Genomic DNA, 71,458 nt, shown 5'->3' on the forward strand with positions numbered 1-71,458 from the left:
TGATATGTTTTTCTTCTTTACTGATGTTATTAGAAGTGAACTTGGTTTTGAGAACTCATCAATGGTTGAATTTATGTTTTTAGGACTGGTTGATAGGCTAACTATTCTGTTGATGTCAGGTCTTTCAAGTTAAGGCTAGATCTGGTAATTTTAGACAAGATACGAGAAAACACGAGTTAAACAAGTTTTGAATTTAATTTTAATATATTTCGTGTCTAATCGTGTCTAACATGTTAAGATACGAAAATTTTCATATCTTAACGTGTTAGACACAACAAACACGTTTACTAAATCGTGTTATTGTGTTTGAACATGTATACATGACACGTTTATTAACCTATTAAAAATTAATAGTTAAAGATTATTTTAACTTTATATAAATAATTTTAAATAATTATTTTAATAAGTTTTTTTAATTTTATAAAGGTAATAATGTAATTATTACGATTGAAAATTATGAATGATTTTTTATATTATTAGTATTTAAAGGTTATATGTTAATGATGTATTTTATCATATTATATGATAATGAATTTTATATATGTTATATATATTAAATTTTATTATATTTGATGTTATTATTATTTTTATTTTGTTATAATTATTTTTATAATTATAGATTTAAAATTTAAATAATAAAATTATATTTAATTGTAAATATTTTTATTTAATTGTGTTAAACGTGTTAAATGTGTTATTAATTGTATCATGTCGTATATTGACATATTTAATAAATGTGTTAATCGTGTCATATTGTGTTATATGTTTATTAAACGTATACGTGTACGTGTTTTAAATTTAAGATGCAAATATCAAACGTGTCGTGTTCATTTTTAGTCTTGATATATTTCGTGTCTAATAGTATCTTACACATTTACGATACCAAAACACGAATTGTCAGATCTAGTTAAGGCTTCTGTCTTTGTTACGAGTTAGTTTTTGTATGAGTCATGGAAATGATAATATGCTATCAATGGCGGCTTACGGTGCAGCAGAATCTTTTGTAAGCGTATGGTTTCTTGCTCGCATCAGCCTTTTCATGTCATCAAATATCTTCAGGCAAATGAGTTAGTTACCATGACATATTTGGTATTGGATGAATGAATAAATCTTTTTTTAAAAAATTAAAATAAATATTTATTTTGATACACACAATTTTAAAATTTTCTTAACCCCATACAAAATTCAATTCTCCCACCATATATATGGTCTGAATATGAGGAAAATGGGGGAAAATGAATCCTACAATTTTTTATATCTACCATTTGGTTATAGCCTACTCATCTATGTCTATTCTATATATTTCCTCTACATATTAACTTAGCTAGGCACTTACTGGGGCAGATGATAACTAGGGATGAATTTTTCAACCAAACAATATTGCACAAAAAAGACAGAACATTGTGTTCTTCCATGCAACAAATGCTCTGTTATTCCATCCAATCCAAAAGAAAAAAAAAATACATACTTTTAAGCATAACTTAGTAAAACGTAATTGGTGTAAACATCAATGATCAATCCAATTGGAAGTTGGAAAGAGGGGAAACTCCAATGCTTTCAGATATGAACCAAATTAGCAGTTTTCCATGAAATGTTTAAAGTTTTTCTTCCCTCTTTCTCGAGAGAGAGGCTTTGCTTTGTGGAAAGCCACGTGACGAGTCCCCCACTAGACATTGCCATCATCTCATATACGGTGGGTGAACCTGTTTTCATTTTTTATTTCGAAAAACAATTCAAATTGAATATTATAAATAAAAAATATATACATTTAATACTAAATCAAATACTCGAATATTAAAATTTCTTGAAATGATCGATGATGAGATGAGACCAAAACCACTTAAATTTAACTCATTTGATAAGAATTCAATTCGATTTAAAATAAAATTCTTGAACACAAGTGTGTATAATTAGTATTATATCTAGTAAAAATTTAAAAAAAAAAACCATTAGACTAGACAACAGTTAAACGTAGACTCCATTTCTGTTCCCTTCTATTCCAAACAACAATGCCATAACTAACCATATATCATCGGACACGAAACCACACATAGTTTTGGACCATAGGAAAGAAACTAGAAGCAGCATTAAAGCAAATTGCACAGCTGATGGAAAAGAGGGCAAAAGGTATAGGAAGAACCAGTTGGCTATAAAATGGATATGGTTATCTATTAGCAAAAATTTCAAAAAAATAAAATAAAGACAATACAGTTTGGCAGGGTCTTTCAGTTCCCATTCGTGGATTATTCCTCCTCATACGTTTAACGCCGATTCTATTTGTCAATGGAAAAATAATTTATGGAAAGAAATATATTTTCTGTATGAATTTTACTCAACATCCTTCTATAACTGATCACTCCTTAGCTAGTGTTTTTTTTTAACCTCTCTGCCTTGTTTTGAAACCCGACCTTTATAAATAGGCCTTCTCCCTTGCTCCTGTTAGTCACATATCAACTACTCGTTCCCTTTTTAGTTTTTTTCTCTCCACTGTCTCGAGTCCTGTCTCCTACAACAATAGTTCTTTTATGCCAAAAAACTATGCTCTTGACGCTTGCATCGACGCTTCTCCTTGGCCTGTTCGTTGTTTCCTGTGTGGCGGAGCTTCAGCGCTTCGAGCACGCGGCGAAACCTGATGGGTCTCTTAGCTTCTTGGTGGTCGGAGATTGGGGAAGAAGAGGACTCTATAACCAATCTGAAGTTGCTCTTCAGGTCAATATTGTTTCTACCTTCTATTCTTTACTAACTATTTATTTCATTTCTTACGTCAGTTAATGCTTGGTATTCAGTTCCAAATGCGAAAAAGCTGCCTGTGTTAAATGACTCTTCTTTCTTGCTGTTTTTCATTTCAAAGTTTTGTCATCACATCTAAACCAGAATCTTTTTTTTTTTTAATTTTTTTCAAACCAAGTGACCTAAGCTCTTTCAGTAACCAGACTAATTGTCAATCCTGCATATGCGTAGCTCTCTAGAGAGAGACAGGTGAATGCAGGATTGAGCATCTACCACACATCAAATCAACAACTCGTCAATAATTGAGAAAATCTATCAAAGCTATCTAATAAAGTTGAATAGCATAAACGTAGATGCCAGAATAGTAAAAAGACTTACCATCAAAACAATCCACCAAGGTGTTAGTATTACTATTAACAAAAATAAAAATCAGGAAAATCATCTAGCAAATGTAACGAAAAGACCTGTAATCTAATATCAGAACATTTTGACTTAATGATCGGTACATTCAAATGTCTTTATTTTAATAATTGAAGTTACATTTCTCCTTTTTCGAATATAAATTGAATCCAACTTCTACCTTCTTTAAACAAAAAAAAAGGGGAAAAGTTATTATGCACTTATAAATCATCTTTTACCTAATTTTTTGGTTGCTTTTGGAATGGCATGATTCCACGTAAGATACCAAATTCCTTTCCTTTTCGAATAATCTTCTATTGTTCCTTACGCAACTAGTGTGGGTAGCCACGCTGTGTGGGTTAGGCACCATCTTTCCTGCATTATTCACTATTCGACAAACTTGCCCCTGTTATAGAAGTCCACGTCACTCAGCTACCAGTCCATGGCTCCAATATTCCATCCAGAAAATTCCAGTTTCACCTTTGGGCCTTCTCAATGGGTTTAAATCTTCACGAACCCAAAATCAAAAGCATAACTAACCTTTGCTATTCTCAAGAAACACATGCGTTTTCAACTAGACAGGTCGTACTACCTTTATTTAATACACTATCTGCCTCTTAAAATAGTCTCTCCTTCTTTTGCACTAAAAACTTCACAAGCCAAAACAAAATTTATTAATGAAAGAAATGTTTCACTGAATCCAAAAGACCCCAACATTATACTAATAGGTTAAGCAATTAGAAAATATTAATAGGGTTTTGGGTACTGCATATAATATTATACTGTGTCATATATAGACTCTATCCAAATATTTTACATTTTATCAAGAGATTCAATGGTTTAAATCGTATAAAATTCCGAATCAAAAATCTTGGATTCGAATCTTTTGAAAAGAGCAATGAGATTTATAAAATCATGAAAAATTACTTTTGATTGTTTAATTCAATGCATATTTAAATTTAATTGTTAATTAATTTAGGTAGTATTTACTCTTTATTTTTTCAGATGGGAATAATTGGAGAGAAGTTGGATGTTGATTTTATAATCTCTACGGGAGATAATTTTTACGACAATGGATTGAAGGGTGTAGATGATCCAGCATTTCATGAATCCTTTACTGACATCTATACGGCTCCTAGCTTGCAAAAGCAATGGTACTCTGGTAATATTCAATCCCCTTGGGTCGTCACAGCAGATTTCCTGTTTCCAAACATTACTAATTATTGTCTATTTTATCGAAGAAAAAAAAGGAAATTAAATTATAATGGTGCAACTAAATGTGGAAGCTTTTTGCTGACATCTTTGTCTATTTTGATTCTTTTGCTGACAGCTTTACTTTTGGTATTTCAGTGTTGGGTAATCACGATTACAGGGGAAACGTTGAGGCCCAGTTGAGTCCCATTCTTACAAAGATGGATAGCAGATGGCTTTGCTTGAGATCATTTATCCTCAATGCTGGACCTGGTCAGCCAACAAATTAAACTATACTTGCTCATTAAAAGCACTTTTTTAGATTAATTTTAACCCCCTTTTTTTTTTTTCTCTCGATCAACAGAAATGGCAGAATTTTTCTTTGTAGACACTACTCCATTCGTGAGGAAATACTTCATCGACCCAGAAGATCATGTCTATGACTGGAAGGGCGTATTACCCCGAAAAAATTACCTTAAGAATCTTTTGATGGTAAAATTTTGCTGCTTAATTGTTGGTCCTAAACACAAAATTTGAATAGCTTTGGATATATCAGTGCCTGCCTGCATTGTTTTTTTTTTGTCTGTCTAGTATGTATAGGTTGGCTACAACCATATGCATTTTTTTAATTTGACCCTAAATAACAGAATTTAAGAAAAATAACTTAGCTCGTAAAGTGGGGTATTAATTTGACAGGAATTGGATTCGGCCTTAAGAGAATCCAAAGCAAAATGGAAGATTGTGGTGGGTCACCATACAATCAAAAGTGCTGGACACCATGGCAACACCCATGAGCTTGCCAAGCATCTTCTTCCAATCGTTCAGGTAATTTGAAGAGGTTATCTAGAAAAATGAAAAACAATGAAGTTCTTGACAAAGCCAAAATTTTAACTTGCAAATTTTTAGGCATACGATGTTGACTTTTATATTAACGGGCATGACCATTGCTTGGAGCACATTAGCAGCACTGAGAGGTAAAAATTACTATTTTATCGGCATTTAATCTCTGAATTTTGAAAATGATGACAGACAGTAAAATTGATACTCATGTCCCCCGTGCACATGCAGCAGCCCAATTCAATTCTTAACAAGTGGTGGTGGCTCCAAGGCGTGGAGGGGTGACGTTAATTGGTGGAATCCACAAGAAATGAAGTTCTATCACGATGGACAAGGTTTTATGTCTGTGCAAATGACTCGGACTGAGGTTGATGCCACATTCTATGATGTTTTCGGCAATGTTATGCACAAATGGACCACTTCAAAGCAGCTTTCTTCTGCAATTTAAGGACGTTTAAAGCATCAAAACACCTTGGTCAATTGGTTTCTGCATCATCAAGATCAGCTACTAGAGACAAGAAATTAAGGGAAAAAAAAAGCAGAGAGAATCTTGAGTCATCTTGGGAGCTTTGTGTATTTAACTATCGTTCTATTCGAAATCGCTTCCGTATTTGAGACAACAACATTAATTATTGGGTTGACTTACAAGTTTACCCAAATTATTTTCTCTCATCGATCCACGCTCTGCCTTTGATCCAACATGTCCTATAAAATGATTATTTAGTGCATATCACTAATTAATATAGCCAATGGTCAGTGTTCATATTCAAAGAATTAGATTTGAATCTCTTTTTTCAAATAAAAAAACAATTAATTGGAAGATCAATTTTATAATTTTTCTCAATAAGTTGCTTGAAATATAATATAAATGTTTATTATTACTAAAATTTAAGGAATTCTGAGCCTAAAAATCATATTCTAATAAACTTAAAAAAAAATTAAACTGCTACATAATAAAAGAGTAACTCTCAAGTTAGTTTTATTAATCTCATCTGATTTGGCTCATAAAAAATACTAAAATTAGCAAAAAAAATTACATAAAATTAACCAAGAAACCGCCGTCAACAACATAATTAATTAAATTAATGCAGTTACGTACAGAAACAACTGTTAACTCCTAACTTAAAGTTTTGAAATTAGAAGAAAGAAGAAATATTGACGTGCGGGACAAGGCATACAATTTTCTTGTAATTTAAAAGCTGAAAGGGGATGGTGCGGGATGAATGGATTTTCCTTCATCATATACAAATAATAGTCTAGTCTATTGGTAAACGAAGACCTAATTCAATAGTCTGCATGGGTCATGCTCTGCACTTAAAAAATTCATGATCAAAAATCTTAATCTAATTTATTATTTGCCTTGATCATTTCCCATTTTCTACTGACCCACTTACCTTTTTTTTTTTTGTATATTTGACAATTAATCCACGGAAATAGATATGTGGAACTTTCGCAATTTCACTATAGGGAGAAATATTTCGCTCAAAATATAAATTAAGTTATAGTACGATAACGGTTTTTCTTTAATATATATATAATATACTAAAATTTTGATTAAATAATATTTTTATCGGTCCCAATTTAGAAACAAAATGATAAATTAATAAGTCGTTAAATTTATAAAATAATACATTTTAAAAAACACTCACATTAATTTCACTTGATATATAAATTAATAATCTCTTTATATATCAAAATTATATATATACTTAATTCAATTATGAGGTTTTTGTAAAATATAACTTCAATGTTATTTGTTTTTTCTTGAAATTGATGTCTTCTTCGACTTCATCTCTAATTTTTCTTAGTGCATTAAGAAGCTGTAATGTACTGTTCTCGTATTGTAAGAGAAAATTGATATTGCCTAATAAATGCTTTGATGATTTCTGGATCGTATTTGATATTTTATTACTTAGCTCACTTGCAAGTTAAACGTTTCTAGCAACCACTGTTACAATTACTTTTGAGTGCAATTTGGATTTTCTATGTTGTATTCACATAATGCTTTACGCATTTCATTCGTCATTGTTGATTTCTTTACACTTTTAAGATAAGAAACCATTATGTTTAGTTTTATCATTTATGATATTATATATATACTTTTTTTGTAAATGTTTTTACTTGACTTAATGTTCATGAGTATATTAATTAAGTATACATCCAGGGGCAGAGGGTAAGCCACGACCCCCCCAAAATTTTTAAAAATATTTATTTTTTATATATATTTTATCAATGGCCCTCTCAAAATTTTTGAAAATTTTTATTTATTATATATTATTAATAGCCGACTCAAAATAATTTTTTTATTTAATAATTAATATAAATAAAATAAATCAAACAACCTCACAAACTTACTTAATTTTATCCTAATTTAAGTTTCTCTACACCTCTTTCTCTTTTTCTTTTTCTCTTCTCTTTTGTGTCTTTTTATTTTTATTTCTCTTTTCTTGTAACTCACCATTAAAACACATCTTATTCTTCAAAAGCGATTTATGAGTTTGTGAGTTTGGATAAGGAAAGACAGAGATCACCCACCATCATTGTATAAAATTAAAAGGAGATAAAGTTTTCTTTTACCTTATTCTTTCTATTTATATTATTTAACTATTATATGAAATCCTGTATTTCGTATTTAATTATTTATATTTTATTCATTATAATTTTATGTTTTATTTTTTAAGTTTAAATATAAATAAATAAGAATATTGAATGTTGACTATATTGTTTTTTTTTTCAGGTTTGATTAAAATATGAGTAAGTTGAAAATAATTATAAATCATTCAATATTGATAATATATGCAAGTTAGCAAAGAGTTTTTATTCTCAGGATTTCACAGAACAAGAAAGGCTTATTTTGAGGTTATAATTGAGGCATTACGAGCTCGATATACCTCTTCATCAAAGTTTTGAAGCTATTAAGACACTTTCTGAATTGTGTCAAAGATTAGCAAAAACAGAAAAATCAAAGAATTACAACTTGATTGATAGATTAATTCGCCTTATTTTGACTTTTTCTGTTTCTACAGCAACTACAGAGAAAGCCTTTTTAGCAATGAAAATGGTGAAAACAAGATTCCGAACAAAATGGATTATGAGTTTCTTATAGATAATTTAATTATTTATATTAAGAAAGATATTGCTAGTTTTTTCAGTACAGAGTCAATAATTGATGCATTTGAATTTAGAAAACATTGTCGAGCACAACTTTCTTAAATAACTATTATAAGTTTTTTTTTTTTAGTTTTTTTATTTACATGTTATATAAAATTATTGTCTATTATGAATCTTTTGATCATTGGTTAAATTCAACATATTAGTTTTAAAAATTTTTTGTTTTTATTTTATTTTTATCTTTGGCCCCCCCAACAAAAATTGGCTAGCTTTGCCCCTGTATGCATCGAATGTAATTTTAGTTTGTTGTAAAATAGATAGATTCATGACTTTTGTTTAGTAAGACTAATTATATTCATGAATTTGTTTTGGTTAAACAAGTACATAGAATAATGATAATTTGTAATTGGTTTGTATAATCACAATACTCAATACATGTATTAAGTTCAATGTTTTGAAAAAAAATAAAAAATACCTTAATAAATTATTTTTTATTAATTAATGTATAAATTAATAAATTATTAATTTATCGATTAAATAATATCTCAATTAATTAATAAATTTTCATAATCTTAAAGGCATTAATTTATATAGGTTGTACTATATATACATATATATGTGATTTTAGATTATTCAATAAAAGATTAATTTTATCATTTTATAATAAGTGTCTCAAGTTTTAACTTTTAATATGTTTATAGATGACGGTAAATTTTTAAATTTGAGAGCTTTACTGCTTATGCTGAATGCAATTAATTAAGATTTCATTTTGTTAATAATTTAATTTTATAATTGTTTTTAACTCTTTGTCTTTTGCATATTCAGTTTTTAAATTTTGTTATTTACTTTCTATTTATTTAATCGAAAAACAAAAAATCAAATGCCAAATACATAAAGTAAATGAAACCTCAACAGAAAGTTATGCTACTGGAGGGATAACAACCAAGCCCACATACCTTGCAGGGGTTTTTTTTTTTAAAAAAAAAAGAAAATAAAGTCAAAATCCATAAAATTACTTCATCACTCAACTTCAACATTGAGTTCTTGGTATAGGATAAGTAAAAAAGTAAAAACAACACAGCCAACAGTGCACTCAGTCCTTACAATGCCTTCAAAGTACTACCTATTGCTCTGGCCAGGGAAAACATACATAGCAGCTCAAGGCTTTCCACCACCGCCACCAAGCTTGGGACACTTTAGAATGTTACCCTTGTCTTGTGTCTTCCTGTTGCTTTGCTGCTACTTCTGCTTTCTTAGTCTTCTTTTCATTCTTGGTTTTCTTGATCCTTTCCTTGCTTTCTCCGAGAGCAGATTCCCTGGGTGAGTTATTTAATTTCTTGACGATCGACGTGCTTATCATCACCTAGCATGATTTCTAGTAATCACAAAGAATGCAGAACAGGGTTATAATTCGTGAATTAATAGTCAGCAAAACACTATATAATTACTTGTAATTGATGTAATCAATTTGTTAAAAAAAATAAAACTATTTATATGAAACTTATTTTCACAGTGGGGTACATAAGCTCCATTTTTCTCATCTCATTCAATTATTTCTTGAATCGTATTTTGTGCTTGAATAATTGCTGCTCCTGCACTTTCCAGTTGACAACTACGTACAACTACTCTTCAAACGAGAGTATAATTCCAAGGCATATTCGGATTTCGGACACACAAGGCATATTCTCCACAATCACCACAAAGAAACTCCATCATGGCTTACATCAGAGTACTATTAATAATTATCCAAGCATTAATTCCTCCCCCAACCCAAGACAAAAGTTGAATGACACACGCACACACATATTAAATTCAAGTGATAAAAGAAGTGAACCTATCTTATCTTACAAAGCTTAAGTTAATGAGGCATGCATGCTACAAAGAACAGTCTAAAATCAGATTCCCTTTCAACAAGAAAATCAAGAGCTATTCGTGTTCTACCCCAATCGTCACCTAAACGTCGATATAGAAAAATAATAATATAAAAATAGAAGGGCTTCACTTGGCCTACCCTTAATTATATATAATTATATAAATCTCAATCATTCATGAATGCAAAATCCACATAAGTTTTATATAAAATATAATTAAATCACTTATTGAGATTGAATAATTACGAAATTTTAATAAAAAAAAAAACTCTATTAAACTTATATGAACACAAACAAAAGGAAGAAATTGAATAAGCATCCTTGCTATATTATTCTAACAGTTAAATAACAATTTCTTTCCTAAAATTGTAAAGGGACAATTTCTTTACTGTTTGCTTCTAATTACATTAAACACGTCAAAAAAATTATATTCTTAAATATTTAAATGTACCATTAATGTCCGATTAAACCTTCCATCTCTTAGAAGCAAGTACTTGTCGTAATTTAAAACCATTCATCAAGTCAAACATAGGTGGTTTAAGTATCATTCGGATTCTTTCCTTCTTGCTCCTACAACACATATATATGTGGTACCATGCAATGACCTTTTTCATTTCGCTACGCTAAAGAAATTCCTCCCTCAATTTTCTTACAGGCAATTATTTTTCAATTTTCTTTGTAATATATTTATATATAATTCAGACTTCAGAGGGATATTCGACATATCAACCTTTGAATTAAGAGACTAAGTTTCTCAAGTAATTGTTATCGTCACCAAAGCAGCCGAAAAAAGCCCTGCCTTGTATTCCTCAACAATTAATGTTTGGTCATCAAATAATACAAATCATTTCTCCATTTTCTTCTACACAATGGCTTTTCTGTCGTCTCGCAGAACCATTCATATCTCCGTTCTCCTGATTAGTGCTTGGCTATGGCTGTCGTCGGAGTCTTCCGTGGCCGAGCTCCAGCGTTTTCAGCATCCGGTGAAACCGAACGGGTCTCTCAGCTTTTTGGTGGTTGGAGACTGGGGAAGAAAAGGACTATACAATCAATCTAAAGTTGCATTTCAGGTCAATTTTTTTTTTCTTTTTTAACTTCAACTTAAAATCTCTTTTCAACACTTGAGCTTAGTCAATCCTTAATGCTAACTATTTTCGTACATATTTTAAAGTGACATGATGATTACATGCATGAAACTTCCTAGTGATTTTGCTAACTAACTAACAATGCGTTTCGACCATGGTTTCTGCTGACAAATGTTATATCACCACTGCAGAAAAATAAAATAAAATTACCACTATACTATAGGAACTAATAATACGGTACTTAATTATTACATTTATGAATAAGTTGATCTATTGTAAATAGATAAATCTTACTTTTAAATTATTTAATATAATTTTGTCATAGAGAGATAAGTAGCAGAGATAGAAGTGTAGAATCAATTAGTACTACTCATCACTGCACCAAATTTGATTTTTGAGGACCATTTTTTCAATAATGCTATTAAATGTCTTTTGCTATTAATTGTTGGCATTTGATTACACTCTATTAATTGCTAATGAAAAATATAATTAATAGCATTTTTTAAGTTTTCACTGTATAAAAATTATATGTTACACCAAATAAGTATATTATACTATAAACTTTTCAGTGAATTCCCATCATCACTTTGTCAAATCAGACTATATTATTATTATTATTATTTACGACAAAAGTCAGTTTTATTTGTTATTTTCTTTACCCTAATATTTTCCCCTTGTGTTTTATGTGTCATAGATGGGACTGGTGGGTCAGAAACTAGACATAGACTTCGTGATTTCGACAGGGGATAACTTTTATGAAGATGGCCTGACGGGAGTAGATGATCCTGCATTCAATCAGTCATTCACCGCAATCTACACAGCCCCAAGTTTGAAAAAGCAATGGTACAATGGTAAACGAATAAATACTTCAATCAAATCTGTACTTTCCTTAACTATTAACTTTATAATTACATATAAATATAGCATCTATTGTTGTTCATTTTGGCACTAAAAAGGTTAACTGAGAAAAGGGTATTTTATGTCAGTTTTGGGCAATCATGACTATAGAGGTGATGTTGAAGCACAATTGAGTCCCATCCTTAGAGAAAAAGACAAGAGGTGGCTTTGCTTGAGATCATTTATTCTCAAAGCTGGTAAGGAAAACTGCAGCATTCTCACATTTTCAGTTCTCAATTCAAGTATACTTACGACTGTTGTCATGTCTTTGGCAGAGTTTGTAGAGTTTTTCTTCGTGGATACGACTCCATTTGTTGACAAGTATTTCACAGATCCAGGGGATGATGTCTATGACTGGAAAGGTGTCTCTCCAAGGGAAGATTATCTTTCAAATCTCCTCAAGGTGAAGTCATAGGATGATCCTTTATATTTGATAGCTAAGGCACATTATAATATCAATAACACAAAGAAAAAAAGTTAAAAAGGGAAAAGTATTCTTGGTTTCAAGCAGGATGTGGATGCAGCATTAAAGAAATCTAATGCAAAATGGAAGATAGTGGTCGGACACCATACAATCAAAAGCGCTGGACACCATGGTGTCACTAAAGAGCTGGTCAAACAACTTGTACCCATCCTTGAAGTAATATAATCTACGCTACCAACAAAGATATCAATTGCATTTTCTATTTCATTATGTTTATAACGGAAATTATACCTTTTTTCTCTCAGGCAAACAGTGTAGATATGTACATTAACGGCCACGATCACTGCTTGGAACACATCAGTGACAAAAACAGGTAATATTGTCTAACATTTTTTGAGATTTTATGAGAACAATTAAGAACATCCAACCAACAGTTATGAATGCAGCCAAATTCAATATTTAACGACTGGTGGTGGCTCGAAGGCATGGAAAGATGATGTGCATAGGTGGGATCCAAAGGAACTCAAGTTTTACTACGATGGGCAAGGATTTATGTCTATGCAAATGACTCAACGCAAAGCTCATATCGCATTCTATGATATTTACGGCAAAGTTTTACATACATGGAACATCTCCAAAGAACTGCATTCAGACGCTTAATTAGACCAATTCAATCTATAAATCAGAGGGTTATTGCAGAAGTTACTGCTTTTCAACTTCAAGATAAGTAAGCCAAGTGCAAGAGATTTGCAAAGATAATACTACCAGACAAAAGTTGATTTCAGAAAGCAAAGTTCAGCTAGAGTTCTACAAAGGTGCTGCAATTGCAGCCAGTTGGGTGAAACTGAAATATTCAAATTCTAAGCTAAGATTGTGCTCAAAATATTTCATATTCAAACCATATTTACTAATGTATATTTACAACTACGTGTAAACAATCCCAAATTCACCTTTTGGTGATTTACTAAAAGTTAAGATGCTAGTGTTTTCCCCCATGTCACTGGATGCAAAAGAAGGAAAATTACATTGCATTCACATTGTCCCAAACAAGAAGGCCCAATATGCAGAATATGAGAAGGGACAATTCTATCAATAATGGAGAACTATAAGGAAAAGATCCTTCCAGGAGTTCAAGAGCTTAAACGATGCAAAAACTCAAGTATCCTCCAAACTTGCCACCAGTCCTTTTAATAGTCACTATCAGCAAGACTTTCTTGCAAGCATCGAACATGTATCGCAAAGGTAAATAGAATCCTTTTGTCATTTAATTCACAATTTAATAACATGCATATTATTCATCCATGTACTACAAAAATTAAGTCATGACTCTGTCACCAGATTAATTATTTTGTCCAAATTGCATAACTTATTTGAAGTTTTCTGGATTGATGGTATCTACTACCATTGAGGGGTATCTCAAGACAAAACCATAAAGCATGATCCATCTGGAACTTAGGTGAGTCAGCTATGGGCTCAAGCTATGGCTAGAAGATTCAGAATTACTCAAGTTGTAACTTTTTTTTTTTTTTGCTCAGCTACTCAAGTTCTAACTTGTCCTTAAAGGAGGTTGAGGAGGCATTAGGGAAGCACCTACTCCTCAGCCAACCTTAAGCAAACAGCCGTATCATCTTAAAACACATACAAGCTTCCTATAGACGCTGTATAAGCTGATAATTATACTTGGATCATAGGTCCTCCCGATTCTATAATGGTCATTGAGACCTGAACGAATTGCTTGAATTCCCTAAAAATTGACGACTGCAATATTACTTATTTTGTAGAAGATGCCTCCTAATTGGACAAAAAGAACTCCAAGTATAGACAACCACAGCATTTTTTTTTTCAGTCACCCTGGGATGATCTTAACTGCATGGGTCTTAAGGTCAACCTACATGGCACACTGTTAAATTAGGGACATAAGTAATATTTGATCAAAAACCAAAACAATTTTGAGCTATAAAATCTAACAACCCAACTAGCTAAAAAATAGTGATATTTATCACAAGAGCACCAGGGATCTCTAACTGTAATTTTGTCAAGAGTCAAGACACATCAAATTGAACAACTGTATATAGCTTGATGAGCTCTCCATTGTGGCAAGCTCATTAAGATTTCTTTATGTAACTTACAGAAATAATCTTCACAAGCAGTGATTGCAGCGGAAAAAGTGGCTGCATCAAAGGACTGTTGCTCCACACTTCGAAAAACAGTCTCCACCAGTTTAGTATCCTTCAGAAAAACAGATTTCACTTGACTAATTTGCTCGCATTGTGATTGTGATAATTGTACCGCCTTGCCAGATTGAACTTCATTTGTGAAAGTTTGAGATTGGCACCCTTTCCAAAAATAAAATTGCACCACCTGTTCATCATAAGAGATTGACTCGGGTTACCATCACCACGATGATTTTTTAATAGAAGGTTCTGCTGAAAGAAATTTGCAAATGATATGTGCAAAGTGATATGAAGAATTTCAGCAAAGCTAAAGTGCCATTGAAACTGGATGAAGAATTGCTGAAAAGACTTTATGCCACGCAACTGCTAAAGAACGTATGGATCAATTATTTTCTTTCTCTTTTCTTTTTTCTTTCTTTTGCTGGGAGACAGCTTGCAGAATATCATCTCATTAGGAAAGTACATTAACCTTTTCAATGCATCACTTATATTATTGAAATTAAATGGCTTATTCATCATTCTTGACACCAGTCCTTCAATGCACTCATTAGAAGTTATAAAGATTATCTAATCAAGTAGCAGCCATCCTACAGATTTTTTGGGTAGTAGTTGCTACCTCAATTTCTATGGAAATAACCCAGAAAGAGAAAATGAGCAGCAGTGAGTAAAAAACAGCTTTAGGAATCACAATGAGTAGACTAAGTTCATCTCATGAACAAGTTCACATATCTTCATATCTGATTACATAACATGTATCAAACCCTAACTTGAAAAACCAATAGTAAGAATACCTGAAGTGCATGCAAAACATTGGCAAATTCATGGTCAAGCAACTGATGTCCTCTTGCTAATTGCATTGGTTCCATGAGCAGTTCAGATAAATCTGAGATAAAGCTCCTGCCTTGAGAATAATATACATCAAATCCAAGAGAATGCAATCTTCCCAAGCGAATATCAAAACCCAATTCTTGATGAGAAGCTTGATTAGGAGCAAACCAATACATATTATCCGATGCTGGCAAAGGTAGGAATGAACACAGCACATTATTTGACTTGTGTAATAGGCTTTCTGCAAGTAGAGGAATAAGTTTAGCATCCTCATCATGGGAACTATCACGGCTGAACCATAACGTAAGCGTTAGCCGTTCTCCTTCAGTTACCTGTCAAATGATCTAATACATCAGCACCATAAAATGCTGTCAGAAATAAAGACGTTGAAACAATGTCCAGGACCACAGGCCACAGCTCAATGCAGTAGTAGAGACAAAAAGGAGTGCAAATAGGAGAACTATATGTGGAAAAACAAATAGGTGTTTTTTTTTGGCATGAAGCTCCTTCTGGCCCCAATCTAAAATCACTCATCTAATACACGCTAACAAAAATTTTTAAAAAGTGAAAGATTCTCCTGTTTTTTACTATTGCATACAGTATGCAAACAAAGAAAAAATAATGGATATCTGAGAGCAGGACAGAAAATAAAGAAAAGCCACCGTAATTTCCATTATATTGTAATTCAATAAAAATAAATAATTGGCTTGTTTCAGTCTTTTGATTTGATTTTCATACCATAGTAAAGCTTCAAAATGAATCTCTTTTGTTAGAAAAGGGCAAGTCTAAGCAGAACCATGGCTTTGACTGAGCTTTAGAAAACAATGCTGAATAATTTTTCATGGATTTTATGTAAATTTATTCAACCTAGGATTTCATTGACAACAACCAAGCCATAATTAAAACTTTCTTATACAAAAACAAAGCAAAATTAAAATATGCGGCAGCAAACAAGATATGGTCTAAAGCACCCTTTTTTTACATTCCATCACATTACTTTCTGAGCACTTCTTTTTCTGAAATTACTTTATAGCCACTTACATCATAGTTTTCAATTTTTCTCATATTTTTAATGCATGAAAGAAAAAGGAAAACTTGTGTAATTATTCACTAAGAACATATCTCCGCTAAGACAAGTTTGAACAATAATTTCCTAGCTCAAATCAAGATTGAAATTTTCCCTTTGAGACTGAGATCAAGCCTAAGCACTGAGCAGCTAGAGATTCAGCTTACCATCTTGAACCCCTAACAGTATCCTTTTGCTTTTATAGAAGAATTGGAAAATCTTTTTTTAGATTTTCACCCACAACAGAGACCCAGAGAGAGAGAGAGAGAGAGATCTTGAAAGTACCTCATCCACAGAATGAGTATTGCGGCTGTCAGCTGTATACATTACAGCATCCTGATATACAATAACTCAGTGAGTATCAATCAAATGTTATATCAAAACTACTGAGTAAACATGCTATCACTAGCCTTGATCACTAATCCAATGCAACATAGCTGCTTCTGCACTGAAGCCAAGATAAGTCATGAATGAAAAAGTTTCCTTATACCTTATTTTTTATTAGGCAAACATAGTCTTAGCAACCAACTGAATTCTATACAGAGAGGCAAAGTTCTAACTCTGAAATTTAGGCGTATTTTGTAATTTAATCAAGTCTTCTTGGAGATCAAAGTCCTGTGTATACATAAGTTTCTAAGGTTACTATAAGTGTTTTCATTACTATTGAACTCCAAGTCCTCACAAGACAAAAAATCCAACAATCTCCATAAACACCTACCTAGTCTTCATATTTTAGTAGATTTTGGAGTGATAAATTATTGAGGCATGAATACTGAGAACACATAAAGTTGAAAGAATATTTCTTGCAACATATTCTCATTGTCTTCTCCCAACTCTCTATTGTTAGACCTGGAAGTTTGTCATTAAACCTTTCAAACCCTAACTTTACAACCTTACAGCTGTTTGTGCCTAGCTGCTTCAAACAATCAGATTTCATCAGGGTCCCTTCATTTCAACTGACAACTCAAAGAGTCCAGAGCCTAGACCTTTTCTACCCCTTATTTAAGTCCTAAAACCCCTGCAAAAGTACTTCCCAAATTAGTCATAAATAATACTAGTTTCATGTCAAGATCATATTGCCTACAATATGATCTCATTTCCAAATACTTCAAAACATATATCCTTTTGATGTGTATAGAATGCTTAACTCCTGCACAGATATTAGATCAGTTGATAGATTTATTACAGCTTTATAAATAAATAAATCAAGCATCAATTGGAACTGTTTCTGAGACCTAAACTCAAGCTTGTATATTATCATGCAAATATTACTAAGAGAAGAAATGTCTTAAGTAAACCTTTAACAGCTGCACTTACTCTGGCCAAAGGGGCAATCGTTTTGGGTTCCCCATCTTGGAAATGAAATAATCCACCTTTGAAATCCTTTTGATGACTATTCAAATAACAGACTGCCTTTGAAAAGCAGAAAAAAGTGTAATTGGAAAAGAAAAACACCCTCAGCAACACTTATCAACAGAAGACTAATTGCGAGGGACATTATTTCACAAAAGCTACGCACGCACCGTAAAATCCCGTTGTTTGAGATAGGGCCTGTTATCATCACTATGCCAACCAATGCTTGCTCCTCTGCTCCAACTGATATATATGGTGCATGTTAATCATTACACTAATCAAGGGGTAAAGTGAATAAACAAGCAAATGCAACACAGATTTAATTACCAAAAGAAATTAGCAATTGTTTGTTGTTGATTTTCTGAATTCAGGCTTTTGGTACTTTTAACAAAATTATCAAGTCATATTCTGCTACAAATTTAACTATCCCCGTGAACAACAAGAAAGAGAAGAACCTGATAAGGCCAGTGAACTCGGTGACAAGTTCATATTCGCACCCAAAGATCTCCTCTACCTTCTCCTTCAATCTATCTGTAATCAAATTTTAAAAAATACTATAAATAATAATGAAATTTGATAAATTTTATTTAAAAAAAAAAAAGGAGAACAGAAGAAGAAAAGGAAAGGACCTCTAATGGGAAGAAAAGGGATGATCAGATGAGGAGAGTTAGTAGCGATGAGATGAGACAGTGTTGTGGAAAATACGTTGGGTCTGTACCCCACCGTGCTACAGCTCTTGTGTATGAACTCCAGTTCCTGTTTCAACTTTCATATTTCAATTTATCTCAAACAATAAACATCAAAGAAGATTTTGCTAAAACGATGAATAAATGATTGGCAATTTGGCGCTATTAACCTTGCATTCTTCTTCTGTCAGGAAATTATGCAAAATCAGTCTAGGATGCTCCATGTCCTTGTCCCCCATTTCTTTTAGTTTGTTTCACCATATTTTTAGTATTAGACTAATAGAAAGAATTAATAATACAACCTACTAAGATGGGCAAAGGCCCAAATCAGATTACTAATGATGAAAAGGACACAATAACAGGGAAGAGATGGGTACAAGCCCACCCAGATTACTGTCTGGGTATTTTTATGTTGGTGTTCTTTTCCTCGGGAAACTCAAACCCAATCCTTTTTTTCTTCGGAATAAGGTTACATTGTTGAGTGTTCATCCTAAGCCAATTGCAATAAATATTTTTACAAGCAAAGCTCTCGATGGGTTTTAGAATCAGCTATGGAAGGTATCAAGAATCTGTTGCTATGGGGTTACAACAAAAGGAGTTTTAGGCACATTTGTCATGGCAGGTCACTGGAAAAAACCGTTAGCATTCACTGCGGTAAACGAAGGTCCAATGTTAATTCAAAGGTGAAGCACTGGCCAATTACCGCTGCCGATTTAATGATCCTGGACTTGACGATCTCTTTCAAAGACTGAGAAACCTGAATGTTTTCTTCAATGATGACACTCATCAATCGGTTCAGGATTCTCCGATGATTTTTGTTGCTGTTGAAAAGGAGTTTGGTGCTTGGCTTGGGACACAGCGATTGCAAACATCAAGCAAGCATCACAATGTTCTAAAATTTATTATTGACACCTCCGCATCTCCAATCGACAAAATGAATGATCAAAATTATCATGAGAACTTGCTCAAGCCAGGACCTGATCAACCAATGGATGTTAACCATCAACATTTTTCGAACCCGGATATGTCGAGGAACACATTCACAATCCAGAGTTTCTTACATCATCAGGAAGTTGATGAGAAGTTTCACGTTGTTGAGGACTAGTACAGCTAAATACTTTGTTGGGGTTGCAAAACTATAAATTCCATAATTTGTGATGTTTTTGGGACCGATGTGTAGCAAGTTCTGAGTATTCTTGGTCATGATCATTAGTGTTAGCGGATCCAAACTTCGTGACCTTTCCCATGATTTAGAGCTATTGAATCATCGCAATATGCATGAAGAATCTGAATTTATTGATATTGCTCTTCAGCTTAACAAAGGAATCTTTGACACTTAAAAAGATAGCTATATTCGGATTTTCCAGATAAACAAGATATTGAGGAGATGGAATACGCGTCAGCTTCGTGGATTTGCAATAAGTTGTTAACAGAGGGTTTCCATGCTGGCCCTATCATCATGGACGTTAAAGCACAAATGATATGTTCTTGGGAGTGCAAAACGAACCATGATAGAAGAGAAGGCAATTATTTAGCGGTTCACTTATTTTTTATCATTTTTTGCTAACATGAAGTACTTAAGATGTCAATGCAAGAACAAGTCGCTGAATATTGATAAATGCTGCCTCAATTTGGTTGAAAGGTTTTGGTCTAGTGGTGGAAAGTGATTCCAAAAATGCAGATACTTGGGTTTCAAAGCCTTCTTCCTCTCACTGGAGGCTTAGAAATCTGGTTCTTAAGGCCAAGTCTGGGATTGATAGAGCCCATGATCTGCTATGTGTGTTTCCATAACTGCTTGAGTGATTGGGCATGCTTTTGACTTGTGTTTACTGCTATGTTGCTGGTGCAGATCACTTTTTGCATAATAAGGCCAATAGCTTTTTGGGTTGTTTTGGTTGAGTATGGATTTGCAAGAGGGAGAAACATCCAAAATGGTCATGTTTCTCACTCTTGCTCTCCCTTCGCCCTTTCTGGCTGTTAAGGGTGGCTGTAACTTCTTTGAGTCTTGCTAATATCATATTTTGTAGTTGTATAGTATTTTGTTTTCAGCTGGCTTTTTTGTATGCCAAGCTTCAGGAAGGGCACCTGGACCAAGTCTCTCATAGTCCCTTCCTTTTTGTGTACATAGGGGATTTCACCCTGATTTAATGGAAATACTTTTAATCTTCAAAAAAAAGAAATCTGGTTCTTAAGATCAAGGCAATGCTCCGAAAGGTCCCTAGGTGGCAGATCCTTCATATCCAGAGGTCAGGTAATGTGATGGCGGATAATCTTGCCAAGTTGGGGGTTGAAAGAGTTAACGACCTGCTGCAAGTCCTGCACTAATTATCAGAGGAGGGCGACTGTTGATGTTGGTCGATCTATGTGGTTGAGTTTTGTTGGTTTTTAATTTTGACTCTGGATTGCAGGAGGGATAGGTGCTGATTTTTACTGGATGGACTCGCACCAGGTCTCCTGTTTTGGTGCTCAGATTTAGCTAGTGTTGGGAACAGTGAATTCGTTCTTATGTCTTACTTTGTTCTGTCTGGTTTTTAGTCTGTTGTCCACCTGTTAGCGCAGGTTTTTTGAGTCCACTTGTAAATAGGGAAAGAGTTGGTTACTCTGTGTCTGCTGAAGGAGGGGGTACTGGTGTTTTTGTTTCCAGTTTGTGTTGGGAGGGTCAAGACTGGCTGCCAATCAGTCTTCTACCCTCTGTTTTGTTTTTGGTCTACCTTTCTGGAATGAATGATTCTTAATTTTCAAAAAAAGATTTGGTTGAATATAGAAGGAAAGGTTGTAGATGCTGCTGAAAACTACATTTTGGTGCAGCCGTTGCTTTCAAATGTAAGAGGTAGCATGAAGGCCAAATATGAACTCCTTACTCCCCAGGGGTCCTCGTCAGTGGGTTTCTCTAAGCGTAAAAAGAAGTCAACAATCGAATATGAACTATTTGCTTTTAATCCAGTGCGAGATTAAGTCCGCAAGAGTGCCGTACAGAGAATTGAAGATGGTCGCTTGGTAAGCATTTATCTCTAGCGTAAAGGAAACATGAAAGAAGAGGGGAAAAAGCTCTGAATCATTAAAGGAGAGAGGGATTTCACCGGATTAAGCAGCTAGCATACAGCGCCAACCCTAATAACTTGCTTCATCTGTAACTCAATACATCTTTCCGGCATGGTAAATTTCCTAAGCATCCCAAAATGGTTCCTGATTAAGAAAACTTTTGAACCACATATTAAAAAGAACCACAGTTAAATTAAGAATGGAGTTTTCCACCTAGTGTGAGCGATAATAAAACAACAAAAAATGGAAAAGGGAACAGAATAGATTGCAGAGAGAACTGAGACATTCTTCCCTCCCTTTGTTCTCCCCCTACTGGTATTAAATGTCAAAAGTCTCACGTGTCGCCGCTCTTTACATTTGCCTTAAACTCATTGCAGTTCACAGCCTACCTCCTTTCCCTCTCTCTCTCTCTCTCTCTCTCTCTCTCAAGTGCACTAGCAGGTTTGCNTCCTTCCTTCCTCTCTCTCTCTCTCTCTCTCTCTCTAAAGTGCACTAGCAGGTTTGCTTGACACTATTGTCAGCACAATGCTGTTCTTCCTTCATCAAAGCTCTCCCACTGCCAGCTCCATCTACACTTCCATTGCAGTCCTGCTTTGGAGATTTTCCATCCAACCTACCCCTAGGAGAAGTTGTATGATGATTGGGTTTCACAGAACCATTCTCTTTTTCCCGTGGGGAAGTGGTCTCCACAAGAATGTTAAGTTCAGTTGCAGTAGTTGACAACTGTTGAGATGATGAATTACCAGAGCCTGGCGGAGGTAGGAAAACTCCAGTGCCCGGAACAGGGAGACGAGGTGGAGGATGCCTTGGGGCAGCTGGCCACCCAGTCGAACCAGGTGGGATCGGAACTGGAGCAGGAAAAGAAATTGCAGGAGCGACTGCAGTAGGCACAAATAAAGGTTGAACACCACTTGAAGGTGGAATTTGTGGCCGAATTGGTGGGGCCGGCAATACACCAGTTGTTGGTATTACTGCATAATGCTTGGGACCAGCAGAATGCCGAATACGATTTGGTGATCTACTAGGTGGTGGACCCCATTGGGAAGACTGAGAGACTGATGGTGAAGAAAGCCTCTGGTTGTCAGTCGTAGACTTCTTTGGTTGACAATACTTGGTAAATGTAACAAGTATGCGTTGCTTTCGGACAGAGGGAAGTGCATGTTTGGCAAAATCAGCTGATTTTCCTTGCATCACAAGGAGAGATCTGCATGATAGTTATAAAATACAATCTCAAGAATATGAAACAAAAGAAGAGAATCTACTTGACCTCAATGAGGAAGAAATGCTAAGAAAGAATACCTTTCAATAACCATCAGTATTCTATTAGATGTGGGGACTCTATTCCTTAGAAGTATTATTACCAGTTTCATTTAGGATTGACTTAATAGCTAAATTACTCAAACTTAGTAATCTGGAAAAACATGGATATTCTTCTAATCTACACATGTCCCATTTTCCAAGCACATTGAAGCACCGTGATGGTTGTAGGATCCAGAAAAAGTGAAATAATTACCCAGGTGCCAGAGAAAGCTTTAAAGAGCCTCTATAGTCCCCAGGATGATCAGCTACAATTACCACCCTTCCAAATGTAATGTCACACTCAGTCAAAAACATGATGCAAACAGGCTTTCCAAACCATGGTGGCCACATGCGAGGCTGTGAATGATCCCCCTAAAAAAACCACGATAACATAAGCCATAAAGCTATCTCATTTTACAAAAACCACCAGAAAGCACCATTTTTACCCACCTCATTATAGACATCAATGATGCAAGAGTCTGGCTTCACAGTCATAACTTGCAAGTTGACCAAACGTTCAATAGTATCTTGCAGCAAGGGAGGAATGCCTTCTATTCTCCGATCTACTTAAGTTAAATCAAATTAGAAAGATATAGAAATTATTTGTTACTTTAAACTTTTTTAAAAAAATTCTTTGTGAAAATTTAAAATATATATTATTACTTTCTGTGTGCATGTGTGTGTTTTTGTGGGTGGGCGGGTGTAGGAATCAAGGAGGCGAACGCTCATCATAGGAACATGCCTTTGGAAGTCCCTGCAGCATTTTCATCATCTAGCGGTGCATCTGCAATTGGAAGGCCCAATTGAATCATCTCTCTACCATGTCCCTTCATAGGTCTTTTTGCAGCCACATATGTCTGACCTGCTTCTTGTCAATTGGCATGTAACAATTCAGCTATTACTGATATTTGAATGCAAAGATGGTACTTTTACAAATATTCAGCACCCAAGAAAATGCACTACCAGACTGAACCAACATTATTCCAAGATTGATCAGGAATTAAAAGAACACAATCAGCTTAAGCAGCAGCAAAATTATCTGTTCCGTAATACAGAAATCGGCCATAGTACACTAACAACATCAGAAATTTAAAAGATATTAACAACAATGGTAGTAATAGAAATACTAGCACCTTCAACCATCCCCAGAACAGTACTTAGCAGATGCATTCCAAAGTCCCAGGTTGACCCAGAAAAATTGCATGATCGATAAAACTATTAACAATAGTTCCTAAAATTATGATGCTGCAAACCTATTAACTATGATTATGATACAGCCTGAAAGCGAAAATATGCAGAAATGGGGTGGACAAATGATGGACATAAGATAGGACTGGAATAGGATCCTAGGAGAGAGCACCAGCTGGTAATGAACTTCAAGGTCCTAAACTGATCATTTAAGCTATTTAGTATGTTAACAACTTAACATATAGATTAATGACAAACAAAATAGCCTAATTGATGCATATTTATAGAGTTTTTATTTTAAATGCTGTAAATACTTTCTAACATTAAGATATGCCAAATTGGTTTGGTAAATATTTATGTGCTTAAAAGCCAATTTTATAAGCACATCATGTTTGCATATAAGCATCTTCTCTAAAAATAATAACAATAAAACTTTTACATTATGTCTACATTACTTGGTTATTTTAATCATATTCACAAGACCAGCCTGGAGGCTGACCAGTCAAGGGGGGCAGGGTTGAACCCAGCCAGTCCACATTCAAGGTAAAAAAATCCTCATTTGTTTTTTATTTTTTCCCTTCACATTTTATACAATTTTAATGCAATTGTTTAATCTGACTTTATCAATCTCCACAAAAATGTATTCAAAGGAATTGACAAGCAAATGAAAAGACAGAAAAAAAAAGATTGCAAAATAGGAAAAAAAGAAAGTCAAAGCATGTAAAAATAATATAGGTATACAAGAAGAAAATGAGGAAACTGTAAAGAGTTGAAGAATGAAGGCTAAATAAGAATTTCAGGAAGTTTCAAAGAAATAATAAAAGGAAGCAAGAAGTAAAAATAACTGAGAAATCAAGTCATAGGTAGTTAGCTGCACTGGGCCATGGAAAAGCTAATTCTTTTAATTATGGTCAAGTGCACTTGAGCCAAATAGCTCTTGCTTTTTCATGCAACTACGGAAAGATAGCTGGCTACCTAGAGATTTACATAAGCAGGCTGCTAAAGCTTCTTCTAAAAACGACCAGACTGGTCAAATGGCAGGTCTTATCCAGTTTTAACATATTTGACCAGGTCTTGACCACTGATTTCCACCAAAAAGGAAAAACCAAAAAAGAAAAAGAGCCTTTTCTTGCTGTGAAGAAAAATGGGCATACCATTGACTTCCACCAGAATAACACCTCTCTAGATGTCAATTTATGATTTCAATCTTGGAAGAGAACATATTCAAGCCCACAACAACTTCCACTTCCCAACAAAGCAACATAAAAAAAACAAAGAAAAAAAACTATCTCACTAGAATTTTTCATCCCCTTGATTTTCTAGGTTTTCTTTCCCAATATTCTTACACTTACCCTTCTTGTATGCACTTTTTCCTTTGGCTACTACATACTATAACATAACTTGATTTTGGGTGCACGTTTGGTGCAGTTGGAATAATTTCACTCCACATAATTAGGTTCCCAGAAGTTGCACCATAGTAAGAAGGGAAACCATGCTAACCAGCTCAAAATCCCTCTACCCTTGTGAATGCAAGACTCAACCCAGTTTATAAAAATTATCAATGTGCCAGCCCTACAGCTTTCTATTGAACACGGACCTTTCCACTCTAGATGGTATTTATAATAAAACAGATACTCAAAGTGCAGAGCCAAGTTCCAGGCCAAGGTTTATACAACAAAATAAACATGTATCAGTCAATTTACATGCATTGAAAGCAGTTATATTAAGAAAAATATATGTAATTATATGCCCGTATCTCTTATAATTCAAAGGTTTGGCACCAAACAGACATCTCTTTTCACTATATTTGTCTAGCTGACAAAACAAAATAAAATGTATCATCCAAATGAAATTAACACTAGAATTTAACATGCCAAGTAATCACTTTAAAATATAAAACAATGATAGTAGAGAAAAAGGCAGATACAATCACAAATTAATATAGAAAAACTAGCTCTGATACACAAAACCCAAGCTAAGTTACATGCTCACAAGTGGTACAAGGAAACTTAGTATTGCCAACCACCAAGATGTTTTCCCTCTTTTTACCTTATCTTTTGTCTCATCATTATAATATAACAACGTAGTCACATTCATCCCAGGCAGTTAATATTAAGCTCATTTGAAAGTCACAATAGAGACAACCTATATGCAATAATGAAGCCAACAAAAAAACAGCCTCCCCGATCTCTACCCATTTAAAAAAGTAGTAGCCATGCTCAGTACAAGCATGAAACAATAAAATAAATAATAAACAAATAGAAGCCTACAATTACTGTTACGCAGGTAAAGTGGGTTAGAAAGAAGCTAGCTGTACCATCACTCTACACTACATGACATGACATTGCCCTAATCCACATCTAGTTCCACGCCGGGACCTATATTCAATGGCCATGGTCTACTTCACTTAATTCAAAGCTTGTGACAAAAATTCATAAAAGTCAGAAGATGAAGGTTTGCGAATAGGACAGACCCAGCAAGCACACTAAACTAGGTCACTTGAAACAAGGATGAGCCCTGTTTTTCCAGCCACTCATATGTTCAGGAACCAGGGCAATGTCTAGGCATGCATTTACAGCACAAGTCTAACTGTAAAACAGCTGGAAAAATTCCTCCAACCTAAATAGGTAAATTAGTTAAAGCATATATCGTACAACTAAATCAGCCCTTTTCTTCTATGTGCAATAGCAATTTTTATTTCTTTTCATTATCCTTGTCACTTCAGCAACTTGAGAAAATGACTCATTAGATGAATTAACCAAGGAAAAAACTAGCAGCTTCCAATGATTGCATGAAATTTGGAAAGATTTGCTTTCTCCTTGCTGGACCAAAATAAAAAAAAAAATGAAGGAAACTTTTAAGAGAATTTACCTTGAAGTTGTCCTCTTTTCCCTGCAGCCCTTAAATCATTTACCAATGATACAAGATCTAAAACTTCCTTGTCATCAAACAGTTCCTCATACAATTTTAGCCCATCCACCACATTGACCTAAGAAAAAAATAATTGCCCATAAGAAGTAGAAACAGAGAAGGGGAAAAAAAAGCAAGCTATCAGTTCATCCAGAATTTCACAAATATATCATCATAAAAGTTATAAATAATTACCATCTTTCCGTCAAACATCTCATTACCAACAAAAGTTTTTGGACCCGCAGCCAGATTCTGCTTTTCATTCTGGTTTTGGATGGAACATAAATCATTCTCTGAAAAATCATAAATAAAAAACTATTAATTTAACAAAACATAGAGAAACTACATGTTCAACATGAAGAAATTATTCAAAGAACAAGTTAAATGTCTGAATTCAACATATGGTGCAGGAGTTGAATCAAAGGTGCAACCAATCAATACACTACCCAGTTTATTCACACCTCCTAGCTCAATAGGAAAAGAGGGAGATTTTTTCTAAAATAGATAAGTAAATATATTTGGATAAGTTCAAGTCTTAGCAATAAAAAAAATCCAAGACTAGTGAACTTTAAATGTACAGCAGTTGATAGTCATAAATGGTGCAGCTTCCCCTTTCAGGACCTTCTACGAGCTAAAAGCAACCCATCACTGAAGCAAAAGGATGTACCTTTATAGCTTGATGTGCACCCACCATTTACATCCTCGGTTACAGATTCTGCATCGCCAGCATGAGGTTTAGAACCAGTATCTGGGTTCAAAGCCAAAAAACAAAAAGGAATGTTAATCTTACAACATAAATCGTCAAGTACAATACATAATTTCATTTAATGGGTGTCAACTGGCATTTGTAAAAGCATTTAGTAATTATTATCCAATGTGGTATGGCTATGGAAAGCTTGAAAATGAATCCAAAGTCATCAAGGGCAAACGAAAAATCCCTAGGAGTTAAAAGTTAAAACCAGATTGATTTCCTTATGCACTGATATAAAATCCCCATCCCAAAACACAGTTTTGATGAGATTCAAGACCTTAATGAGATACTTTCAAAGATAAAAATGCATCAAACAAATATTTGGCGCAATATGAAACCTGAAATCATTTATCACATCCAGCACATTCTGATATGTGCACGTAAAACTAATAGCGAATTTGGCAATAAAGTATGTGGACTTTGTCCTCTCCAAGATTACGAATAAGTTATTAAATGCATGCCTCTGAATTTTTTTTTCACCCATCTCCAACTGCACCACTCTGGGATGAAAAAAAACACCTGCCTTTTAAAATACATAAATCCAGTTTCAAGCAAAATTATTCCATCAAAAATAGTGCAATTGTTGATTAGGTAGGCATATACATATTCAGGTGAAAAGCGAAAATAGAGAATGTGACAGCAATTTTCAATTAAGAAAGCTTGCTTTAAAATCCTACAAACCCAAAACAAAAAAAATTATCAAACAACAAAAGGCTACTTTCTTGTTTTGGATAATATGCCTCATCCAAGAAAGAAGCATATATGGCAACACCAAGCTTTTTAAGCAAGTAGATAGCTCCTAAGTCAACAATATCAACACACAGCATCCCTTAGAATACAAATTTCAACCCTCTAAATCACAAACCACTAACCAACCATAACAAGCTAGAAGAATAGAAAGTATCATTCACTAAAGCATTCAACATTCACCAAAATGTACGTAAAACAGATAAAAAAAGAAACATGAACCAAGTACTTACCTTTTTTATCCTCTGTGAACGTTGAGCACTTATCCTCCACCTTCCCTACCTCACCACACGACTTAACTTCCTCACGTTTCTCACTCCCTCTCTCATTTCTCTCCGAAACTGCAGTAACAGTCGAATTCCCATCACTATCTACCCCAGAATTCTGCACTTCTTTAGCCACCTCCATCCTCTGCCCCTTAAACCCCATTCCAGATCTTTTAATTCCCCCAACTTTTCCCGAATCATAATGCCTTTGTCTCCGTCTCCACGCAACTTGTTGAAGCGCGTAGGAAACCTCAGCAACCGAAAAGTACTGCTGCATATGAAGCACGGGGTTCCAATTACATCTCCTTTGTTGAATGCAAGCTATGACGGCTTCATACTCCCCAACTTCCCCAACCTCACGCAAATGATGACAAAGAGAGTCAATAATAGCATTGGATGCAGCGAATTCCCCACGCAACCAATAGATAAAGCCATCACGCTCATCGGGGAGCCATTGCCGGTGGTGGTGCTGATGGATCTCTCCTCCTCCACCTCCACCGCCACCAACGGCCCCAACAGCACCACCGCCGCCGGCTCCTGCAGCTGCAGTAGCAGGGAACTGCATTTTATCAGATAAAACTACATTTCCCGATGGCATTGCCATTGAGAAAAACTTTCGAACCAATCCAAAGAAAGATACCCAAACTACTAAAACAACATATATAAATTAAAATACCCCAAATCCAGATCTAATTATTTTATATCCCACAAAATCCAACCGGATCACGTTAAATCACAAACAAAATTCTTTTAACTCAAACTGATTCAACTTATAAAACAAGACGTAATTCCGTGAAAAAATTAACAACTGGGTTTTTTTTGTTGCTTTTCTGGGTTTAAGGAGATCTAATAAAAGATTTGCAATGAGAAAGGAAATGGGTAGTTAAAGAGCCAAAGCAAAGCCAAACCAAAATACGGAAATGGGATTGGTCTAATTTAGTCAGATCTGGAAAATGGGTCTCTAGTTTTTGTTGTGTGTTGTGCGTGTGAAGATACAGTGCAACAAAAAAGTGTGACGTGAAGATGGGGAGTGTCACAAGAAATATAAAAAAAAAAACCCAAAAATAAATAATAAAAGAGATCTAGGGTTTAGGTTTTTTGGTGGAAAAAAGAGAAGGAAGACTTTCTCGGGAGTGAAGGTGAAGAAAAATGGCTTATCGATCACGCATGCTTATGGTCTTAAATGGTGGCTAAAATCCAAAGTCCAAACAACTTCATCCATCTCCTCCTCACTCACTTTTCCTAATGTGGATCGAGTGTGGATCGAACCATGATAGAATATTCTCAGAGAGTGATTTCATATTTAACTATTGTTCAAGGAATGACATTTTATTTCTTTAACTCTTACTCCTTTTGGGTTTTGGGTTTAAGATTTATTAACTCAAACTCTAAACTTTTTAGTGTGCATCTGTTTTTGATTTTTGATTTTTGATTTTATAATTTGATTGTTTTACCTTTTTCTGTTAATTTTTAAAATCGATTTAAATTTAACTTCTTGAGTATTTTTTTAATATGGATTCAACCATGATAGAATATTTTTCTTGGTCTGGTGATTTAGTCTTTTAGACGTGTCAAAAGGTTTTTTTTTTTTCAAGAACGATATTTATTTATTAATTTTTTTTGTTGATTTTGGTGTTTTAGAGTTTAAAATTTATTTCGAGTTTGAGTGAAATTGTAAGAAAAAATTATTAATAACTATAATTTTATATAAGGGGTAGAGTGAGTATAAATTATTACAATTGCGCTTTCTTGCCATTTTATTTTTTTACAATTTTGTACTGCTTGAGCAGTAGAGACATAAATGTTAATTAACAATGTAATAATGACAAATTTAATTAATTTTTTTATATAAAATTTAGAGTTTGCAAATAAAGTTGACAAACCTATTATTATAATGGGCTTCGCATTAAAATTTAATTAATATCAAACCAACACAAAAGTTTTACAAATGAATGCTTAAATAACCCCATAATAAAGATATATTTAATTACAAAAATTTTAAATTAACACATCAAATAAACAAAGATAATACTAATTTTTTTTAAATAAAAATTACAATCCTATAAACATTGAACATCTAATTCGTATTGCATTTATAAATTTTTAAATAATATTTAAAGTGTAATTAATAATTTTGAGTACTATACATACCAAACGATAATGACTAATAATACATACCTACGTGTATATATATATAATTTAAAAAAAAACCCAAAAAAAATAAAAGCAAATAAAAGAAGAAAAAACAAGTGGTGTTATTTGCACAATATTTTCTTAATCAATATAAGTTTTTCAAATAATAATTGATAAATTTATATTTCGACGAGATAAATATAAACAACTGAAACAACAATCACGATAATCTAATCATTTTTATTATATATATATAGATAGATATGTATTATTGGCGACTATTACTTCTAATATAAGAAAAATAATAACAAACAACTCAATAAAGTAACATATAGATAGACAAAATTCAATATAAAATTCGATAAAATCACACATGATAAGACTTTGAACTTTGAGATTGGAATTTCTAGAGTCTCCTTGCGATCAACACTAAAGCTCATACCCATTAATTATAAACTTTTGACTTTGCTTGGAACAGGACTAATTAAGAGCTGGCAATTTGGGGGTAAGATGGTGATGACTGAAATCATGTGAAAGTTAGCAGCATAGGTCTCAGTGTTTGTGGATAACATGGCACTAACATGTGGAATCAAGAGTGGAGTTCAATTTCCATTAAACCAAAGCTTTAACCTTGTTCTTACACCTTGCAAGATGGACGAAATGTTTCGTTGACAATCTCGTGTTTACACACCCCACACGTCAAGTAAAACCATCCATCCACTTTCCTATTTAATTGTATTTTCTTTGTCAAGATTTTGATAATATGATTTGTTTTTTATATATACATGAAAGTTTACAAAATTATGGTAATTAGTTTTCTCTGATCCTATCACACAAAATTCTTTTCCTGTCAATTTTGGGGTGTACATCCGATCGTAAACTTTATTGCATTAATTTTTTTTTTATAATATTTTAAAAAAATTTATATTTGTTAAAAAATTGACATGATATTCAAATAAACTTTCTAAACTATTTAATTTTTTTTTTGAAGAGAAACTATTCAACAAAATTTAAATAAGTTTTAATTCTTTTATTGCATTTAATCAAATTTATGTTTTTTTATTTTGGATCAAATAAGCTTTTATGATTAATAATTAATTAATTACTATTAATTAAAATGACAATTACCATTTTATATCCATATGATATCGATGTGGAGAGTGAAAAATGTTACATGATCATATTATTATATCAAACATATCACATCATCATCAATTATGATATATCAGCATATCACGTTACCGTCAATTATGATATGCTAGCATACCATGTCAAGTTACACGACATAGAATAATAAACAACATTTGGATTAAGACAATCATTAGTTATAAGAGTCTATTTAACTCAAACTAAAAGTATAAGGGCTTATTTGGCTCAAAAAAAAAGTAAGAGAGTTTAATTGAATGTAATAAAAGTATAAGAGTTCATTTGAATTTTTCTTAATAGTTTAGGGTTTTTTTAGGTATTATGACAAAAATTCAAATCAATTCTTATTCTTCTATTGCATTTAACCAAATCTATATACTTTTATTTTAAATCAAATAAGTTCTTATTACTAATAATTAACTAACTATTATCAATCAAATCACCACTTGTCATTTTTTGTATCATATGATGCTAATGTGGTGTTGGCTCCATTAGTTTTTGATGATAATAAAACATTCTCATTTATTTATGTCTAATTTCTTTATTTGAGTGTGCAGGAAATTAATATATGAAAATTAATTTCTTAAATCTTTAAAGAGTATTTTTGAAAGAAAAAGAGGGATAAAATCAACAAGATGTAACTGAATAACAAGGAGGAAGCTTATTGGTGAAATAAAGAAGAACATTGGTTGACCAAATTTCAAATTGAATAAATGACGGGCTAAAGAGTTTGAGAAACAAAACCAACTTAGTCATCCAAGTCAGTCGACTAAGTGCCCTCTGCCAGAATCTGCAAACCAGAAACATAATCAACTTAGTCAACCAAGTTTGTCGACTAAGAGCTCTCTGTCTGTAATTTAAACTAGAGTACTACAAGACAAATTAACGGCTAAAACTCATCCTCAACTGTTTTCAACAGATATAAACTGTCAAACTGCCATCAGAGTTGCATCTTCAAGTATAAAAGGGTCTTCCAACAATTAAAAACAAGTTTTTTGAAGCCTTGAATGAGATTTGAGCTATAGAAAGTTGAAAAACCAGAAAAGCTTCACTGCACTTGTCTGCACTTTAATGCCTACTCTTTTGCATCTGTGATTAGCACTCAATCTTATACCAATCAGATCATCTAGTGATCATAGGTACTTTCTTTTACCACTTCTTCTTGTATACTTAGAGTGAGGGAGTCACTCTAAGGGGTTATTCAAGCTTGGGAAAGCTTGAATGTTATAGGTTGTGGTTGAGCCTTGGAAAATTACTTTGGGTTTTAGTTTAGCTCGGGAAAAACTAGTGTAAAGGTTATGGCTGAGCTTGCGAAAAGCCATTGTAAAAGCTTGGTGGAAGCTTGTGAATTCCACTGCTTTAGTGATTTGGTTTGAAAAATCCTTGGTTGGATAATCAAGGTAGTGGATGTAGGTCTTGGACCGAACCACTATAAATTATTGTCCATTGTCTACTCTGTTTTTATCTTCTTTATTCTGGAAATTAGTTCCACACCTTGTCAAAAGCCAAATTATGTTATTCACCCCCCCTCTAGCACATATCAACGGGACCAACAATTGGTATCAAAGCTAGTTCCCTGTTTATAAGGCTTAATATCTTTTAGGAGGATTCAAATGGCTCAACAAAACACCATAGTTGCTGAGAGATAATCAACAAACAGACCACATCTATTTGATGGCTCTAATTACTCTTATTAAAGCACTGGAATGTCAATCTATATTAAAGCTATAGATTATGAAATGTGGGATATCATAACTGATGGACCCTTTATGCCCTCAACTGTGAATGTATTAACAAATGAGTTGATGCCCATGCTAAGGTTTGAATGGATTGAGGCTGAAACTAAAAAAGTTCAAATAAACTTTAAGGCCATCAACACATTACATTGTGCCTTGACCCCCACTGAATTTAATAAAGTCTCAAGCTATACAACAGCTAAACAAGTGCGAAAAAAATTTAGAATAATCCATGAAGGGACTTCTCAAGTAAAGGAGTCCAAAATTGCTCTCTTAACACATAGTTATGAAATGTTCAAAATAGAACCTGGTGAAGACATCACTAGCATGTTTGATAGGTTTACAAACATTACAAATAAATTACGTCAGCTAGGCAAGCATATCCTTGAACATGAATTAGTTAAGAGACAGCTTAGATGCCTACCAAAATCCTGAAAACTAAAAGTGACTGCCATTAGAGAGGCTAAAGATCTGAACATCATCACTCTCGATGAGATATGTGGTTCTCTTCTCACTCATGAGCTGAAGCTTAAGGAAGAAGAAGAAAAAGACTGAAGGGAAGCAAAGGAAAAGAAAAAGAAAAAGAGCATTGCACTTAAAGCCAACATTCTTAAAGAAGAGCTAGAAGAGTTTTCCTGTGATGATGATGAAGATTTAGCTCTAGTTGAAAGAAAATTCAAAAAACTAATGAACAGAAGAAATCGAAGGCTAACTAGAAGAGGTTTCAAGAAAGACCAAGGTGCTTCATCGAAAATAAGGAACAAAAATGACTCCAATAAAAAGGAAGAGATGATCTGCTACAAATGCAAGAAACCTGGTCACTTCAAGTCTGAGTGTCTATTGCTGAAAGATGAAACCCCTAAGAAAAATAAGAGATCCAAGAAAGTAATGATGACTACGACATGGTCAGACACTGACACATCAAGCTCTAAAACTGATGATGAAAAATCTGAGAAAAGAGCAAACATATGTTTAATGGCACAAGAGGATGGAACAGAGGTACCTTCATCCCTTGCATTAATTCTTATGATGATTTACAAGATAAATATGAATGTCATTATGATGAATTTGAAAAACTTTTTTCAAAATACAAATCATTGAAGAAAAAAGCTGCATTACTTGAAAATGATTTGGAACAAATCAAACAAAAGTTCACCTCTGTTTTTTAACAAAGAAATATTTTGCAAGTTGAGTTAGAGCACTCAAAAACATAATTTGAGTTTTTAAAACAAAAGCTGGAAAACAAGTTTGAAGCTTTGCAAATAACTCTTGATGAAAACACAACTCTTAAATGTTTGAAAAATGAATCTTCAAAAAGATATGCATACCACAATAAATATTCAGCTAAAGTATTACCTAGATGTTATAATTGTGGTAAACATGGTCATTTGTCATATGACTATTTTAAGAAAAGAAAAGTGCAGAAAGTTAAGAAAATTTGGGTTCCTAAGGGATCTTTTGCTGCAACTAACACTCAAGGACCCATCAAAGTATGGGTACCTATAAAGAAAAACTGAAATTCTGTTTTGTAAGTTGAGCTGGACTTAAAAGAGACATGTTCAAGAGCTCAACTCAAGAAGAAACAGCCTTGGTACTTGGATAGTGGCTGTTCACGGCACATGACAAGACATGAAATGTTGTTTGCTCAGTTGGATATGAGAAATGGAGGAACCGTATCCTTTGAAGATGATTCAAAAGGCAAAATCCATGGTATAGGTACAGTTGGTAAGATTTTTCAAACTCAAATTAGTCATATGTTGCTAGTTAAAGGCTTAAAGCATAATCTACTAAGTATTAGTCAATTATGTGATAAAGGATTTAAAGTATGTTTTGATTCAACTAAGTGTGAAGTGATTGATATAAGTACAAATAAAATCTCATTTATAGGAAAATGGTTGAAGAACATGTATGTAATTTTTCTTAAAGATCTTGATGTGAATAGTGAAGTATGTCTTGTTGCAAATGCTGAGAATGATAGTTGGTTATGGCATAGGAGATTAGGACATCTGAGCATGCATACTATGTCTAAATTAATAAAGAAAAATCTTGTTACTAGACTGCCGGAATTGAAATTTGAAAAAGGATAATAGAGGAAGTTTGAAGAAGCTGAAAATGAGGAAAGTTGGATAATAGTCATGCAAGAAGAACTTGATTAATTCACTAGGAATCATGTATGGTCATTGGTACCTAGACTTTCAAATCATCCTATTGTTGGTACTAAATGGGCATTTAGAAATAAAGTAGATGAGCAAGGAAATGTAGTTAGAAACAAAGCTAGGCTGGTAGCAAAAGGATATAACCAAGAAGAAGGAATAGATTATGATGAAACCTTTGCTCCCGTAGCTAGGATTGAAGCCATAAGGTTGTTGCTAGCTTTTGCATGCTTCATGAATTTTAAGTTGTACCAAATGATTGTAAAAAGTGCATTCTTAAATGGATTAATTCAAGGGGAAGTTTTTGTAGAACAACCACCTAGTTTTGAAGATGTTGAAAAATCTGATCATGTTTTTAAGCTGCATAAAGCATTGTATGGATTGAAACAAGCTCCTAGAGCTTCGTATGAGAGGCTTTCAAAATTTCTAGTTGAAAAAGGATATGATAGAGGCAACATCGATACTACATTGTTCATTAAGAGATATATAAATGATTTAATTGTTGTGCAAATATATGTGGATGATATTATATTTGGTGCAACTAATGAAGCTTTATGCAAGAACTTTGCAAAGGAAATGTAGGGTGAATTTGAGATGAGCATGATGGGAGAGTTGAAGTACTTCCTTGGTCTTCAAATTAAACAAAGTGAGGAAAGAATCTTCATCAACCAAGAAAGATACACTTATGATATGCTCAAGAAATTCGATATGCTAAAGCTGAAATCAATTTCCACACCAATGAGTCCATCCACCAAACTCGATTTAGATGAAAAAGGTAAAGATGTAGATCAAAAGCTCTATAGAGGTATGATCGGCTCTTTTTTTTACTTAACAGCAAGTAGACCAGATATTCAGTTTTGTGTGTACTTGTGTGCTAGATTTCAATCACAGCCTAAAGAATCACACCTAACAGCTGTTAAGAGAATTTTTAGATACCTCATAAACACTCAAAAACTAGGAATATGGTACTCTAGAAACTCAACTCTTAACTTAGTTGGATATTCATATGCTGACTTTGCTGGCAGTAGAACTGATAGGAAAAGCACTAGTGAAACATGCCAATTTTTAGGAAGGATGCTTGTGTCTTGGTTCAGCAAGAAGCAAAACTCAGTAGCACTATCTACAGCAGAAGCTGAATATGTTTTATTAGGTAGTTACTGTGCACAAATCTTTTGGATCAAGCAACAATTAAAAGACTATGGAATAATCATGCGTAATGTATCAATATACTGTGATAACACAAGTGCAATCAATATATCAAAAAATCCTATGCAACATTCTAGAACAAAGCACATTGACATTAGACACCATTTTATTAGAGACCGTGTAGTGAAAAATGACATTAAAATAGATTTTGTGAATACTCTACATCAATTAGCAGACATTCTTACCAAACCACTGAGTGAAGATAGATTTTGTGAGATTAGAAGAAATTTGGGGATGGTTAATGTGAAGGAATTATAAGAAAATCTTTTAGCTCTCACAGTGAAAACAGAATGCATTCAGTCGACTAAGAAATTCTTAGTCAACTAAGAATGGTCTGACATCCTTAAATAATAAGACTCAGTGAGTTTAAAGAAATAGGAGTAAATTGTGGTAAAAATTTGATTTATCGGGTGTAAAGAGAAATAGAGCAGAGCTGCCAAAGGTAAATAATCAAAATTTTAGAGGGAATATCAAGAAATAAAAGTAGGGCAGTTCTTAAAGGAAGATGAGAAGTTTTCTGAGCAATAATTGCTACCAACCTCTTCTTTGCTCTCATCTGCAACCCGTTGCTCTAAAAATAAAAACCTAAATCTTCCTAGTTGCCTCTAAAACTGACTTAGGCCTTCAGAAATTTCTAGAATCAAAATGGTTAGAACATCTCAGAGTAAAGAAGTATCAGAGAAGAAGAAAGAAAAAAGGCCAATGAAGGAAGAAACTAGAACAGAAAGTCAGAAGAAGAAATAGAAAATCGTGCCTGCTTCAGTGAAGGAAATAGTCTCTAAACTAAGAGAAAAAAAAGTAAAAAATAGACAAAAAGAAAGATATAGAACCCTCACTCCAGAAAGGTATCAGTTCCTCTTCTTCTTCGAAATTTAGAAATAAGCTACATGAGTATAGATTCAAGAATATAGAAAATGCACCAATCTCTTGCGAATAGTTTATTGATTTGAAGAGTTTTAAGAAAAATGTAGAAATTCAAACCAGTCCATCTGAGTACTTTGATGAGCTTAAACTTAAAGGTTACAGCACCTTTAAGAATAGGTCATATAGTCCAAGTCTGGTTAAAGAATTTTACTCTGACATTGCTCTAAAAGAAAAAAAATTAGTAGATTCTGATAACTATGTAGAAGATGGCTTGAATGTCTATTTGAATGGAAAAGAGTTTGTTGTGATTGCTGAAAATTTAGGAAACCTGCTGGAAATAGAGGGTGAAATAAGTGAATTTGAACTTCTAGAAAAATATGATCCGTCCTCACTGTGGGAGATCATCATTGGAAGGAAAGAAAAATACTCCTCTAAAAGTAATTCAGGTCTGGTAATCAATCCATAGATTAGGATATTGCATTACTTTATGTCAACAAATATTCAAGGGAGGAGTGAAAGTCTTAGCTACATCAACCTCTAGGATCTTTGTTTAATGGAGTATGCTTTTAATGGAGTGTCTCTAAATCTGAGGAGATTTATGATTAAGAAAATGAGAAGTGCCTGCAGACTTGATAAGGTCAATCTGCCATATGAGAATGTGATTACATCCCTTGTGCAGAAGAAAGAAATATAGACTAAACGGTATGATATGGACCTGGTGAAAATCAGAGATCAAGCCATTTATTATGGCAACTTAGTTAAGATGGGGTATGTGCTTAATGGAGAGAAGTTTATCAAAACCTCCAAAACTAGCCTAAGAAAAGATCACAGTCTGCTTGCTCAACCTGAAGAAGTCCTTCCAGATTTTCGAATGAGATGATTTTTAATTTGTTTATGAGGATTGATGGTAAACTAACTGACCAAGGAGTGAAGCTACAGAAAATGGAAGATAAAATCACTGAGTTGGAAAACAAGCTGAAGGAGAAGGAAAACATGGCGTATGAACATGTGGCTGCAGACAGTTCTGCCACATCCAGCACTGCACCTGCACAGCAAGGTGCTAAAGGTTTAGCAGAGCCAGCAGAGAAGTCTGCAAGTTCTGGCACTCAAGCTGAAGGCTCTACCTACAAGTCTGCCAGTCCTGTTCTACAAACTGAGAACTTCCCACAAGGAGTTGAACAGCCAGCTAAATCACCCTCCCCTGAACCTCAAAGCAAAAATGACTCAGAACAAGGGACTGAAGTAGCTAATGCAGAAATTGAGAAACATCAAGCTTTTTTTCCAAATTCAGAGGAAGCTTCCATTATGGACAATTTTCATTAAATGTTCAGAGAGGAACAAGCTGAAAAAGACACTGTCAAGATAGTAACTCAGAAGGATGGTGCAAATGTAAGAAAAGGAAAGAAACCTACTTCAACTCCCAAACTAAAGGCAAAAACAAGGAAACCAAAAGCCACCACAGCACCACCAACTAAGGCAAAACAACCAACCAAAGGAAGGAAGACTATGACAACCAAGATAGTTTTTCTCAAAAGAAGAAAGTCTTCTAGATTGGTAGAGAAGTCCAAACCAGTTTCAACCCATTCTCCTCACAGTCCAGTTCATGTTTCAAACAAATTTTCTCCAGAATCCTCTCCTAGAAAGTCATCTCCTCTCAAAGAACCCTCTTCGTTTCCTCTTAACCCTTTCTATGGAACTGAATCCCCACCCTCTATTTCATCGATGAGTAGAATCCCTCTCCTTTGATGTTGACAAAAAGGGAGAGTAGTATGGTACCAGGAGAGCAGGAACTAGAGAATAATGTTTAAAAAATAAAAAAATGTTAGGATAGAGGAACCAAAAACCTAAGAAAGGAAAGAAAGCAGAACCAAAGGTGCATGAAATTAGAGAAATAGGAGATAGGAACCAAAACTAGTCCAGGGGCATTTTCAGAATACTTTTAATCAACTGTTATTTGTGCCTCGGTGGCACTTAAACACTCAGCTCTAATTTTGTTATTTATGTGGGTGTATATGAAACATGAATGCTGATATGTTTATGATATTTAACTACTGTAAACTAAAGTCTACTGATGTTTTGATATGTTGATTATCATAAACAAAATCTGTTGTTAATATGCTTATATGGATTTACATGCTGATAGATGATGTTTATATAATGTCTGATGAGAATAAGTTATAGATGAAACATATAACATATCAATTGAAACATGAATAATGTATACAAAATTTGAAATCAATAAGCTGATTGACAGCTGCTGGAACTTTGATGAAAATTTGACAACACTTACTGTTGAAAATTTAATGACAAATCTGTTAATACTTACTTGCTGCAAATCACTTTACATTGATGCACATATGTATACTCTAAATGTACAATGTTATTTTCTATGTGACAAGAATAAACTTGGTTGAAACAAAATAAGCAAAATATGCACACATTAAGAGGGAGCAATCCTCAATTACTGCAAAAAACTAAAAAGAATTTAAAATAACACTATGTTGTTAATCAAAAAGTGTTTTGTCATCATCAAAAAGGGAGAGATTGTTGGCTCCATTAGTTTTTGATAATAATAAAACATTCTCATTTATTTGTGTCTAATTCCTTTATTTGAGTGTGCAGAAAATTAATATATGAAAATTAATTTCTTAAATCTTCAAAGAGTATTTTTGAAAAAAAAAAGAGTGATAAAATCAATAAGATGTAACTGAATAACAAAGAGAAAGCTTATTGGTGAAATAAAGAAGAACATTGGTTGACCAAATTTCAAATTAGAGAAATGACGGGCTGAAGAGTTTGAGAAACAGAACCAACTTAGTTAACCAAGTCAGTCAACTAAGTGCCCTCTACCAGAATCTGCAAATCAGAAACAGAATCAACTTAGTCAACCAAGTTAGTCGACTAAAAGCTCTTTGTCTGTAATTTGAACCAAAGCATTATAAGAAGATTAACAGCTATAACTCATCCTTAATTGTTTTCAACGGATATAAACTGTCAAACTGCCATTAGAGTTGCATCTCCAAGTATAAAAAGGTCTTCCAACAATGAGAAAAAAGTTTTTTGAAGCCTTGAATGAGATTTGAGCTATAGAAAGTTGAAAAACCAAAAAAGCTTCACTGCACTTGTTTGCACTTTAACGCCTACTCTTTGCATCTGTGATTAGTACTCAATCTTGTACCAATCAGATCATCCAGTGATCATAGGTACTTTCTTTTACCACTTCTTCTTGTATACTTAGAGTGAGAAAGTCACTCTAAGGGGTTGTTCAAGCTTGGGAAAGCTTGAATGTTATAAGTTATGGTTGAGTCTTGAAAAATCACTTTGGGTTTTAGTTTAGCTCGGGAAAAACTAATGTAAAAGTTGTGGCTGAGCTTGTGAAAAGCCATTGTAAAAGCTTGGTGGAAGCTTGTGAATTTCACTGTTTCAGTGATTTGGTTTAGAAAATCATTGGTTGGATAATCAAAATAATGGATGTAGGTTTTGGACTGAACCACTATAAATTGTTGTCCATTATCTACTTTGTTTTTATTTTCTTTGTTCAGGAAATTAGTTTCACACCTTATCAAGAGTCAAATTGTGTTATTCACCCCCCTCTAGCACATATCAACAGGACCAACAAGTGGAGGTTGAAAAATGCCATGTGACCATATCATCATGCCATATCAATATATCATGTCATCACCCACTATGATATGTCAACATACCACATCAACACCTATAATAAAAAATGACAAGTTATGTTTTGATTAATAGCAAGTAGTCAATCATGAACCTATTTGACCCAAAATAAAAGTATAGGAGTTTGATTGAATGCAATAAAAGAATATTGACTTATTTGAATTGTCCTTAATAATTATTTTCTCTCTCACACACATTTCTTTTTCCTATAAGTAGGGAAAATCTTGGTTAAATTATGCAATTAGTCATTGCACTCTATAAAAAATTTGAATTTAGTCTCTGTAAAATAATTTATGTAAATTGAGTCCATGTACTTTTCTAATTTGTTAATTTTAGCCCAAACCCCAATATCTTTAACCGTTAAGTATGCTAACTTGACATTCTAACCAAGCTGACATTGCATTGACTATATGCTAACATGACATTTATCATGTTGACGTAATATTGATTGAATTGACAACAACTTATGCAACATTGCATTTGCTGACATGGCATTTACTGACATGACTACCAATGGATAAATCATCCCAATTAAGTATCCCAAATTTGTCCACTGATAGCCATATCAACAAATGCCACATCAGTATTTCTCATCACGTTAGCACAAACTGTTGTCAGTCCAATCAATACCACGTCAGCATGATAAATGTCAAGTTTGCATATAGCCAATGTCATGTTAACAAGAAAATATTACGTTATATCAATCAATACCATGTCAGTTTGGTCAAAATAGTACGTCAACATATTTAAAGATAAAAATTTAACGGTATTAGAGTTTGGATTAAAATTAACAAATTAAAAAGGTACGAATGACTCAATTTACATAAATTATTGTATAATAATTAAATTTATATTTTTTTTATAAAGTATAGGGACTAATTTAATAATTTAATAAAAAATTTTCATATATTTCCTAGATATAAAAACCCATTTAAGCAAGGCAATGTTCAATTTCATGTTTAGATTAAATATTGTTCAATTGGATTAAAATTCATTAGTTGTGCAATTAAGAACAATTTTTATAATCTCGAGGGAAATTTTTAATATGGAATAGTAAGTTCTTTAAAAGCAATTTAAGTTGGATTTGTATAGAACAAAATGGTCAGAGATTTTGTACTCGTGAATTTTATGTCATGAGGTTCGATTTTGTTGATTTGAGTTATAAGTTATGATTTACATGGTTTACATGTAAAAAAAACCCATTATAGGCTAGATTGCAATTAGAGTCATAAATTACATCATACATGTGAGTCAAGTGTAAATATTTTTATATGCAAGAAAACACCTTATATGCCCTAGAAATTGAAAATATAAAATCGATTAATTCTGTTAATTGATTTCAAATTTTTTCAATCGAATCGGCTCGACTTCATTCATCTAATCGAGGCTCTTAACTAAATTAACCATTTTAACCATCTTAATTGAACTAAATTAATTGATTTTTATCAACTAAGTCAAGTTAAGTTAGTTTTAATCGATTTTTACATACCTCTATGTAAGAGTATAACATTTGTTTTAATTGTCAATTAATTATTATTTTGATAAATTAAATTCGTATGACAATTTAAAGGGTTTTCATCTAATTTAAACAATTAAAAATTAAAGCAAGATTCATTTCTGGAAAATAAATAGCGTTTGTTGATGATTTATGCATCAGTTTATCTAGAGAAATCTGAGGGTGATAAAGTTGTTGGTATATGCCCTTGAGCCGATTGGATTGATCAAGGAATATATATTATCATTTGATACATATTTAATCGTATAATTATATGTGATAAAGATTTTTCTTCATGTTAGTGCAATAATAAAGAGTTATTAAGTACTAATTGGATGAAGCCCATGGAACATAAAGGCCTCGTAAGAAAATTATAAAGTTGTTACAATTATGAGATCACTATGCATCAAAGCCATGTTCTTAAAATTATTCATAGTCATTGTATTGTCAAGACAGAGTATTGACAATGCTCAAAGACTGGTACATATTACGCCTCCTTACTTGGGAAGTAAGCAATCGATCTCATAGATTGAAGTATATGGGATACTTAAGGATAACATGTAGGTGCTTGTTAAATAACAAGTTCATTGAACACGATCCGCTATGAGAACTCCATTTGGTATTTCACTCAAGTGTTTATGGAAAATGTTTTCATGTGATAGTCGTGCAACTAGTCCTTGGACTTGAGACACCATATCATCTTGTATGGGTAATGACATACTTTGATTTCACCTTTATGGGTCTGAAGGCTACCAGATCACTAAACAGGGTTAATTTTGGTATACCATGAAGCAAGCGAAGGTGAACGAGTGGTCAAGAAAGGATTCATCACCCTAAGTGATATAAGGGGATGTATCTCACTTGTTCTCAATTCTTGATTAACTTGTATAAAGTCTTTAGCCAAAGAATGATGAATTTGAGGAAAGTTAGTTTCCTAAATTTATAAAATTAGTCATGAATTATGAAAACTAATATGGAATGTTATAAGTAGACATTGAGCCATACTTAATGTCATATCCGAGATATTTTATGAAAGGACTGTATTGCACTAAGAGGCTTATCACTGAATGGCTTTATCAAATTTTTTAATTGACTCTATAACATTTTGGTGGTTATGATGTATTGCTAGATGCCCTCATGATCTATAAATATAAATTAATTATCAAATTGATATTTAATTATGATTTATATTTATTGCTAATATGTTAAAAGCCTAATGGGTCACACACATTAAGTGACATGATTGAGATTAAATAAGGATAATTAATTAAGTTAGACTTAATTAAAAAAGACCAAAATAAAGTGAAAAATTAATTAAGTTCTCAAAGACTTAATTAAATTAAAATACAATTGTTGTATTTAGGATTACAACTTAGTTTACCTATATAAATATGTTAGTTCGAAAACTAAAACTCTAAGCCTCAAAAACCATTTCTCAGCCATTTCATAAAATAAGAAAAGAAAAATAGTTTTCTTTGTCTAAAAAAATAAGATTCGACAAGAACTTTTGATTTTTTTGTTTTAGAAACAAAACTTGCTAACACAAGTAAAAATCGTACCTTTGAAAAGGTCTAATTCAGTCACTGTGTGGATTACTGTTGGAGGCCAAACACTTGGGTGGTTGAAGATTTGACAAATCTTAAAGGTGAAAAAGCAAAGATTTTGATTTAATTGGCTTTTAATTACGATATCTAGAGCAAGGTATGTAACTCTTAAACTTATGAGTGTTCATAATTAATTTGAAAGCTACATGAAAAACACAAATATTGATCTTGTAGGATTCGACTATTTCTCTGATTTAATACTAGTTTATTTTTTCACTACGTTATATTTTTAATTTATTGATTATTTTCATGTTTGAGCACAAGGTTGAATCCCAGCAGTGATATCAAAGCCTTTGTTTAATGTTTTCATATAATAAACATGCTTGATTCTTGGTGATAATCAATAGGATTGATATGTGTGTTGATTTGGTATATATCAATTTTAAAGGCTTTCTTTAAAATTTATTTTTTTATTTTAATTCAAATCTAAACAGCATATAATTAATTTATTAAAACATGTTTTAAAAGGCTTAAAATCATGTTTAGTTGCAGAATTAATGAATGGATTAAAAGGCTTGCAAAGCCAAGTTAAAATCGAATAATTTTGAGGTGTTTTGGGGACTAATGTGTCAACTGTTATAAGCAGTTTTTAATTGTTAAAAATTAGTTTTAATAAATTAAATTACTGTATGTTTCAGCCAGACTTGATTTAGTATGAAAAAGGTTCATAAAAATCATGTTTTCGAGTTCCAAAACAACAAAGATTCAATGCAAAAAATTTTGGATAGCTATCATCGGTTTTAGTGGCTTAATTCTTTATGAATTTTGTGTTTAATTGTTAAACACACTTGCTGAAAATTTTTGACAGCTTTTTCATGAGTTTGACTCATGATTTATGAAGTTTTAAGAGCACTTAGATACCATCCATTTTAATTTTGGGTGATCCATAAAAAAAAAAAAGGAAATTGTTTCCTACTTTAAAAGTAATTCCTAAAATTAAGGATAGAATTTTAATTTTGAGTGATTCATAAAATAGGAAATTGTTTCCTACTTTAAAAGATATTCCTAAAATTAAGGATAGTATTTTAATTTGGGAAATTCATAGGAAATAGTTTCCTACTTCAAAAGAAATTTCTAAAATTATGTGATAGTATTGAACTTTCCTTAAAATTTTGGTTTGACTAGATGTTTCCAAAAATTTGTTAAGTCACCATTTAGGTAACTTGACAACATCCAATTTAGGAAACTAATCCATGTTCTAAATGTTAGAAATTAAAATGTTGTCTTAAATATATTTTAGGAAGTTTACCTAAAATAAAGAAGTTTCCAAAATTAAAAAGAGTTTTAATTATGGAAAGAATTAAAAAGGAAAGTTTTATTTAATGAATTTCTAATAAGAAATAAGGAGTAAAATGTTTACTTTAAGTGTTTTGAAAATAAGAATTTCTTAAACACTAAATTGAAAACAGTACCAAATAATTTGAGTCTAACACTTTAAGTGAATTAATTGATGCTTTTCTCAAATAACACACAAGATCACCAAGTGATATTGAGCTTGCATTTATTTCTATGCTTTTGTTTATGATTATAAAGTATGAGGATGATTATGGACTTAGACCTTAGAAAATTAGGTCATAGATGGTTAAATTTATTTCTTACGGTATTTATTTTAAAATAGGGTTTGCGCACCCTGCCTTATCTCTAATTTCTCTGGGTTGTAAAATTCTTTTCTCACCTAGCTCCTCTCGAATGTAACTCGAGGTTTCTTGATTATAAAATGTAATTAGTTACATTAAAGTGTAAAACTAGGGTTAGAAAATTTTTTTGTAACTTAAAGATAGAGATCCAAAGGCGCCATGGAGATTCAAGGAGATTACAAGCAAAGCTTGAAGATGATATTTGTGTAAATCCCCTAGAAATTTCATCAACTGATTTCCTTAACGGCTCGAGGAAATTAGAATTAGTAAAGTCCATAATCATCGTAGTAGTTGGCAAGATATAGATTTATTTTTCAATATATATATATATATATATGATATATGTGGAATGCGATAAATGCTATGCATGTCAACAATGCCAAATCAATGAGACCTTAATTAATGAATTAATAAATAAAAATCCCTTGTTAATATATTGAGTCAAAAAGTTACCTTCTACCATATAACAAGATAACCAGGCTGTTCTTTGAATTGAAGGCTTGTTGAGTCACTCAAGGCCAAACTTTTACATGAGTACATTTAAGTTATTAGTGGGTCTTACTCAACTAGTACCATGTTGTTTGGATGTGTCACACATGACCGTATATTATTAGAGGCATAGTTCGGCAAAATGTATATGATACGTTTAGACAAGGAGTTGTCACCTAACTGATGTAGGAGTTATATAAGATACAATTGGTAAGTTAAGTTACCTACCTAATTAGTTTCATTATGGCTTGTTGAGTCACTCAAGGTCATGGTGGGATGAAAAGGGTTCTAGCTCAATAAGAAGTTTAAAGGTTAAATTTCTCGAAATAGTAAAGGAGGGCTATTATTTTGATAAAATATTGAGAATAATCATATAAGATTTTAAAACCTTATCTTTATGATTATATAATTTGCGTTAATGACTAATAATCATTTATGTTGATTTATATAGGATATAAATCTATCATGGCGAATAGTTTGTCACTTAGAAGCATACTTGATGCAAACAAGTTGACAGGCTCAAATTTCATTGACTGGTTTCGCAATATCAAGATTGTCTAAAACAAGAGAAAAAAGCTGATGTCCTAAATGGTCCTGTTCCCGAGGAACCTAGCGATGATGCTACAAATGAGGAAAATGAGACGTATAGAGTTTATATGGATGATCTCGATCAAGTCACATGTGTGATGTTGGCTAATATGGCTTCAGATCTTCAAAAGCAACATGAAGCTATGAATGCCTTGGATATTATCCTAAACCTTAGAGAAATGTTCAATAAGGAAAGCCGCATAGAGAGATTTGACATTTCAAGGGAATTGTTTCGATGTAAGATGTTTGAGGGAAGCCCAGTTAGGCCTCATGTGCTTAAGATGATAGGATATATCACTTGACTTAAGCAGTTGGGTTGGGCTATGGATCATGATTTGAGCATAGACCTTGTACTTTCTTCGCTACCAGAGAGCTATTCACAGTTTGTGTTGAACTTCAATATGAACAAGATTGAGGTAACCCTTTCAGGCTTATTGAATATGCTCACACAGGCTGAGAACACCATTGCGAAGGAGAAGCTTTCAGTTCATCTTGTCTCTTCTAAGAAAAATAAAAATGAGAAAAGAAAATTTTCTAAAAAAGACAAGGATGAAAAGGCATCAACTTCAAAAGGTATAAAGCCCACTAGAGGAGTGAAGATGGACAAGGACAATGACAAATGTCATTTTTGCGGCAAACTTGGGCATTGGAGGCGCAATTGCAAGGATTATCTTGAATCCATCAAAGGGAAGAAACAAAAGGAAGCTTCCACATCAAGTATGAATCATATAATGATTTATTTTTTACTACTTGGTATATGATACCTTACTCTTTATTAATGGTTTTAATATGTATGACATATTGAAGGAACTAATGACAAGGAGCAGTGAAGAATAGGATCATGAAGAGGATAACCTTAGTTGATGGTGATCAACCTTGTCCACCTAGATTAGATTGTGGAACAATAAATAATTTTAGAACATTGAATGTTTTCATGGCATGATTGTCAAGATGAGATGTTTTGGTTTTGGACCTATGGCTAAATATTTATTTTATGTTTAGGAAACATAGATTTATATTTTGCTAGCATGAGATGCTTAGCTTATATATATATTTATATATTTACATTACATCTCATTTTATTTTTGAAATTGTTCTAAATTATATATTCTTATAGTATAACCTTGCATATATGATAATCAATACTAAGTCATAATGATAAGATTATTGTGATATTATTTTTCTTTTGATTATGAATCAAAAAGGAAATTAATGAGTTGACTTCGATAAAATTGAGTCATAACTCAATGAATTCATAATAGGATTATGAACATATTTAGTCTAAGAGCATTCTTAATGAAATCTTGGATCTAAATTAAGATTGCTTAGAACTAAATAACAATTGATTATCATAATGAATTCATAAGAGATTAATTACAATGCATTCGAAACCCAATTAATTGCATGAACTAACCTTTGAGAGGATTTCATCCCATAACCAATGATGAATGACTAATGACATGTAAGTGTAAATAAAAGTTATGGATATAACACCCCAAAAGGAAGTAAATAAGTTTACTTGGCAAGATTTCTATACATGATAGAAATAGTGGGAGCCAATGACACTTTAAAAGTCAAAGGTTATGAAATTATGAAATCCAATAGATAAGATCTATGCACAAAAAATTAATTTAATGGGATGCATAAAGATGCATAATTCATGACATAAATCCCTTAAATACAAACCATTAATAGAATGCATATTAATGCACTACTCATGTAAGATGAGTCTACTAAATAATCCAACATGAATGACTGGATAATAATCTTTATTCAATATAATAAATTCAAAATAGTTGAATACATTGAATAAGATAAACATATTTTGTGCACATCATAAGATTAGTGGGAGTAAGATAAGTTACTCATTAAAAGTGTATAAGATACATTTACCAGTCTAAGAAAAACAAAATGGGACTAAAGAGTTAGAGCCTAAAAAGGGATTCAGCAAAAGAATTTAAGATTACATGTTAAAGGTGTTTAACATAGAGAGAATCCTAAATGTCAAAAGTGATATAAAGTCATGATTGAGTAGTTGTATTGGATTGGTTCCAAAACAAGAGATAACTACATGATTATATCTATAATCAGATACAAATCTTTTGTTTAGGCTATAAAAGAGGAGATATTTGGATCATTGGTTTAATGAACCAATAAATGATTTCGAGCTATTAAAGTAACAACAAGAGCCATAATAATGGAATTAAAGTCTCATTGTGATCTAAATTAGTATTTCGATTATGACAATGGAGATTGTCAAACATATAAATTAACATATTCTTAAATATTGCAATTTGAGTTGTCCTAGTAGAAACACAATTGCTAAGCGAAAGAGTTTGATATTGGATACGTTAGCAATTGACTCAAGTGCAAGTGAGAGATTGTTGGTATATGCCCTTGAACCAAATTGGATTGATCAAGGAATATATATTGTCATTTAATGCATATTTAATTGCATAATTATATGTGATAGAGGTTTTCCTTTATATTAGTGGAATAATAAGGAGTTATTAAGTACTAATTGGATGAAGCCCATGGAACATAAAGGCCTTGTAAGAGAATTGTAAAGTTGTTACAATTATGAGATCATTATACATCAAAGCCATGTTCTTAAAATTGTTTCTATTCATTGTATTGTCAAGACAGGGCATTGACAATGCTTAAAGACTGGTATATGTTAAGCCTTCTTACTTGAGAAGTAAGCAATCTATCTCATAGATTGAAGTATATGGGATACTTGAGGATAACATGTAGGTGCCTGTTAAAGAACAAGTTCACTAAACATGACCCACTATGAGAACTCTATTTGGTATTTCATTCAAGTGTCTATGAAAAATGTTCTCATGTGATAATCGTGCAACTAGTCCTTGGATTTGAGACACCGAGTCATCTTGTATGGGTAATGACATACTTTGATTTCACCCTACGGATCTGAAGGTGACTATATGCCTAAACAGGATGCTTTTGGGTATGCCATGAAACATGCGAAGGTGAATGAGTGGTCAAGAGAGGATTCATCAACCCAAGTGATATGAGGAGATGTATCTCACTTGTTCTCAATTCTTAATTAACTTGTATAAAGTCTTCGGCTAAAGCATGATGAATTTGAGGAAAGTTAGTTTCCTAAATTCATAAGGTTAGTCATGAATTATGAGAACTAATATGGAATGTTATAAGTAGACACCTAGCCATACTTAATGTCATATCCTGAATATTTAATGAAATGACCATATTGCACTAAGAGGCTTATCACTATAAGGCTCTGTCAAATTCTTTAATTGACTCTCTAACACTTGGGTGGTCATAATGTATTTCTAAATGTCGCTCATGATCTATAAATATAAATTACTTATCAAATTGATATTTGATTATGATTTATATTTATTACCAACATGTTAGAAGCCTAATGGGTCACACACATTAAGTGACATGATTGAGATTAAGTAAGGATAATTAATTAAGTTGGACTTAATTAAAAAAATCAAAATAAAATGAAAAATTAATTAAGTTCTCAAATACTTAATTAAATTAAAATACAATTGTTGCATTTAGGATTCCAACTTAGTTTGGCTATATAAATATGTTATATTAGCAAACTAAAACTTTAAGCCTTAAAAACCACTTCTTAGCCATTTCATAAAATAAGAAAAGAAAAATAGTTTTCTTTGTTTGACAAAAATAAGATTCGGCAAGAACTTTTGGTCTTTTTGTTTTAGAAACAAAATTTGCTAGCACAAATAAAAATCCTACCTTTGAGAAGGTCTTATTCAGTTATTGTGTGGATTACTGTTAGAGGCCAAGCACTTGGGTGGCTGAAGATTTGATAAATCCTAAAGGTGAAGAAGCAAAGATTTTGATTTATTTGGCTCTTGATTACGATATTTAGAGTAAGGTATATAACTCTTAAACTTATGAGTGTTCATAACTAATTTGAAAGTTACATGAAAAACACAAACATTGATCTTGTAAGATTTGACTGTTTCTCTGATTTAATACTAGTTTATTTTTTCGCTGCGTTATATTTTTAATTTATTGATTATTTTCATGTTTGAGCATGAGGTCGAATCCCGGCAAAAGCTTCAAAACTTATGCAGGTAGCTATTGCATTCCTCTTTAAGTAACTGACAAGAACTTGTTCTTCTGATAACTGCATAGTTTGAGAATATTTTCTTTCCTTTTACTATTAGTCAACGCTTCCTGAACTTAAATAGAAGACTGATCAATGTCATGTGTACCAAACTCAAATAAGCCATATCATACTTCACTCCTAAGGGTCAGGGATGGACAGAACCAATCAGAAGTGTAATTGGCTACAGCAAAGCAAGTACCTTCAACTCACATACTTGTGTCTTGCTTAGCCAAGAAGTGTTAAACATAATAAGATACTAGGACTAATGTGGCTTTTTGCTAAACTTTATTTTCCCTATTTCAACTCTTTGAGCATGATATATGCTTGGTTGAAGCTTTTGAAGCATGGTGGATTAGACAGATAATTGTCATAACAAACAAGCTCTTTTTTGCTTGTTTTCAACCTAGTTGTTCTTCCATATTTTTGTTTGTGATTTGCACTACGGTTAAGAAGAGTGTCAAGTTTTAATTCCTTATGTATCATAACACACTGATAAATTATTTGTATAGCTTTGTCTTAGACAATTTAATGATCAATTGGGGTGATTCGTAATTCATCCTAGTTGTTCTTCCCAACTTAAAAAAATTATCAAAGATAAATTCTATTTGTTTATTGTTCAATTATATTTGCCATGCTTGTCCTAAAAAAGATTGAAAGATATTTTACAATAAATTGAAAGATCATAAGATCATTGTGAATGAAGTAACGAAAGAGCAATCCAAAGATCATGTAGTAAAATTTTTAGGATAATATTAGATAGAATAAATGTTGGCGCAAATGGGTTTTTGAAATTCAAAGGGAACCAGCAAAATTAACTACATTAAATAAATATTTTTAATACTATTTCGCCCCACCACTCATATGCAAAAAAAGAATTATGCGAACATTAAGGATACAATGAAGCTAACACCAAACTTTGTTTTGCACTTCCAAAATTAGATCACCAGACACACTACTTTGTATAGACTTACAAGTATCTCTTCTTTGAGGATACAATCCTTTCATTAAAGTACATTTTTGTCTTAAACACACCTTTACATATTATAAGATATAACCTTTAGATAGAGGTAATTTTTCAATAGTTACCTTATGAAAAGACAACCTTTCATATCATTAGACATAACTTTGAATCATAATATGAAAAGATAACTATTTATATCATAATTTTTAAGTAATGATGTTTTTCAAGATTTGGAGGTGTTTTTTCAAATGTCACTCCATCAAGAGATATAACCTTTGATATGAAAAACTACCAACAATCCAATAATTACATTATGTGATATAACCTTTCAATTTTGAAAATACACCAATAATAAATTAATGAATTATACAATACAATAAACTTAAAAAAAATTGACATGAAAAAAGAAAAACATGATTTGTAATCATTTAGACATGGAGTCCTAATAAATATGTCATTTAGAGATAAAATTTTAATACCTAGAGAGTCATTATGTTCAATCAAATAATCAAGAAAACAACAACATAGTATGAACAAGGGCTCAACTAATTAGTATGCGTAGTGAGTTGAATAAAATCAAATAAGTACATTAAAAAACATTAATTAACAATAAAAATGTGAAAAACGGATTAAAATAAGATTGCGTATACGTAGTATGTTTGTTAATGATTTTAATTTTTTAAATTGAAACCCTAAATCATATATAATAAAATCAAATTAAATATCTTAGTTTGATTTGGTTTTATCTTTTTGTGTTTTAAGGTTATGCATAAGAGTTATGCAATCTAAATACAATAATTCTAGCATACATACTTCCACAAAGCATGATATTGTGGGTTTGTCATTTTTAAAATTCTTAGAGACATTTTCAAGTTTTCAATGAATTGCTTGGACTTTCCATTTATAATAGTGAGAGTGCTTTTGACTATTGTTTATGAATGATTCTCATAAATATGAATGATAATGATAAATGTGTTACAAAATAATAAATATAAAATAGTATAGAAGAGCCTAATTTGTCATTATGGTTAAGTCTAAATACATTTACCTAATCCCTCATTATGGTTAAGAAATCAAAGAGTGTCATATGGGAAAAATTGAAATTACAAGGACTAAAGGTGGAGTTTATCCTAATTTTTAATATTTTACTTTATTTTTTGAAAAATACAATTTATTAATTTATATTTTTAAAAAATATTTAAAATGCTGAAGTCGAAATATTTTTCTTTAAACTTTTGATATAGAATGAAAGGAGTATAAAATATATCAGTTACAGAATGCATTACACTTTAAGTATTATATATGTGTGTGTGTGCAAGCGTTCGCGCAATTTGACATTAATTAAAACAAAATATTCTTAAAATAGTAATTTAACTAACTTTAAAGAGTAAGTAAAATTAAATCAGACCAATTACTCATTCAAACCAATTACGATTTAAGTAAAACGGTTCGATATAATTAATCTATTGAATCAATTGGTCCAATTGGTTTTTTCGTCGGTTTTTGGTTTTAAAATTTTTAGACCAATCCACCCAAAAAAAATACAACTAATTATATATATATATATTTTTATATATTAATATATATAATATTTTTTATATATATTAAGAAGAATTGATAATAAACTTAATTAATAATATACTTAAAATATATTAATTTATTATATATACATATACAAATCATAATCATAACAATTTAAATTTAATTGTACATATTTACTTATTTATAAATCTGTATTAATATAAAATTATAAGTTATATATTTTAAATAATAGAACTTATATGTTAATATTATAATATATTATAGTAAATATCCTACATATTAATATGTTATATTATACCTTAGTAATGTTTCGTAATATAAAATATTATGAATATATATAATTGTATAAATATTATATATATTTATATTTAATTTATACATAAGCATTACTATAATTTATAATAAACTTTATTTATATGTTTTTTTCTTTTTTGCATCAGATTCAAACAAACTTTATTTATATGATTACATTTAATAATCTATCACTTCAATTTTTATAACATAATATTTATAATTAGTTAATATTTATACAAACTTTGATATAAAACATTATAATATATAAATTGTGTCATTAATTTTATATATACATAATAAAGTAATATATATAAATATTTAATTTATACATAAACATTACTGTAACTTATAATAGACTTTATTTATATGATTATACTGAATAATTTTATTATTTATCGTCTTAATTTTTATAACATATTGTTTATAATTAGTTATTATTTATACAAACTTTGATATAAAAATTAAAAAATTTTAACATATAAGTTGTATAATTAGTTTTATATATATAATAAAGTAATATATTATATATACATATATTTAATTTATTCATAATTTGTATATTTTATAATTATGGATGAATTTTCTAAATTTTAATATTATAATTTGTAAAAAAATGATAAAATTTTGATCCATTGGTCCAAAATCAAATCAATCAAAGCAATTATATGTTTGATTGGTTTAATCTTCTTTTATATTTGATTGATTTTAATTGGCTTTTTAATAATGTTTTGTCCATTTGGTATTTAGGTATAGCGGACCAAACCACCCAATCCATTTATTTGCTTACCCATCTTTTAACAAATTTTGATAACCAATAACAATAGATAACCATCTATCGGATTCTAAAATATTATAACAAGTATTAGTACCATAATTAGAGAGTTAACAATGGATAAGGATTAATTGGATTTTAAGATATTATAACACATAATAGTTGTATAAAGAGTGAGTTTTGATCCACAATTTTGATTTGGTAAAACTTAAGTAAAATCTTGACATAAGTTTCACCAAACCAAAATTTATAGTTGTCACTAAATCATATCTAAATTTCATGATAAACACTATACCAAATGCATGGAACCCAAACTCTAAAATTGGAAGCTCCACAGATCCAAAATCAGTAACAATTCTCCACCAAACCCCCCATTAAATCTCATTCAAATTTCCTAATAGGAATTGAAAGAGCTAAGGAGGATCCGATTCACCCATTTTTAATATATTACCTTATTTTTTGAAAATTGTAATTTATTATTATATTGTTTATAAAAAATATTAAAAACACTTAAGTCAAAATATTTTTCTTTGAACTTTTAATATAGAACAAAAGAGTGTAAATATATCAATTAAATGACGCATTAGATATATATAAATTACTTTGTATAATTAAAGTTATAAAAAAATGTTAACATATGCATATTAACGGTTAAGACAAAATATTTTTAAAATAATAATTTAATTTTTAATGAATTTCCATAATCAATAAAGATAGATGACTATTAATCAAAGTTTAAAATATTATAACAAGTATTAGTACCATAATCAAGGAGTTTTGATCCCCGAACTGGATTTCGTAAAAATTATCTAAAATTTTAACATAAATTTCACCAAACCAAATTTCATAATTTTGAATAAATCATATCTAAATTTCATGATAACTTTCAACAAGCCAATGCATGGAAACAAAACTCCGTAATTGGATGTCTCTCACAATTTCCAAATCAGTACCAATTCTTCACCAAACCTCCATTGAAATCTCATTCATATTTCCTAACAGGGATTGAATCAGTTAATGAGAATCAAATTTACCCAAAAAGAGATAATATATTCAAATAGTTTCTATATTCATGTATTTTTGTTAATTTAATTTTTTTATTTTGAGAATTTAAACAATTTAATTTTTTTTCTGAATGACATCTAATTTTACATGATGACATCAGTTGACGTGGTATTACCACATCATCAAATTTGTTACGTAAGCACTAACATTTAATTTTTAAAATCAAGAAATTAAATTATTTTGATTTCGATAATTATGATTAAATTAACGAAAATGCATTGATACAAAGAATATTTAGGTACTTTTGACTCAAAAAAATTTTCACTTACAATGCTACCCATTCCCTATTTCCACAATACCATCTTAGGACTAAGTGATGACTCCTATATATACAGCATTGTACGGTGACTTTTAAGGGAACCAGAAAATTTTCAGAGTGGAGAATCTCTGAAACTGAACAACCTTTCAGAATCGTGACGCCTGAAAACGCCTTCTCTGCTCTGTTTTTCTCTTCAGAAGAAAATGGATGCTACTGTTATAATGCGTTCATCTCTGGTTCAACCAAAACCTTCACTCTCTGCTAAAACCCTTCAAAACCCATCTCTGTCTCGCCTATCCAGGCTCTCTGCTCCATCAAGTCGTTCTTTTCTCTCTATCCTTTTTTGAGATTTTTTTTGCTTTTTTCTGCACAGAGCATGAAAAGAAGGTTCATTTTTCTATTGTTTTGTTTTGCAGGGATTGGATTTATGGCAAAAAAGAGAACTGGGATTGTTGGAAAAGCATCATTGTCATCGGCTGTATCGGACTCAAGCGCTTCACTTTTAGAGAATAAGAAAAACAACAGGAATCCTATTGTCGTCATTGACAATTACGATAGTTTCACTTACAATCTTTGCCAGGTATTGATTGCATGTTCGAAATTTTGTGCCTTTTTCTTTGTCCAGTCTTTTGCCTTCTCTGGATTATGTTCTGCTTGAAGTCTTGATTGTGGAATGCTGTTTGATTGTTTATAAATCTCTATATAAACAATAGAGAACAGAATTACTTGTTGGCAGGTTTATGTGCAATTTATTATAAATTTATGTGAGAGAATATATTTTGATTATTAGGGAAGACTTGATACATTAATTAAAATTAAGAAACCCAATTAAAACCAGTATAGTAAAACAAATTGTACTGTTTAGATTTGTTTCCTTTTATAAGAAATCAGAGAAGATACATGTGTATGTATGTATGTATATAGTCTTGAGAAGTTTTCTTTTACTGTTGTGAGTTTATTGTTTTGTGGTATAATTCTAGTTTGTTCTAATTGAGGGAAGGATTTGCATTTGATGGAGGTGCTTCATCATAATGATTTTACTCAATAAAACTATTGTGACTTTATTATGGCTGTGATTGTAAAATGAAAGCAAATTTGGTTCGAGGTTACCAGTAAGAAGCATGTTATGATCAAGAATCTGATATGTCAAAAGTGTTTCTGCTGAATATCCCTATGGTGTGGTAACTGGTGAGTCCAATTTGGTATCTTTGATAATGGAGTTCACCCAGTTTGATGATCTTGATTGATGAAAGTCAATAGCATGCAACAATTTTTTTGTATTTCCGGCACCACTAATTAATTGGTGAGACATTAGCAGCATAGCAATTAAAAGTGATTTTTTTTTTCTGACAAGAATTAGCACTGAAACCGAGTGACATTTGGCATCCAATAGAGGGAATCATCCCTACCTGGCTCTTGTCTTTCTCCTTCTAAGCAGATATGGTACATTTTTTATTGTCGCCTTATGAAAGGAGTGATAGGAGTTTACCTAAGAATTTTGGCACTTGAAATGTCGTATTCTTCTACATTCTGAACTTTTTTGTTTTATTGATCTCCTAGTCTTTACCAAGTTGTATTCTTGACTAAGAAAAGAATATAATCAGAATTTGCCTTTAATTTTGTAGTATTTGGGAGAGCTTGGATGTTACTTTGAGGTTTATCGAAATGATGAGTTAGCTGTAGAAGAGCTGAAAAGGTAAGAATTACCTTGTGCCTATTGCAATATCCTTTATCAATCCACTTCTGTAACATGACGGTCACCCGGGTAATTAATGATTATGTGTTAGCATACTATCTATAAGCGTTTGATGCGATAAATGACAACATTTTTTGTTATTTTTGTAGGAAAAACCCTAGGGGAGTGCTTATCTCCCCTGGTCCAGGTTAGAGTCTGCTATTTCTCATAAACTATACATAAATGAAGCATAGGAACTTATCATGTTTAAGCATTTTATACACTTTGTATCCTTTGTATAGGCACACCCCAAGATTCTGGAATATCATTGCAAACAGTTTTGGAGCTTGGACCTACTGTACCTTTGTTTGGTGTTTGCATGGGTTTGCAGTGCATTGGCGAGGCTTTTGGAGGTTAGTTTTCTAGGATACCTTAAGTAACTGTTCTTCATATTAATTTCTGCATTTTCTAGATTATCTCAACATTTATTCAAAGAGACGTAGATGGGAGAACAATTTATACTTGTGTACTTATATCATGGAAGCTGAGCTGGTTGCTTGTGGGATTTTAATACAATCTATTTGACTTCATTGCGAAATGCAGGAAAGATAGTGCGTTCTCCCTATGGTGTTATGCATGGCAAAAGTTCTCTTGTTTATTATGATGAGAAGGGGGAAGATGGGTTGTTCACTGGATTGTCAAAGTATGTATTAGTTCTGTTGACATGATTCTCCTTTTAAAATTCTTAAAGTGTGCTTAAATTCTTGTTTCTGTAGTCCAATTAGTTTTAACATGATTCTCCTTTTAAAATTCTTAAAAGTGTGCTTAAATTACTTGCTTTCTGTAGTCCAATTACCAATTCATTCAAATTTGTCTTTATAGAGATTGTTTCTTGAGCTTTCTTTTTTCCTTTCAAATATAGAGATCCCTTAGCAGCGCTTTTTTCCTATCAAACTCATTTTGACTGGACCTTTAAATCAGATGCAGTCAAACTTTCTTCCATTTACCCTATCTCCTTTCGTTTTCATCCTGCAGCCACTTGAGCTCTAATTACAATCACATGTTACTTTCAATTGTTGGGTTTATGTGTCAAAAGTCTATCTCAAAGGGAAAGCAAGAGAAAAGAGGAGGAAGGGCACTATAATACTGAAGAGTTTGATATGAAAGATAGTCTGGACAAGTAAAAGCCATGGATAATATTCTGGTTTTAAAGTTTCAAATTCCACTATTTCTTCTGATGCCTCTCGACAGGAAAACATTCTTGAGTTTTTGACAAAGCATTTTACACCCTCTAACCTTTTTTCTATTAATGTAATAAATATCTGGTATTAGTATATTACTGTTTAAGGGTCCGAAAGTCAATAGAACTCTATATAGCATGTCAGCTATGATGTTCATGCAATACAAAGTATGTTGCACATAATCACATGGTTAAATAAATAGCTAGCTAATAATTTTTTACATTTGTTGTGGCTAATGAAATAATTAGAGTAGCATAAAAAAAGGCTTATTTTATTAAAATATATATTAGCAAAAGGAATGTGAGAATGGTGGAGAAGAGAAGAGCATTAATTAATTACTAAAATTATGTTTTTGTTACAAAAATCATTGTGTCGCTTTGAGGCCTAGGTGTAGCTGTGAGACAGCAATGAAAGGGTTGTTGAGGGTGGGGGTCAATTAAAGCTGAGGGCAAAGAAGGCTGGTTGCATAAATTCCAAATAATGTCTAAGTGTATATTGTGGCTGTTGAGCAATATGCAATGCTGATATTGGGAAAATAAAACCAATCTCTCTCTCTCTCTGCACCTCCAACCACCCTTGTGGAGTAATGTATCACTGTTGCACACACTTGGTCAAATCAAAACCCCATTTTCCTTTTTTGCTGCTATCCTTGTGTTTATATTGCTAGACATTTGTGAAGCATCTATTAAGTTACTGATAAGTTAAAGAATTTCCAATTTATTTTCATTAATTACATCTCATGCTATCAGTAGTTCTTACTATCATTGTGCCTATTTCAGCCCTTTCAATGCTGGCCGATATCACAGCCTCGTGATTGAAAAGGACAGTTTTCCCGGGGAAGAGCTCGAGGTTACTGCATGGACAGAAGATGGACTGATAATGGCTGCTCGGCACAAAGTATATAAGCATCTACAGGTAAGACTGCCATCTCTTTTTACTTGTAGTTTCTTAATTACTACAATGATTTGTTGAATGAGAAGATAGACTACCATCAAATTAGTTACTAACTGATTTGCTGGTAGGAGTATGTTTGCTGTGCTTGAACTGATTTCTTTACTTAAATTAGTTACTACACTTCTTCTAAAATGTTGTATTTTATAGTATTTCCAAATTACCTTTAGGTCTCAATTTGATTCTTTTTCTCACCCTAAACCCTTGGAGTGAAATATGAATCAACAAAAATGAAATTTCTAATTGAGTTATTTGGCAAGGCTACCCTTTGTAGGCTTGTCCAGAATAATTGACATATATATTAAGTATGATAACCTGGGGATAAATTTTCTGCTAACACAATTTTAGCTCTAGAGAATCATAGTTTTGGTACTTGAACCCAGGCATAAGGTTTGACTTAGTACTGGCATTTGCAGCTGGAGTCAAACACATGCACTCCAATTGGCTCCTTGGATATGATACCTTTATAAGCATCACGAAAGGGCAATGCTGGTTGTTTGTGCTCTCCTTGTGTCACTTTTATTGCATTTTAAAACCATGAAAGTTTTGCAGTCAATTCAGCATTAGATGACAGCAATGCTTGTAGATAGCTCCTATGACTTGCTGAATTTTGCACAGCTCCTGTAATCTGATTCCATGCTTACCAGTTTGTTAGAGAAAAGAATCTAAAGCTGCCATCAGAACAAATTCTAAGGAGCTCCTTAAGATTGTTGTTTTAGATGATGGGGGTGTGTGTGTGTGTGTGTGTATAGGTGTACGTTAATAAGTGCTTTTTGTCCTTTTTTTCTCTGCAATTATTACAGAAGAAAGTAGAGGAAAAGAAAGGACCCAAAAACACCTTATGCAGAGGCTTTAGAATGGCCTTTGACTTCCGTGATTGTTATGCTTATTTGCCACTTACCTTGTCTTCTGAATCATTTATATGACCCATTTTTTGAGCTATGTTGATTAGATATAGTTCTTCACCCGTTACTTTTCTTTCAAGTTTAGGCTCACCAAATTTACTTTGATTTCATGAACAAATTGATTGAAAACTGTAGGGTGTTCAGTTCCATCCAGAGAGCATCATAACCTCTGAAGGCAAGACTATTGTTCGCAATTTCATCAAACTGATAGAGAAAAAGGAGGCGGCTGAATCCCAGAATTAAGTCTTGTTCTGCATGGGTATACATCAGTCGTACATGTCACATACCAGCATAGGCAATATAATAGCTGATGAATAGCCTCAAATCCTTTCCTTGTTTTTCCTTTTCTTTTGGGGTCATGTAAGTCTTTCTCATAGAGTTTGAACTGAGGTGGCCTCATGTTTATGTTTCTAAAACTTTTCTGAATGCATCTACCTCTTCTAGGTGGAGAACATCTTAGGGATATTTATTTTATCAGAATATCCTTTATGTTTCTTATTAATTGTCTGTTTCACCACACAAAAAAAAGAAAAAAAAAGAAAAATCTTGTACATCAGCCACCATGGCATTGTTCTTAATGATCATATAATTATAGATGAAGACATGATTTTGTGCAAGACTCATTACTATGTTATTTCTTGCAAACATGTAGTTTACAAGGATTAGTGAGAGGTAAGGGTTCATTATCTATTTCATATGATACCTCTGGATAAGACCAAATTTAGCCTTCACCTTCAAAGAAAGTTTTTGAATAAATTATATTGCACTTGGGTCTCTCTAAAAGTTAATCTTTGGATATTGCATATATGCATGAAAAAAAAACTAAAACTTATAACAATTTAAACTCCTATGCTTTCATTGGGGCTGAGCTGTGATCAAATGCAGAAAAGGGTAGCAGTCAGGTAACAGAAATTGTGCATCTGTATCAATCAAAGAGCTGTAAAAGGTCTGTGAGATGTAGCTTTCCATGGGGTTTGCACATGATTTATACGAGTGCTGGTGGATAACTATGAATTATGTGGTCTAAAACATTAGAATCATTTCTATATATTTCTCACTTAGTTTGCAATTCTAGTTCAAAATTGGCTGTCAAATGATGTGGAATTGAGGAGCAAGTTGATTCAGAACATTTCTGTGACCACTTAGGATGTGAATGGCCTCCAAAAATTCTGAGCCAGAGAAAATTAAACTGAAAAGGTAGTGATGATCTCCAATGTCTACCCCTTCTCATCCTTCACATTATCATTTCCATTTTAATGGAAGAATATCCAAAGCATCCTTTCATTGAATTACCAAAGTTCCTTGTATTACCAAAGCTCTAAATAGAAAAAATAAATAAATTAGGAAAATGTTAAAAACTGTCTACCATAGAAAGAATTTTATAATTAATATAATCTTTTTAAAATTTGGATAAATTTCAGAGTCAATAGATTAATATAAATATCCAATAAATTTATTTATAGAATTTAAAAAATTTACTGTTAATTTATAAAATAATAATATTTTTATACGTATAATAAGGAAGTCTAAATTAATTAATCATAATAATATGTAAAAAGTTAATTGAAATTACTATCTATATAAAATTTGATCCCGTGAGAACTGCCTCATATTTGTTTATTAAAATATCTATTTAAATAATGATTTCTACCAAGGCAAGTATTGAATTTCACAAGCTACCAAGACCAAACCATAGATTCTATTGACATTTGCCAAAAGACAAAACAATAAAGAAAAAAAAGGATGACAGAGTTTGCTAGAAAAGCAACCTGACTTACTTTCTGGAGAATTTCTTAGCATCAATGTTGTGTCACTTTGATTATGAACCCTTTTTTTTTTTCTTTTATCTTTTAATTTCTAACAAAGTAGCCAATCTCAAATAGACAAAACAGCTTATGTGTTGTCTTATAATTGAGTGTTACAAAGTCTGGGATTAGACAAAAGATTCCACTAAACCCATCACACTTTGTCTTTGCCTTAACCAATCTTCTTACTTACACTAAACTCTTTTTCTTTAGCTTTACCCCCAATTATTGAAATTTAGAATTTGTTGGAGCCTTCTTTTATTTCCATTGCAATTTTACACTGTTTATACTCAGATTATTATTTAAAATTACTATTGGTAGAGTCAATTGCTGCATTGCATGCTTAATTATCATCTTGTTAAAAGTAATACCTTGAATGCATTAATTAGCATTTTGTCTACAAAAATTTAAGTTAAAAGAAAACCTTTAAATGACACTTTGACCAAGCAAATACTGTCCAGTTGTAAAGTGGTGATGAAGCTTGAAGCCTGCCTGACAATGGAGCCTGTAAACGTGCTAGTGGCTTCACACTACAGTTCCCTCACTCACAAGAAACAATTCTTGTATCGCAGGCTCCTAGCCATCTCCCCACTTTACTTGCATCACACAATCCTTGTGTCTACAATTTTCAAATGAACAAAGAGGTTGGCCATTTATGGTGAAAGGTTCCTTTTTTTTTTTTAATGTTGAAGCTCAATTTATGATGACATAATTGTATTTGGACATTCTTTAATTAAAAAAAAGGGAAGGAAAGAGAGAGATAATTTGTTTTTCTTATCCTATCCCTATAGAAAAGAGAAAGATAATTTGTTTATCTTACCTAAAACTTGTAGTAAAGAGAAAAATAATTTGTTTTTCTTTATGATTATTGAGTGAAAATATGAAAATCAAAACATTAAATAAATTCCCAACTACCCTTAACTGCTGGCCCTGTGACTATGAGACTAAGACCCTCAACTGCCTTGTTCATCTTCAAAGCCTCAAAGTTTGAAACCATGATGATGATGATGATGATCCATTGCATGATTCCAGCCCCGGAGTCACATTTTCAGCCTAAAACAGAAGGTCCAACGTGCAAGGGTTACCCTCCCCCACTTGTCACATCTAACTGACCTTGGATTCCAACAACCCATTGACAAAATGTCCTCTGAACATGACGAGTCTGACTTTAAATACATACATATATATAAAATATATATATCCATACATACAAACAAACATACAGATAGACCCAAACTTTGGACATTAAATACAACAATTTTGGGTGTTGCAGATGTTTCTTTGAACCAGCAAAGAGAAAAAATAAAATTAATAAAAACAAAAAAATAAGAAGGAAGATGCTTTTTTGAGGTTTATATATCTGTTAAATTAAAAAAAGTGCAGTTAACACAAGAGAAAAAACTAAATAAAAGTATATACTCCATATATACTAAAGCATTTATTGAACCCATGAGGGTGTGTAGAAAGTACAGAAAATCATCACCACATTTCAATCTGTAAAAGCCAGAAAGACAACATCAATGATAAAAATGAACTGGGAACCTACAAGGTATGACCTATACACATACCCACATCATAGAACATATAAGACCTCCATCACCCTCAATAAATATCTATGCTCTCTCCCCCTCTCTATACACAAAACTGACCCCCAACTAATCAAACTGAATGGGAAGGAGAGGAAAATAATGCCCACATGTAAACAAAACAATTCTAGGCAAGGTCTCTTTATTTAGACGGAAACAGTCTCGGACCGGCTTGCTCGGCTGCGGTGGTGTCGTTTCCCATGGTGGCGCCTGCCTCCTCCAAACGTAACCGGATCAAACTTTTTGAGTCTTTCTGCTTCTTGGGGATTGACCACACACTCAGGAGGAGGAACCTTGTATCTGGTTTGGTCATAGCAATAGGAATATGTCATGTACTTCCTCCTAAAGCTATCCATCTTGCTTCTTTGTGATGGTGTGATAGTGGTAGAGAGTTCTTCCAAACTTTGGGCGCTATCACACCTCTTTGATGAAAATTCAATCGGATCAACCGCGCAGCCATGAAGGATCAGGTCAGAGAATTTGGCAACATAAGGAGCATATTTGTAATTGACTCTATATTTGCCACCATTAGTAGCCCAATCAGACCCATCCCATATTGTAGCATACAAAGACATTGGCTTAGAAGGGAAGTCTCCACCCATAGCAGCTGTTCTCTTAACCTCTCTGATGGGGGTATTGTCTACATAAAATCTACAAAGAAAATAACAAGCATAAAAAACATAATCAATAAAACAAAAACAGGAACAGGAAAACCACCAGCACTACACCACCACATTATAAACATCACCATAGATGTTGATGTTAATTTATGGATTATCAGTTAATGGAATCCTGAACTACAATCTAGCCTAATCTCCTACGGTTTCATCGCTTTCCAAGCAAGCAGACCGAGATAGAACAATGTAGTTATGGTAATAGAAGAAAAATTGGTTGGTTGAAACAGGGGATACCATTATAAGCAAAACCAGAGCACATACTGTACAATACACAGAACTCCCAAAATAAGAAACCCCACCCTACATTACAAATAAACCATCACATCACACTCTTTAAAAAAGCAAGTTCCATACTTAATCATATGATATTCATCAGATAAAAATGTTGAGATTGAAGCAGAGAAGAAAACTAAAAGATTTAACCAATCAAGGAAAAAGGAAAGCGCGGGGCCAACGAATTATATGAGAGATGGGGAATAGATTTTGATGCTTACATGATCTTAGAATCGGTCCAGAGAATCGTGTACTGATGGAAATCATCAGCAGGATCAAACCAAAGATTGTATCTTTCTTCTCTGCCAACACTGGTACTTCCATTGCCATAAACATTAGTCTGAATCCTCCAATCTTTGCCTCTAATGTTACCCAAGAACTCAAAATCTATTTCATCATGGTTCTTCTCGAATATATCACCATTCGACATCTGTTATCCCAAAAACAAAATCTTTAAAACAGGGGATTCCTTTTATTTATTTTCAGGAGTTATCTCCTTAAAAATAAAAACCTTCACAAGAAAATCATGTTTAAGAATGAGCTAGAAATTGAAATTAGGGAAAAACTATCTGAAATTATGTTAATCAACCTGTTTATTTTGTTTATAAAGCTTTTGATAGCAAAATAATGAGAAAACTGTATCAACTTCATCGTCATATCCATCAGGATTTTGATCAGGTTCTTGAACAAAGAGACAAAACTCGAAATACAGTCTTCGAGACACTATCAAACTCCAACTTGAACCATGAATTTGACGTGAAGAAAATAGTGGCAAACTCATCTGAGTTTTAGTAGTTTGATCAGAATTTTAAGCTAAAAGCAATCGATTAGTATCATACTAAAAATAAAAACAAAGAAAAAAGTTTTAAAAAATTTCCAGATTAGTTAACAGCAACCATGAATTAGGCTTCTAACAAAACTATTTGTTAAGCTTCAAATAAAATTAATAGTTAGATAAACAGAATACAAAATATTAATCTTGAAGCAGAAGCTTGAACAAAGAAACTCACATAGAATGCAACCACAACTCCGGCAGTATAATCAGCAGGTAACTTTATTGATGCACTGAAGTAACCATGCAAGTAAAGGTCTTGGGACACAAATCCAGACCCTGTTTTTCACACCACCACCACCAAACCAAAAAAATTCTTTCCTTTTACTAAAACAATAAAAGAAACAAAACCCAAAAAATCAACATCCAAAAAACCAGCAAAACGAAAACAAACCTGTTCTCTCATTCAAAGACAAGTGAACAGCTTTACCATCTCTATGGATAGCTAGATTATCATCTCCAAACAACTGAGAATACCCTTCGTCAAATGACAGAATTGGGAGCCTTTTTTCAGACCAAGAAACAACAACAGAAAGCAAAGTCAAAACCAAGAACAAAGAAGAACCCAGATAAGGTAGCTTCATCACCATTTTTTTTCCTTTATTTTTTTTTTCTTCCTTGCTATACGGTTGTATTTCTTTTGCTCTTTCAAAGTGAGATTATATAGGAGAAGAGAAGAGAAGAGTATTAAGGAAGAAGAAGAACAGATTGTTGAGAAAGAAAGAGAAGAAGAAGACGAAAGGAATAATCTCTACAGCTATGGGAGGCGATAGAGAGAGCCGAAAAGGCTATTGAAGGGGAAGCCAAGAGCAGGTCATTTTATTGGAGAGTGAAAGGGTGTTGAGCTGTTCATATGTAGACAGTTTTTTTTTTTAATATATTTCTTTATTTTTCAATGTATGTATTTTATTCTCTCAATTTTTTCTTCAATTCTTACATTATATTTTTCATCATCATCATCATATTTCTTTCCTAATTCCATCATTTCTGCCATACTCTAGACTTATTTTTTTCTTTTAAATTACTTAATGTTTTAATTAGAAAAATTAATATTCATGGGTTTTTTTGTTATTATTTTTTTGGTCTTGTGAAAGGAGGCTTGAGGAATCATACACTGAAGAAGTCAGAACATGGTCAGTGGGCATGAACCTTTACTACCACCATCACCGTGTCCTATACAAAAAAACAATTTAATTAATTTACAAATATATATAAACAATTTAATATTAGTATCTTTAATTTTGCTTTAAACTTTTTTGGTATTTCTCTTTCTTTCTCGTTCTAATTGTCCATTCAAGATCTCTTTCTACCAACCACTCACCACAAAAGCCTGATTTTAAATTTTTAATGGTGTCAAATATTTCCACTTGCATGCTTTGAAAATGAAGGATGAAATAAAGTTTGATTACGATTTTTCATTTCAATCCATTGATACAATTCAAAAAGATAAGGGTTTTATGATTGTGATTAATTCTATTGCTATATTTAATTATTTGCTAAAATTGTGTGATCAAAAATCTCACTTTAGACACTGATTTTCTTCTCCTTTGTTTCAGATAAGGAACAAATAAAGTGAATCTTATTTATTTCCATATATTTTGTTCACATAAGGTTTTTGTGATGTATTCAAATTCACACATTTATAGCATTTATCTTTCGAATTGTGAGTCTCAAAATTTTAATCAATTCCATGAAAATTTACTTCATGGAATGGAGTATGGATGTTCAACTTTTATTTCTAGTAGGCCCTTAAATATGAAAATACATTGAATTAATGTGTATGTTGCATAATATTCAATGAGACACTTTAGTGATTAAATTTGAAATTTTGATTTTCAGGTATTTGACTACGATATCTCTCTTTGTATACTTTAAATCCAAATCGATTTTCATATGCACCAAAAAAAGAAAATAATTTTGCTTACATAAATTGCTATATTTTATTAAGAAAATTTAATTAATTTAGTGATATAAATATAATATAATATTATCGGTTAGTTAGTTGGTTAGCTAGTTAGATTATAATATTGTTAGCTAGTTAAAGATAAATATAATATTGTAATTTATCTAACTAACTAACCGAATTTGTATAATTATCTTAACAATAACAAAATTCAACTTTAAACAAATATAAATAGTAGATATCATAATTGTGGTACTTCGTATTGGTGCAAAGTTATTAAAAAATAAGAGTGAAAGAATTAGATAAAACTTAGCAATAGTAGATTTTCATTTATTCATATAAATTCCGAAGGTAAGAGGGTGGATGGCTAATAGTTAGTACTTAGAAGCATATAGTACAAACACATTATTGCAAGTCTACTTTTTCAGCTCATGGGTTGAAGACACGTGTATTTTCATTAATTGAATTGATATTTTTATTTTATTTATTAATTATAATTAACTTTATTCTTTTCTAGAAATGTTTACATTAAAGGTGGAATCTGATTCAAAATTTTTTTTTTTTTGCTTTAAAGCATTAGTAAGAATCAACTTCTTAAATACAATAATTTGGGTCACTTTATCCCTCCTCCAAGGCTTCCAAATAAAAGTCACCCATAAGCTTGAAAATTAAAAACTTTGAAGTTTGAAGTCTTGAAAGGGGGATAAAGTGACCAAAATTTTTTTATAATAATACTAATTAAAAAAATAGCAAAGAATACCCAAAAAAAGTGTGTAAATCATTAAGGGTAAAAATAATGATTAAAAAGACTTTTGGGGGGCAAAAAGAGGTTCTCCTTTTAATATTTAAATACAATTAATAAAAAAAGAAAAATACATCTAAACTAAAGAAACTATAACTGGGGAGAAACCACCCCATCGCACCGCCCCGATTCACGTGATTACGAACGCGGCCTCCGATGGCCCACATATTTACTGATTTGCCATCTACCATGACTTCGAACGCCATACTCGCTGAATTGAGAGGATCAGGTGAGGGCATTTATGGAACAAAAAAAAACAAAAAGACAAGGGGCGCTGCCTATCCCCATCATCCGAACGAGAATCGCATGGGGCCCCTAGCGTTTTGTCCTTAATTTTGGCGTGCCAAGTGGGAAAACATGAACGGCATCAAATCGGCGAAGGGACGCGTCTTCCCAATCATATCAACGGTCGTAGATTTGTTTCTCCTCGCTGTTTCGGGCAAATAACAAAACGTGAATGCATTTAACTGTACAGCTGGCACTGGACCGTTTCTTTAACCAACGGCCCACGATTTCCAACACTAATCGAGTGCTTAGCTGATTTTTATGCGCTAATAAAACTTGGGGGTCAGCAATAATTAAAGACCAGAACGGGGAAATAAAAAGCTTTCAAATTTAGGGTTGTTGAATTTTCTAAAAGTCTATAGAAGTAGGACGTTGGCTTGGGTCTTTACTTTTTAGTGCTTGGAGGTATTTATGATTTAATGTTTAACTGCTAACTGAAATCGCAAATGCAACCCTTTTTTCTTGTGGGGTTGGGGTGGTCAGTGGTGAACCCTAGTTGTAGCTTTTTTGGACTCTTCAAGTCTTAACACAATCCAATCCTTACAAGTTTTGTTAAGTACTTGTTAAGGAAAGGATCTTATTCACTGTTAAAAAACAGCACAAATTACTAGTTTATTTTGTATTTTGTTGTCTGACATTGCATCCCAGTAGACGCAATAGTATAACACATATATATATATATATATATATATATATATATATATATAAACAAATAAAAGATAAAGAATGATTATTTTGTGAAGGTTTCTCCAATACAATTTTGAATAATAATTCTTGTCTAATATCAGATTTAAAATTGGATGTTAAAACTCTTAAATTAATGTATATACAATTTTTACCATTAGAACAAAGACCATATTTCTTTTTCAGTGACAGAGACTATGTTTTATTTCTTTATACTCCTATACCTATAAGATTTAATAAGTTTATTTTCTTTAAAAAAATTCTATAGTAGTATATGATTTCAATTTACGATTATTTTTTGTGATTATGTTGCTATTTAAGTTATAAATGTTGGGGTATTCCTCCACTTTCTCGAGTACGATATTAAATATTCTTTTTTATTTTTTAGCAACGGAAATGTCTGTTATTTAAGTAATTGATATAATATATGATTAAGATTTTAATGATTTTAAAATGTGTAAAAATATAAATAAAAATTAATTAGTAAAAAATAATATAGACAATTTTTAATTTTAAATTTATTTAAAAATATATATGTCAGGTTTGTGAATAAGTAACGTATATATTCATTAATTTTTAACAACGGAGAGATCTTTTCCCTGAAGTCCTCCTAGTACTCCACACTTACAGGCTTTTCTCTGAGCTGACGTGACATCCTGTCCCCTTCCACGTCAGCACCTACTAGCCGTTGCCCCATTCCTCACCCTACCAAATTTCTACATTACGCCAGACAATAAATTCATACAGAAACTTTCCCATCCCAATTCCACTGCCAAGAAAAAAACCCAATAAAAAAAAATTACTAGCGCAATTTATGGGCATGCATGGCTGCTTGCCTCATCAGCTATACATTTACACCCCGTTGTTAACGCCGTTAATCATGGGGTCAAAATGATCAATCCCCGTTAAAGCCTATTCGGCGGAAAACTTAAAATCAAGTCTCAAAGTCCCCTTCTTAAGGTCCGTCGAGAACGGCGTCACCGCTTGCCATGGGCCCCACTTTTTTCACGCGCATGAATTAATTAATTAATTAATTTTACCTGCAATCAAATTTATTTTATTTATTAAAAACAATTTTGGTAAAAAAGAAATTATTTTATTCTCTCTTTTCCTTTTTTTTCTTGGAAATCGTGTATCTGCATGGGAAAGGACTCAACGGTATGTTGCCTACAATTCTGCTCGGCACATGTTAGATGTTGAAAGCATTGCTTTGCTATTGTGCACCCAAGGTGA

General features: G+C 32.3%; 7 protein-coding genes across 12 annotated transcripts; 4 read left to right on the forward strand and 3 right to left on the reverse strand.

The window, feature by feature from the left end:
* LOC18609998 (purple acid phosphatase 4) lies at positions 2,233-5,885 on the forward strand. Of its 3 annotated transcripts, none has more exons than XM_018116459.1 (7): positions 2,288-2,709; positions 4,135-4,291; positions 4,480-4,593; positions 4,685-4,812; positions 5,017-5,145; positions 5,227-5,294; positions 5,389-5,885. In XM_018116459.1, exons 1-7 carry the CDS (start codon positions 2,539-2,541, stop codon positions 5,603-5,605), a joined length of 984 nt encoding a protein of 327 aa, XP_017971948.1. In that variant the 5' UTR covers positions 2,288-2,538; the 3' UTR covers positions 5,606-5,885. The 3 variants fall into 3 exon arrangements, with proteins under 3 accessions (XP_017971950.1, XP_017971948.1, XP_007045460.2); XM_007045398.2 differs by having other exon boundaries at positions 2,307-2,709; positions 5,392-5,885; XM_018116461.1 differs by lacking the exon at positions 5,227-5,294 and having other exon boundaries at positions 2,233-2,709; positions 5,350-5,885.
* Positions 10,757-13,580, forward strand: LOC18609999 (purple acid phosphatase 8). Its single transcript, XM_007045400.2, has 7 exons — positions 10,757-11,209; positions 11,919-12,075; positions 12,211-12,318; positions 12,397-12,524; positions 12,633-12,761; positions 12,851-12,918; positions 12,992-13,580. Exons 1-7 carry the CDS (start codon positions 11,009-11,011, stop codon positions 13,203-13,205), a joined length of 1,005 nt encoding a protein of 334 aa, XP_007045462.2. The 5' UTR covers positions 10,757-11,008; the 3' UTR covers positions 13,206-13,580.
* On the reverse strand, positions 14,508-18,927 carry LOC18610000. The gene is made up of 8 exons (XM_018116148.1): positions 18,823-18,927; positions 18,596-18,722; positions 18,422-18,497; positions 18,137-18,209; positions 17,931-18,026; positions 16,899-16,949; positions 15,511-15,879; positions 14,508-14,906 (listed from the first exon to the last, which is right to left on the reverse strand). The coding sequence occupies exons 1-8, from the start codon at positions 18,889-18,891 to the stop codon at positions 14,598-14,600; spliced, it is 1,170 nt and encodes a 389-aa protein (XP_017971637.1). The 5' UTR covers positions 18,892-18,927; the 3' UTR covers positions 14,508-14,597.
* LOC18610002 lies at positions 21,843-30,143 on the reverse strand. 4 transcript variants are annotated; one of them, XM_018116046.1, is made up of 9 exons: positions 28,823-30,143; positions 27,759-27,839; positions 27,287-27,384; positions 27,053-27,170; positions 23,736-23,855; positions 23,444-23,556; positions 23,208-23,365; positions 22,153-22,898; positions 21,843-22,110 (listed from the first exon to the last, which is right to left on the reverse strand). In XM_018116046.1, the coding sequence occupies exons 1-8, from the start codon at positions 29,457-29,459 to the stop codon at positions 22,187-22,189; spliced, it is 2,037 nt and encodes a 678-aa protein (XP_017971535.1). In that variant the 5' UTR covers positions 29,460-30,143; the 3' UTR covers positions 21,843-22,110; positions 22,153-22,186. The 4 variants fall into 4 exon arrangements, with proteins under 4 accessions (XP_017971535.1, XP_017971534.1, XP_017971533.1 ...); XM_018116045.1 differs by having other exon boundaries at positions 23,736-23,858; XM_018116044.1 differs by having other exon boundaries at positions 21,843-22,106; positions 23,736-23,861.
* On the forward strand, positions 47,908-48,414 carry LOC108660729. Its single transcript, XM_018115012.1, has 2 exons — positions 47,908-48,301; positions 48,392-48,414. Exons 1-2 carry the CDS (start codon positions 47,908-47,910, stop codon positions 48,412-48,414), a joined length of 417 nt encoding a protein of 138 aa, XP_017970501.1.
* On the forward strand, positions 56,639-61,995 carry LOC18610003 (anthranilate synthase beta subunit 1, chloroplastic). The gene is made up of 8 exons (XM_007045410.2): positions 56,639-56,924; positions 57,023-57,186; positions 58,232-58,302; positions 58,452-58,489; positions 58,584-58,694; positions 58,885-58,984; positions 60,302-60,437; positions 61,514-61,995. Exons 1-8 carry the CDS (start codon positions 56,810-56,812, stop codon positions 61,619-61,621), a joined length of 843 nt encoding a protein of 280 aa, XP_007045472.2. The 5' UTR covers positions 56,639-56,809; the 3' UTR covers positions 61,622-61,995.
* On the reverse strand, positions 64,586-67,371 carry LOC18610004 (probable xyloglucan endotransglucosylase/hydrolase protein 28). Its single transcript, XM_007045411.2, has 4 exons — positions 66,946-67,371; positions 66,730-66,830; positions 65,941-66,149; positions 64,586-65,420 (listed from the first exon to the last, which is right to left on the reverse strand). Exons 1-4 carry the CDS (start codon positions 67,139-67,141, stop codon positions 64,916-64,918), a joined length of 1,011 nt encoding a protein of 336 aa, XP_007045473.2. The 5' UTR covers positions 67,142-67,371; the 3' UTR covers positions 64,586-64,915.

The sequence above is a fragment of the Theobroma cacao genome, chromosome 2 (assembly GCF_000208745.1).
Source record: "Theobroma cacao cultivar B97-61/B2 chromosome 2, Criollo_cocoa_genome_V2, whole genome shotgun sequence".
Taxonomy (NCBI): domain Eukaryota; kingdom Viridiplantae; phylum Streptophyta; class Magnoliopsida; order Malvales; family Malvaceae; genus Theobroma; species Theobroma cacao.

Coding starts and splice junctions, on each gene's coding strand:
- LOC18609998 (XM_018116459.1), top strand. CDS start 2,539: ATGCTCTTGACGCTTGCATCGACGCTTCTCCTTGGCCTGTTCGTTGTT. Junction 4,813..5,016: donor ACCTTAAGAATCTTTTGATG/GTAAAATTTTGC, acceptor TTAATTTGACAG/GAATTGGATTCGGCCTTAAG. Junction 5,295..5,388: donor CACATTAGCAGCACTGAGAG/GTAAAAATTACT, acceptor GTGCACATGCAG/CAGCCCAATTCAATTCTTAA.
- LOC18609999 (XM_007045400.2), top strand. CDS start 11,009: ATGGCTTTTCTGTCGTCTCGCAGAACCATTCATATCTCCGTTCTCCTG. Junction 12,076..12,210: donor GAAAAAGCAATGGTACAATG/GTAAACGAATAA, acceptor ATTTTATGTCAG/TTTTGGGCAATCATGACTAT. Junction 12,919..12,991: donor CACATCAGTGACAAAAACAG/GTAATATTGTCT, acceptor TTATGAATGCAG/CCAAATTCAATATTTAACGA.
- LOC18610000 (XM_018116148.1), bottom strand. CDS start 18,891: ATGGGGGACAAGGACATGGAGCATCCTAGACTGATTTTGCATAATTTC. Junction 18,723..18,822: donor TGACAGAAGAAGAATGCAAG/GTTAATAGCGCC, acceptor AAGTTGAAACAG/GAACTGGAGTTCATACACAA. Junction 18,027..18,136: donor TCAAACAACGGGATTTTACG/GTGCGTGCGTAG, acceptor TGCTTTTCAAAG/GCAGTCTGTTATTTGAATAG.
- LOC18610002 (XM_018116044.1), bottom strand. CDS start 29,459: ATGGCAATGCCATCGGGAAATGTAGTTTTATCTGATAAAATGCAGTTC. Junction 27,385..27,758: donor GTGCACATCAAGCTATAAAG/GTACATCCTTTT, acceptor ATGATTTTTCAG/AGAATGATTTATGTTCCATC. Junction 23,862..27,052: donor GAAAAGAGGACAACTTCAAG/GTAAATTCTCTT, acceptor CCAATTGACAAG/AAGCAGGTCAGACATATGTG.
- LOC108660729 (XM_018115012.1), top strand. CDS start 47,908: ATGGATCATGATTTGAGCATAGACCTTGTACTTTCTTCGCTACCAGAG. Junction 48,302..48,391: donor AAAGGAAGCTTCCACATCAA/GTATGAATCATA, acceptor GACATATTGAAG/GAACTAATGACAAGGAGCAG.
- LOC18610003 (XM_007045410.2), top strand. CDS start 56,810: ATGGATGCTACTGTTATAATGCGTTCATCTCTGGTTCAACCAAAACCT. Junction 56,925..57,022: donor CAGGCTCTCTGCTCCATCAA/GTCGTTCTTTTC, acceptor TTTGTTTTGCAG/GGATTGGATTTATGGCAAAA. Junction 58,985..60,301: donor TTGTTCACTGGATTGTCAAA/GTATGTATTAGT, acceptor TGCCTATTTCAG/CCCTTTCAATGCTGGCCGAT.
- LOC18610004 (XM_007045411.2), bottom strand. CDS start 67,141: ATGGTGATGAAGCTACCTTATCTGGGTTCTTCTTTGTTCTTGGTTTTG. Junction 66,150..66,729: donor GAGTTGTGGTTGCATTCTAT/GTGAGTTTCTTT, acceptor TTGGGATAACAG/ATGTCGAATGGTGATATATT. Junction 65,421..65,940: donor TGGACCGATTCTAAGATCAT/GTAAGCATCAAA, acceptor TTTTCTTTGTAG/ATTTTATGTAGACAATACCC.